General features: G+C 37.4%; 1 non-coding gene and 3 pseudogenes across 1 annotated transcript; 3 read left to right on the top strand and 1 right to left on the bottom strand.

The window, feature by feature from the left end:
- Positions 1 to 574: 574 nt before the first annotated feature.
- LOC100613584 (ras-related protein Rab-9A-like) lies at positions 575 to 3,109 on the bottom strand (annotated as a pseudogene).
- Positions 3,110 to 11,298: 8,189 nt separating this feature from the next.
- Positions 11,299 to 11,462, top strand: LOC112209532 (U1 spliceosomal RNA). The gene has a single exon (XR_002944376.1). It is a non-coding gene; the product is annotated as a U1 spliceosomal RNA (small nuclear RNA).
- Positions 11,463 to 35,515: 24,053 nt separating this feature from the next.
- Positions 35,516 to 35,996, top strand: LOC107972814 (testis-specific XK-related protein, Y-linked-like; annotated as a pseudogene).
- LOC100612233 (PTPN13 like Y-linked pseudogene) lies at positions 57,718 to 70,872 on the top strand (annotated as a pseudogene).

The following is a 72,089-nucleotide window of genomic DNA, read 5'->3' as shown; positions in this document are numbered from 1 at the left end:
GAATAATTCTAATACTATGTGGAATGGAAATAAAAAAGGTTAAGTCATTTTGAAAAGGATAAATAAGTAAATTAAATAAGAATGCATTGGAAATATGTTAGATTCTAATCTTTCATATCCAACATTATTGTCTTAGGAAATCATTTTCTTTCACCAAGAATACAATGTTAATTGCATAAAAATCATGTACATACAAAAATTAGTTTCCCATTTTTCCAGGAAAAAATTTCAAGTATAAATTCTAGAATAGTCAAGTTTCTTATCTTAATTATAATTAAAGTCTTGGTCCTCTCATTTATTAGCTCTCTAATTTGCATGTGTAAATCAAAGAAACCATTGGTTTTTAGACAACCATTACAATTTATAAGTGTAAGGTTTCATTATTGAGAAAATATATTCTTCCATGAGTGGATATGTCCCATCTCCCACCAACTAATGACACAGGACTATACACTTGTTGAATCTTATTAGTAAGTAATACACTGCTACAAACACTAATTGTCTTCTCCATGTCCATGTTGATTTTGTGTATATGTGTGAATTGGTTAGAATGCATCTGCCTTAACTCTAACATTCAATAACAAGATGTGCTAGGCTTGGGCTTTTGGTGAAGGTTGAACATGCCTGTGTTCATCAAGTGATCTGACGTATCCGCAGTCGCAAGAATTTTTTGAACCCCATCCTCAAAGGCTGCTGCCACATTTGTGGCATCTTTTGCACTTGTTACAAAGTAAGGGTAGTCACTGTCCTTCCTGCATAATGCAGCTGTTCTTCTATAAACACCTGCCTTTCGTTTATGCCAGTCCTGGAATGCAGAACTACAAAAGGAAATCTCTCAGGTTCTTTCCAATTACTTAAGTTCTGGAAGCTTCCTAAATCATTGATTCTAAACATAAGCAGAGAACTGTCAGAACCTCTGTAAAATGGCGTCCTCAGGCTTCAGAATCTCTCCTGATCTGCCATGTCACAAATCTGTATGGTAACAAAATGTCCATCCCTTTCAAATCTTATTTTAAAATTCCACATCTATTGCATGGAACAGCTGAGTGCCAAACTTATTAGTTACTTATCTGTTCCTAAGTGAACTCCTCCCAACCCCACCGTCTCCAAAGAGAATTACTTTAAAAAGTGATGAATTTCCTGCCACTGTTAATCACAAGAGCTTCAACAACCCTTGAAAATAAAAAAGCACCATAACATTCCTTTTTGCCTACCTATTCATCTATATGAGTGTATGAATATCAGCTTTATTTATTTTTCTTTTTTTTTTTTTTTGAGATGGAGTCTCGCTCTGTTGCCCAGGCTGGAGTGCAGTGGCATTATCTGGCTCACTGCAAGCTCTGCCTCCCAGGTTCACACTATTCTCCTGCCTCGGCCTTCTGATTAGCTGGGACAACAGGAACCTGCCACCACGCCTGGCTAATTTTTTTGTATTTTTATCGGAGACGGGGTTTCACAGTGTTAGCCAGGATGGTCTTGATTTCCTGACCTCGTCATCCACCCGCCTCGGCCTCCCAAAGTGCTGGGATTACAGGCGTGAGTCACCATGCCTGGCCGAATATCAGCATTTAACTGAAGTAACACACATAGACCTACAGAATAACTAAAAATAAGACTTGTTTACTGGGCATATAGCCATGTGTGGGCTACTATACTACCATGATTCTCTGAAACAACTAAAAAGGGCTCACTCTTCCCCTTTATCAGGTCACAATTGACTGTGAAGCTGGTACTTTAGCTGAAATGTGACATCAAAGCTCTTGTTATGAACAGTGAATCTATGAGAAGCCCCTCTCTGCTCATAGTAAGCTCCACTACTGTTGGTTAGAGATGGATAAGAGACCAAAGATTGTATGTTTCTGATACAGCAAGATTTATACCTTAGGGAGTATGTTTATGACAAAGGTAATGGAGGTTAGTGTTGAGAGAGCAAGAAACTTTATAGTTATATCTGAGCCAAAAGGAAGAGCCATGTTTAAGCGAGGCACGTTGGTTCATGCCTGTAATCCCAGCACTTTGGGAGGCCAAGGTGGGCAGATCATGAGATCAGGAGCTTGAGACCAACATGAAAAACAGGCTGAAACCTCGTTCTACTAAAAATACAAAAATTAACCAGGGGTGGTGGTGTGTGCCTGTAATCTCAGCTACGCAGGAGGCTGAGGCAGGAGAATCCCTTGAATCCGAGAGGAGGAGGTTGCAGTGAGCTGAGATTGCACACATGCACTCCAGCTTGGATGACAGGGCAAGCAAGACTCCATCTCAAACAAACAAACAAGCAAACCAAGTAGGTTTCGTCTTTTCACATAGGCCTGTATTTCTTGGACATGTTGTTTGTTCCTTTTCATTCCTTTTTCTCTGACATTTTCTTTATGCTTTATTTCAAAAAGTTGATCTTCAGTCTTTGATATCTTTCTTCCACTTGATCAATTTGGCAAGTGATAATTGTGTATCTTTCCGCAGTCTTTTTGCTGTGTTTTTGATTTATGTTTTTCTCTAAACTAGTTATTCCAGTTATCAATTTCCCTGACCTTTTTTTGAGGTTCTTAGCTTCCTGGCATTGGGTTAGAACATTCTCCTTTTCTCAGAAGAGTTTTTATTACCCACATTCTGAAGCCTACTTCTTCCTAAAACACATTTTCTATTCAGTTTTGTTTTCTTGCTGATGAGGAGTTGTGATCCTTTGAAGGAGAAGAGACTTTCTTGTTTTTGGAATTTTCAGCCATTTTGTGCTGTTTTTTTACATCTTCGTGCATTTATGTGCCTTTGTTCTTTGATGTTGGTTACTTTTGAATAGTTTTTTTATGTGTGCGTGTGTGGAAATCCTTTTAGTAGATGTTGATACTGTGCGTTTCTGTTATGAGTTTCCCTTCTAACAGTCAGGCTCCGCTGCTGCAGGTGTGCTGGACTTTGCTGGAGGTCCACTTCTGACCATTTTTGCCTGTGTTTCACTATCAGAGGGTGCAGAAAAGCAAAGATTGCTGCCTATTCCTTCCTCTGAAAGTTTCCTCCCACAGGGGCACCTGCCAGGTGCCAGCCAGAGCACTCCTGTATGAAGTGTCTGTGGATCCCTGCAGGGAGGAGTCTCCCAGTCAAGAGGCATGGGCTTCATGGACCCACTTGAGGAAGTAGTCTGTTGGAAATCTGCACCTCTCTTCAGAGCCAGCAGGTAGGAAGGTTTAAGTCTGCTGGAGCTGTGCCTACAGCCACCCTATCCCCCAGGTGCTCTGTTTCAGGGAGATGGGAGTTTTATCTACAAACCCCTAACTGGGGCTGCTGCCATTCATTCAGAGATGCCCTGACCAGAGAGGAGGAATCTAGGGAGGCAATCTGGCTACAGTAGCTTTGCTGAGGTGCAGTGACTTCCCAGTGGCTTTGTTTACACTCTGAAGGGAAAACCACCTACTCAAGCCTCAGTACTGTTTGACGTCCCTGTCCCCACCAATCTCAAGCACTTCAGGTTGACTTAAGACTACTGTGCTGGCAGCAATAATTTCAAGGCAGTAGATTTTAGCTTGCTGGGCTCCATGGGGAAGGCATCCGCTGTGCTAGACCTCTTGGCTCCCTGGATTCACCTCCCTTTCAAGGGAGTGAACGGTTCTGTCTTCCTGGCATTACAGGTGTCAATGGGGTATGAAAAGAAATAACTTTTCAAGCTAGCTCTGTGTCTGGCCAAACCAGTTTTATACGGCTTGCATGAAAATTTATGTTTAGCACCTTCAATTATGTGTTATAATGTAACTTTTAGCAATTTTTAAATTTAATGTAAAACCTGTTATTTTTTGTTTGTTTGTTTTTCCTGTAAATGGCAGTAACATTAAACCTTTTCCATGGGTACAAGTGAATGATATATTCTTTTCCATGGGTACAAGTGAATGATATATTTGTACATTCACATATTTAACTATTAGAATTTCTGGGAAGCTGGATTTGCTATAAAGCTACTTTGAAAATGATCTGTTTTCTTCTAGATGTCCCCAGACAATAGACAGAAACCCTGAATCCTCTTTCTGAAAGAGGACAGTTATGCTGAGAAAGCACTGTGTCCCCCCAAGATTTCCTCTAGCTTAGTCCCATTGGTCTTTCAAGGAAATGGACAGCAGGCCAGACTTTCTCCAGTACAAGGAGGAAGCCAGGAAGAGGTAGATCTTACCAGATGGCTGAATTAGTGTTGTTTGTTGGATGTTCCAGTTGGAATTGGCAAAGGGTCTCCCAGACTGGAGCCACATGAGGAAGAGAGAGTAAGATAATGAGAGAGATGGAGAGAGAGAGAGAAGAGGAAAGAGGGAGCCAGTGTTAGGAAGTGAAATAACTATTGTTGGTGCTCAGAGGTGGATTCCTGAGACTTGAGGGTTTTAGAGCCCTGACCTGAGCCTTGCAGTTCCCTTCAGGTCAGTTGTCCTTCTCTTTAAGAGTAAAATGAGAGAAAAGATGGGGCATGTGGCCAGAGACTCTCAGGATCCACGAGTTAACTTAGGGTAAACTGCCATTGCCCACAGCTTCCTGGGATGCAAGGGAGCCTCTGCCCCCAACACCAGTCCCGGATTTCAGCACCCAATGTAAGAAGTAAAGAAAGAGGAGAGAAACCTGAATGGTGACTTGACAGTCAACACAGACAGGTTTATTTTGAATCAATCTGAGAGGGGTGGCTAGCCAGGTTAAGTCAGAGCCACACACTAACAGATAAAGAATTTTTCACAATTCAGTCTCGGAGAGTTTATCAGAGGCTTGCACTGCCTCTGTGTCTCTTTGCTGTGGTTATCTGAGAGAGAGAGTTCCTTTTCTGTTTTTGTACATCTTTCTGGAGTTGCAGGCATATCCCCCATGTCTGCTTCTAGCTTCCCTATCTTAGTGCACCTGAAGGGAAAGGAATGTGCTTGTTATTTGTAGTTAGGAGAGAAGTGATTTCCTTGAAATGCATGAGGCTAAAAAGAGAACTGGATGTTAAAGTGATGGTGTTGGTTCAAGATGAAGGTGCTCCTGCTCTATCACTTCTAGTCAGGTAATTGTACAGCTATTATTTCTGTTTTGCTTTTTGGAGTAATTAAATACTTACAAATAAATTCTGTTGTCTGCAAATTCAAATCAGCAAACTTATATGACTCTAATTGATGTATTTTCCATACACAAATGCATGCTTACAATACATTACAACACCTGTGAGATCTAAAAATTATTTTATGCTAATGAATACTGATTTCTGCACTCTCTGAAAAACAAGATTAAGTGATTTTTTGTATTGAATATACACAGTTACTTAGGAAATCCCTGAGGTTTATATTTTTTAAAATGTCCTTTTCTAATGGTTAAATTGAAATATATTTTAGTAAAAAAAACCTGTAACATAAAATTAAAATTAGTGACAATGTAAATAACTGCATGGCTTAAATTATTCTTTTGAAGTTGTGGAAGTGTTGTTGTTTTTGTTTTAATTATAACAGCATACAACATCTGCAATAAAATTTACCACAGCTGTTCATTTTTTCTCTCAAAGAGGAATTGTATTTAATAATTTTCTTTGTGAGATGTTTGCTGTTTATGAGAACAGGACTCATTATTCAAATAGAAGTTGTTTTTAAATCTTGATTCTATTACACCAATGAATAATTGCTTTTCAGAGAAATGTAACAACTTTAGCAAGAGTGGTCAGTTACTAAGAGCAGTATTTGATCTCCTGAGAAGAAAAGATTCAGAGCATAGGGTTTATATTTACAGAAATATATATTTGTTTGTAATGTATGCAAGCTCAGGTAAGATATTTTCATAATTTTATATCAATGATGTTTTTATTTTTATATATTAAATGAGAAGCACATTTTAATCAAGTTATAACATGTAAACTGTCCTAATGTACAAGCAATATTCCATGTACATATACACATATACATATCAAAATGCATTGCAAATCTGTGTAACTTTAATGTATTTCATGTATTCTCAGGTAATTTATATTCATGCACTTGTTTCATTTTTCTGGTAACCTTTAAGATTAGATATTGTGCCTGATTGATGACCTCTTGATGTTATCTTTTTCTTTTGTATTTTTTTTTTTTTTTTTTGAGATGGAGTCTAACTCTCTGGCCAGGCTGGAGTGCAGGGGCATGGTCTCATTTCACTGCAACCTGCCTGACCAATATACATATGTATATATATATATGTATATATATACACATTTATATATATATATGTATATATATACACATTTATATATGTATATATGTATATATATACACATTTATATATATGTATATATATACACATTTATATATGTGTGTATATACATACACACACACACACACACACACACATATATATGTATAACTTTTTTCATACTTTGGTACAGACAGGGATTCACCATGTTAACCAAGATGGTCTCGATCTCCTGACCTTGTGATCCGCACACCTCGCCCTCCCAAAGTACTGTGATTACAGACTTGGGTCACTGTGCCAAGCCGATGTTATCTCTTAATGTTGCTTTTTGAAAAGTACTGGCTTCCAGGTCATATCCACACTATCTAAATCAGAATTTCTAGAACCTTGAAAAGGAATCCATATCCTTAAGGGATCCCAAGTGGTTGTTTTGCTGGTCAGGTTTAAAAATGACTTCTATGTGAAACTTACCATATATGTATGTTTTTGTTAAAATAAAGTAAAAGAAATTTAGTGATAATGTAAATAAATAATTCAGTTAAATTTTTTGTTGATGTTAGCATAAATTAAGAAATGCGATATTCAGTAAAGCTCTCTTAGAGAAGCCTGATTTTTGTCACATCAACCTATTGCACAGTAGTACTAAAGGCATGGATAGATTGTCAGAAATGTACAACAAAAATATTTGTAGTGTTTTCAATGTTATTTTATGTCATTTTTATGAGTGAAAAGAAGGGGAAATTTATTACAGATGCTGTTGTCCAATTTGAATATCAGCAATTCAGGTGTTAGTGCAACTTTTCAAAAATTACTAATTTATGGATATAGCTAGAATTTAATTACTAGTTAATATCTCCCTGATATTGATAAATATTAGGTCACATTTATATGATGACTCAGACAATTAGCAGATCATTTTAAGTAACTTGTTAGAATCACAAATATTTTACTATCTAAAACTAAGTTCTATGGTCACACATTCCTGTAATGAAAGTGTATTTTTATTATTAATATATACCTCCAGGAGGAAATAAATTTTACCCTTTCCTCTTCCTGCTCTGACCATCTCTGTGCTTTCTTTTTCTCAGCCTAGTCTGACTACATCTGAGATGCTGGGATACTTCTAGTAGAGTAGAAGCATACATTATAGAAACACAAATACAATATTTATTTTAAATTTAAAATTATGAAACTTAAGAACTCACAAAATTTTTGTTTTGCTCAATTTAACTTGAGATTTTAGTTTCTCATACACAACACATGGTTGGTTTATGATATAACGTAAGTTTAAATGTAATTGCCAAGGTTCAATATACATTTATACATCTTAAGGCATTTAGGTAGTATGTTTTAGGTTTTAGGAATTTTTGGATTTGAGAAAACTGAGTCATCACATTTGCATCACATTGTGTGTTATTCCCTGTAAGGCTCCCAAAAGTACCCAAGAATTAAACATACTAATGCTTCTATAAAAGTAATGGGTATTCCCTTTAAGGGTGAAGGGTACGTGAATGAAGGCTTAAGTAGCTTCCCTCAATTAAGTCTTTTTTGCATCGGAAATTGAGTTACATATGAATCTTAGTTTTAAAAGCCTTGCTTAATTGGGCTTTTTGCATTTCAGATAAAGTATTTTGAATCTGTCTTAATTATGATTTTGAAAATACAGTACTGAATTAACAGCCCAGGTGGGCTACAAAGCACCATAATAAACAAGAGAAATACAAAGTGCTCTCCTGCCTACTATAGGGAGTATGTGACAGATTTGAAGAGTAAAAAGCATCTTGCAGTAGAAAGGGTTACTTTGTTAAGCTTTTTTTTTTAAGTAGCTAATGGGTACAGACTTAGTATTGACATAACTTGGCTTTTTAGCAATCATGTGAGATATTCAGTGTAACATGATAAACCACTAGAGGATCACAAAAGGCATATATTAGTAGCATGTCATTAGCTATAAAATAGAAAGTTCCACAATAGACCACAGTAAGGAAGTATTCAAAATTATCTGTAGAAAAAGATTGTGGGTGCTCCATAATAGAAAAACTAGCAATGTAGAACATATGTGTAGACAAATTTATGAGCTCTTTATGAGTTAGGATAGCCAGGTGTTCGTAATTGGAGATTTGAGGAAGTGGAGCAGGAAAGAGATGTTAACACCTATGTCCTGGGTGTGATTTGATAAGCTGTGGTAATAGTAATGCAATTTACTGATAGAAAAAATAGAACCTCTTTGAGTGGATTGCATTTTAGAAACATGTGGGACACCAAATAAAAAATTGTAATGGGGAGTTGGATACATATGTCCACAATTTGGAATCATCTAAAAGGATACGTGTGTTACCACAGAAGTAATAATGAAAAAGAGTCACAGAAAGGTATGTCTTAGAATGGAATTTTTTTTTAATTTAATGTTATCATGGTAGATAATATTAACTTATCCAAAAGCAATCCATAGCCTCTAAGTAGTTAGTTTAATTAGTATGTCAGAGAAGACTTTTATTATTATTATTATTATTATTATTATTATTATTATTATTACTATGATGATGTGTGTGTGTGAGAAGGAGTCTCACTCTCTCACTCAGGCTGGAGTGCAGGAGCAGAATCTCAGCTCACCGAAACCTCCACCTCCGGGGTTCAAGCAATTCTCTGCATCAGCCTCCTGAGTAGCTAGGATTACAAGCGCCCACCACCACGCCTAAGTAATTTTTTTATATTTAGAAGAGATGGGGTTTCACAATCTTGGCCAGACTGGTTTTGAGAAAAATGATAATTTTAAAGAACTGTGCTTATTCTAAAAACTGATCTTTAGCATTATTCTAGAACTCTTAGTTGTATCATCTGCAGTAAAAGAAGCCTAAGAATTGCACCAGAATTTGTTGCCCAACTCTACCAGGAGATTCAAAGTTTTATTGTTATAGGATTCTAGAAACAAATCATACTATATATCTGGAAACTCTGTACACACACCCCCACAAACACACAAAATTTTCACTCAGTAGACATTATAATAAGCACACTGAAAACCTGATAATAAACTAAAGTTATTATAAAGCTGTAGAACACAATGATTAAAGGCAAATGATCATCTTAAATTGTAAACAACTGAAATATTAGATTTTAACAATGAAAATTTTCTAATTCTTCTTTTGTCCACCATCATAGATTTCAAGCAGATTAATTAATGTTGTAAATGACATTAAGAGTTCCTATCAATTGAATTTAATTTATGCCATTTTAAAAATTATTTGTAGTCATATATTGTTTACTATGTAACTTCTTTTATTTGCTCTAAAATAAGGCTAAATCACATCTTAGCCTCATCTCATCAAAGGATGTGATTACCGTAAAGGTATACATGTTGGGTTAACGTGGAAAATCAATTACGTGGATAATATGGGATTCATGTATTAATTTATTATTCTCCTTATTAAGTTTGTAATGGTTTGTGTAATGAACATTTAGTCTATTCAACAGGCAGTATTCAACAGATATATATCAGCATCGGCTGTGTACCAAGCACCGTTCAAGGCAGTAGATAACAATACAGGCAAAGATAATATTAATCCAAATTGCACATGAAAACTTTTGATACTATTGATAATGTGGCAAATGACGTGATTTTCCCTTTATTATAATTTTTAAGAGAATAAGATAGTGAAATGTGTACTATAAGTGTAACAGGAAGCCTATTCGTGTTATTCTTTACGTTAAATAATTAGATTACTAAAATTACCTTTTCCAAAGAAATTTATATTATAAATGCTCCCATGGCAAAAAGAAAAAACCTGGCCTCTGACTTGGAATATAATATAATTGTATTAAGTAAGATACATGCTAGAGAGAAAAAAACTATTTTATTTTTTTTGTCATGGTAATGAGAAAAAAGACAAGCCATTTTTTTGCAACTTTTAAAATTGACTCCTAAGAACAGTAAACAGTAAGCAGTATAACAGTAGACAGTAAACAGTAAACACCAAGCAGTGTAAATATGTTGCATTTTAGCCAGCTCTGAAAGAAAATGACTGATCATTAGCAAATCAGGCAAATTTAATTGTTGCCATTGAAAATTGCTTTACCCATCGTGTGTGTTCTTATATTAACAGAATTGAAATCAATTTTGTACTGCCAATTAATATTGCTGTTTTATAATCACAGGATTCTTGCTTTACCTTCTAAAATGTCCCTGAAAAATGAGTGAACACCAAGTAAGTTTTGTTTTTCTTAAAAAAGGTAGTCATAAAAGACTGCTCATATTTAGTAAAAATAATGAGGTGAGTTGGACATGGTGGTGCATTTCTCTAATCCAAAGTAATTGGAAGGCTGAGGCAGGAATATTCCTTGAACATTGGAGTGTGAGGCCTCATTGAGCTATGAGCTATCATCTTCTCACTGTAGTCCAGCCTGTGCCACAGAGCATAATCCTAAGTATAGAATAACAAATGGAACTATGAAAAGTAATATAGCATTACTGTGTTTAATTCACTTATAGTAATGCATGGATAGTATATTTAGCAAAACATTTTAAGTTGGTAATATGTCAAGAGGTCAGATATTTGAGTCAGATTGCTAGCTAGCCCCTCAACTGGCTAAATCTGTAATAACTGGCAAAGTATTTCTCCTAACTGTAATTTTTTAATTTGTTAAATGGATTTACTAAGGTTACCCGCTTAAGAAACTAAGTCTAATATTAATTAGATTACCTCAAACACTTGTTCTGAATGGCACATAATAGGCAACAAAATATTAGCTACTACTATATATAATAAATTCTTTTCATCTGCCTATTTTTAAAGCTCTTAGACCACATAATAAAATTCCAGAAGGCTGGGAAAGGCTGTTAGATACAATTGGGTGCCATAAGAGCAAGACTCCGTCTCAAAAAAAAAAAAAAAGAGTCACTATCAAAAATGAGCATATCAGTGCATAAAATGTATGGTAGCTTTATTTAGCAGTTATTTCATTGTTTACCATAGTGTTTTTTCTTACAGTTTTGTAGAAGCCTGTGTCAGAATTTGAACTTTTTTAGAAGATAGTAATCATGGATGATTGAAATTAACATTTTAAGCTGATACTGGAAATTATTCTAAATTCTATTACATTTATATTTGTATTTTCTTTTGAAGGCTAATGGAAATCTTAAAAAGAAAATGGAAACTTCTCTGCCAGGGGAGATACCATGATCACAAAGGTGGCTTTCTCAGGGAAAGGCTGATTTATTGCACTCCAGATGTGCTGACCCCTGAGATTTCCCCAAATGTGGGAAACTCAGCTGCATAATTTGTGGAAGTGAAGGACTGTGTTTGTGCTTTCATGTGGAAAAAAAAGAAAAGAAAAGAAAATTGACTCTTTTAGTGTATATAGAAAGGTGAAAGAAGGCCATATACTGGAAACAATTCAGTGTGTCTACAGAAATTGGTCTCCTCCAGTACAAAACAATAACACAGCAAGTGGTTATTTCTTAGAAAGATCAAATAGTGTTAAGATGACATTTGCAAATGCTTGAGAACTTTGTCTAGATAAGGGGGTGGGGGGAAGCCTCCACAGGGCAGCATATAAATCTGGGAAAAAGACAAGTAATTTTTAAATGTGTAAGCCAATGTTTATGTATTAATCTTGCCCTGAAAATATTTAGTTTGTTAAATGATTAACATTGGTTTGTTTGTTCTTAAAAAGTAAGTTTCCTTTTGGAAACAACTTGTGTGAAATGGTCTAAAAATGATGTAGCTAAAATAATTCAGATTTTTCCCCTCTATTATAAATCATTTGCAGGAATTGTAAATATGTTATAGATGTCAGCTTTCTTACATTTCTTAAAAGTTTATTCTAAATGAAGAAAATATAATATAAGGTACAAAATTACTTTTATAATCAAATTGTCAATCTTGTTAAATATTTAGAATTTCGAGCCAGATGACCAAGATGTCTTAGATGGGCATAAGACCTGTCCAGCAGAAGATGCTCCATTATATCCTCATTCAACAGGCTCTATGTATCAACTGGTAAAATAAAAATAATAATAATAATTTTCTTTTTCAAACTTATTTGGATGCTTTACTTATGTAGTCTTCAATTATTATTTTCTTACATATTTTGTAACATATCAGCTGTGACTGCAAATTAAGAAAAAATTATCTAGGACAGCTGTGACAAGATGATCAGAAGAATAGTTTAAGTGGGGTCATGTTTTATTTTACGCTTGTGATTTTTTATTTTTATTTTTTGTAACTAGGTACTACCTTGTCCTAGTTCATAAAAAGTGTGATATTTCAATAAGAGCATAAAGCAATTTATTTAGATTTTCTCAAAATCCAGTGAGAGTAAAAATTAACAATTTTAACAGCTGTAATACAAAGTATACTTAAAAAAATACTCACCAAAAATATAAACAAAAACCATTTATAAGCACTTCTAAGTTGAAACAAATATTTTTGTTAAAATATTCTAGGAAGATTAGCCACAACATAAGTAAGGTAGTTTTCTTTTCACTTTCCTTTTTCTTTCTTTTTTTCTTTTCTTTTCTTTCTTTCTTTCTTTCTTTCTTTCTTTCTTTCTTTCTTTCTTTCTTTCTTTATTTCCTTTCTTGTTTCATTTCCTTCCTTCCTTCCCACATTCCTTCCTTCCTTCCTTCTTCCTTCCTTTTTTGCTACCTTCCTTTTTTCTTTCCTCCCTTCCTTCCTTGCTTCTTTCCCTCCTTCCTTTCTTTTTTTCTTTTGATAGAGTTTTGCTCTGTTGTCTGGGCTGAAGTGCAATCTTTGCGATCTTGGCTCACTACAATTTCCACCGTCTGAATTCCAGCTATTCTCCTGCCTTATCCTCCCAAGTAGCTGGGATTAGAATCATGCATCACCACACCTGGCTAATTTTGTATTTTTGGTAGAGAAAGAGTTTCACTGTGTTGGCCAGGGTGGTCTGGATCTCCTGACCTCACAATCCACCCACCTCGGTCTCTCAAAGTGCTGGGATTACAGATTGTTAGCCATTGCACCTGGCCAGGTTAATCATTTAAAGCTTTTCTTGTAACATTTAGCATGACTTCTCATCAAGTTCATGTAGCCAAGAAATGGAATTACCTAAATTACAGCAGGTGCCCAGAGTAACAGCTGTATTGCTCAGAAACCTTATTTTATCACCAGAAAAAAATATAAAACAGGGGAAAAATGTAAAAAAAGGATATTTTCATTCTACATTTTCTTTACATTTAATGTTTGATAGTTTAATTTCTTGTTAAAATAAAGAATATGGATATATTTTTAATAGAAATTCTAAAATATTAAAACCAATCTGCACAAGTTTCATATGTCACAATGTGTGGAGCATGGTAGGTTGTATTTTGTGCTTGGGGCACTGTTGTGGTAGAATTTATTAAGTGATGCTTCTAAAATTTGGTTTCATCTAATCCCATGAAGTGCATATTATCAGAATCCACATACTTTGAAGTCCCATTGCGCCAAGATTTCTGACTGCTTTGATAGCCAGTCACAATTTTCCTCGAAATCAGTAAGTCTCCTAGTTTATTATTTTAAAGCTTTTGTTGTTAGATGTAGTGTTCACTGAAGATATAAATGCCTTCTGATTTTAAAAAAATTCGTGTTTTTTAAAAATTTCATGTAATATCTCTATGCCCATTGTTGGAAACAATAGGATGTGAAGTTTGTTCAAATTGGTTAGAATATACTATGTTTTTAAATCTTTTTATAGTATATTAGCATTAGCATTGACCACTATGAATGCAAAATGCAGTCTACATTAGTCAAGACCTATAAATACACTATCAGGGCTACTGATATTTGTACATTTTAATCCAACTATGTTATGCCCTTCCTATTTGGCCTATTGTTATTTGCCATCTACATTTCTCTTCTGGCCTAGACTTAGATTTTGGAATTTCTGTTCCTTAGAGAGTACAAGAGAAATATGGGTAGATTAATCCTATCTCTGCATTACTGCTGCACCTCTATAAGTTTGCCACCTCAAGTAAATACATCATGTTGTCCTGGTTCCAATCACCTCCCAATCATCCTGGAGAGAATACTTCAAATGGAAATCAACATGTCCTTCTTTAATGTACCTCTTAAATTTTTAATATTATGCAGTTGTCAGGATGTCACTCGGCCCATTGAAAGTACAAGTGTCACATGCTGGCATCTGCTTGAAAGTCCAGTTTTCTACTGTTCATGTGGTCAGGACATTCATTATTATTTACTACTCATGCATTCAGACAATTGTCTTTATAAAATAATAGTTTAAAGTTTTAATCCTTCATTTAAAAAGAAACAGCATGCAATTTCATCCATGTCCCTACAAAGGACATGAACTCATCATTTTTTATGGCTGCATAGTATTCCATGGTGTGTATGTGATCATTCTCAGTAAACTATCGCAAGAACAAAAAACCAAACACCGCATATTCTCACTCATAGGTGGGAATTGAACAATGAGATCACATGGACACAGGAAGGGGAATATCACACTCTGGGGACTGTGGTGGGGTTGGGGGAGGGGGGAGGGATAGCATTAGGAGATATACCTAATGCTAGATGACGAGTTAGTGGGTGCAGCGCACCAGCATGGCACATGTATACATATGTAACTAACCTGCACAATGTGCACATGTACCCTAAAACTTAAAGTATAATAAAAAAAAGGAAAAGAAAAAAAAAAGAAAACAAACAAACAAAAAAAACCAGCATGCAGTTCAATCATTGAGCTAATTTGCTCATTCCATCTTCAATTGGTCTTTTTATTTCTGGTCTCTGTGAAAGCCTGCCAACAGGATATTGTTCATCCACCTTGAAATGTCATTCGTCAACCAAGCAGGTTGTTGTAGTCAATAGGGAGCTCTTCAAAGGGCATTGCCCATGTAAGAGTGGGATCCAGTAATTCCTGTGGTTGTTCCAAATTTGATGCTAGAAAATACCAGACTACTTGCCCTTGAACAGGATAAGCACCTCCTTGCACTTCCCTGTTAACACTGTACTCTATAAAGCCATATTTTATGTTATTTTGGAAGTCTTCTGAGCACTTCCTCATTAAACTGTTTCCTTAATATGCCTAACACCTTATGGGTGTTCCAAATTTTATAATTATTTTACGGTCTTCTGTCAAAGAAGCAGTCTCAATACCAAGGCAAGACAAGCTAGTAATTATCTTTCCAATGGCACATATTGTTTCATGGCATCCAGGAGTGCCCTGGACCACAATTTCAAGCTAATGCTGAAGAGGGGCATGTGTGGGTTTTCTGCCATGGCCTCACTGTGCCCAAGAACATGTTGCAAGTACTTCTAAAATCAGAATTTGGATCACAAAGCCCCAATGTGTAGAGAGAAAGAGCATTTTACCATTCAGAAATGGCCAGCTTTAGTGAAATTTCTTATTTAAATAGACCACCATTTATTGTTTTTAAATGGATGCATTATAATTTTACATATTTACAAAGTAGAACTATTATTTGTATACATGCACACAATGAGAAATGACCAAATCTTTAAATGGCATATTAGTAATTGGTATATTAGTAATTTCAGACATATATGACATATTTGTTTAAAGAACATTCCGAATCTAAACTTCTAGTTGTTTTGAAATCTACAAGAAATTATTCATACCTATAATATCCCTCCTACACAATCAAACTTTAAAACCTATTCCTTCTAATTGTGTTTTTTATCCATTAACTGACTCACTTATTTGCTTGCTCAATGTCTTTGGCAGCCTATAATAAACTGTCATTCTATTCTCTACCTTCATGAGATCAACTTTGTTATTTCTCACATATGAATAAAAACATGCAATCCTTGTCCCTTATATTTCCTGACTAATTTCACTTAATATAATGTCCCTTATAGGAAGCCTTTTTCTGAGTAATGTTCAGCTAATGTATTGAGGTTTTATAAAACTGAAATAATCACTCACTTAAAATTTACCTTAATTGTTACCAAAATTCTTTGGGTATATAGGACTGTCGTTTGAAAATAGCTAAATGAACAAAGATGTCTTGAAGGTGTCTTAGGACACTAATATTTTACTCTTTTCTACCTCCTGTCTTACTTAACTCTGATTTGTCTTCAAATTAATAAAAATATTCTAGTAAATTATCTTGGGGATCAACATTAAAGACCAAAAGAAATCAGTAATGCACTAATTTAACTTTACAAATATAAGGAAAGAAGTTGCAACCAATACCAAAAGTTACTGAATAAAATGATATATTTTTATACTCCTAATTTTCAAAGTACTTAATTTATTTTTTAATTTTTACTATTATTGCTTATTTCAAACATGGGCTATTATAATTGAGTTCACAGAAAAGTTATTATAAAAGAGTAATAAAATAATAACATATACTGGAAGTAATATAGTAAAGTTTGAACAAGTAGGCAGCAGTAAAGACAAGTGAGTCATCTGCCATGAGTAACTTTTGGGGAATAAGTAACTTTTTGGGGAATAAGTTACTTAGTCTTTCTAGGATTCAGTATCTTCTTTTGAGAATAATGTGTTTTCCAAATTAGATAAGATTATTTACATGGTGAAATCAGAATTATTAACACTCAGTAAGTATATCTATTAACCATAGTTGTGGAAGGAAAGGGAGCATAGACAGAAGCTCCAATAGTCAAAACATGATTGTAGCCATAAAGCAACATACAGTTGGTTTACAAGTATCTAAGACGTTTCTGTGTTTTTCATTTTGTCTTAGGTTTGTGACAAAGAAGTAAATAATATCCAGTTCCTGCCCTGGAGAAGCTGACTGCATAGAAAAAGGAACAAGGCAGATATACATGCCAGATTACAGTGCTGAGACAACATAAAGCACAACCAACCAAGTACAAAGGTAAGACATCAAATCTGAAATTTTATATTCTGTCTGTTTCATTTGTTTCTTGCTGGTATGGTTAACCATCTTTATATGTGTTAAATTCAACACCTTAGGCGCCACACATGCTATAGTACCAGAACTTACATTCCAATTTTTCTTCCAGTAGTGGCTGTTAACCAAGTATTGGTGAATATCATATATGAAGACTCTACTAAAAGTAAAGCTACCCCGACTGTGATGCTTGGATTGTATAGTTTACCGGATCTAGCAAAGAGAAAGACAGTGTGTGTTTTGTAATCTCTATAAATGATAAGTATGGAGACACTAGTAGCTGAAAGACAAATTATTTCTGCCCACTGAAAGGAAAAAAATGAAAAAATTGTAGGAAAACCACTTACTACAGTTAAAATATACTGATTTTAAAATTTAGTTTCTATCACTGTCTATAAAGAAAAGTAAAAATATAATAACAATAATAAAGAGTTTGAGTATAAACAGCAAAATTCAGGTATTCCATATTCACTTATTTGGAGGTATGCCCTAAATAGGTGATCTATCAGTATAACTTAACTTTTTCACTGCTTTATTTTCAAATGAATACTTTTCATAGGCAGTTTGATGATAATTCTTAACTAATATTTTTTACAAGTTCACATAGCAAATTTGAAGAATAAATTTTTTTCTTTAGCAGGAAAACCTCGCATTTGAGAAAAATATTAGAGAATTTAAATAGAAGCACATCTTATGATACACAGACAATATAAATATGTCAGTCATAGTATCTCAGAGATTTTAGCCATATTATGAAAAGTAATTCCCACATAATTCTTTTAAAGTAAAATAATTTCAGAGATAAAAACAGTAGCTGCTATCAGAATCTTCAAAGTAATAGTAATTAATAATTAGAATTTACCTCACTGTTCTGCTTCTCATCTTCATAAAATCATTGTCTGTATTTTTACCTATGCATTCAATTGCAAGAATGCTGTCTCCATTGGAATATATATACACACACAAACACACACACACACATATATATATGGCTGCTGGATCACAGAATTCATGTGATAAAAAGTACCAGCATTTTGAAGTCCCACGAGATTTTCTGGTGGGTGAGATATAAGAGGGAGCAGATATTCCCATTCAAAAAGTGATTCACAACCTGAGATAAGAAGAAAAAATAATGCTTGTACTATGAAAATAATAATTCTGCCCACTCTTATTTCCATCAACTGACAAATTAATATTAACAACAACTCATCAACAAAGCATCAACACAGTCATTTTGAAAGAACACTTTGAATTTTCATATTAACAACAAATAGAGTGACCATATAGATTTTTAACTACAGACCCCTTAGTTCTGTATTTTAATGATATTACATCTATTTGTTAAAAAAAGTGTTTGTTTAAAAAAAAATCTCTTTAGAATATATATATAAACTGTGCCAATTCAATTGTTAAATAAATTAACAAAATGAGTTTTTAAAAAGGAAATGCTTCTCTCTACATAGATCCCACAAGACAAAGATCGGACCTTTTAAGGAGTGAGTTTAGCTAGAAACTCCTACAATGTGGTAGAAAATATAGTCACCCAAAGAAAAATATATATGAATATAATTTCACATTTTCCAAAAAAAGATCTGTACAGAATGCTATTGTTAAATGTATTCTAACCTTCACTTTTCTCTTGAAATAAACTAAATTTTGTTATCATTCGTTAATTTACTTATATTACCTCCCACCCTGAGTTTCAGTTCTGTGTAAGATTTTAACATTGCTACTTACTTTTTTGGCATGATGTGGACATTTAGAAGTAATAAAATGCACTCAAAAGTTCTCTTCTCACATTATCATTTTTAAAGCCATACCTCTCTTATACTTTAACTAAAATAACATTAAGCAACTTCAAGGCTTGGGATATGAAAATATTTTTAATGCATACATTTTAAATATAAACATAACACTAACTTTGGCTTCCCATTACTCTGAGGTTTCAGTATTTTTTATCACATGATTCAATAAAACCCACTTTGGTTACCAACATCAAATATAGGGGAGCACTTAAGAAATACATATTTTTTTAATTTACTATTGTCTGACATAAATGGTTTTATTTATTTTTTATTTTATTTTATTATTATTGTACTTTAAGTTTTAGGGTACATGTGCACAATGTGCAGGTTAGTTACATATGTATACATGTGCCATGCTGGTGTGCTGCACCCATTAACTCGTCATTTAGCATTAGGTATATCTCCTAATGCTGTCCCTCCCCCCTCCCCCGACCCCACAACAGTCCCCAGAGTGTGATGTTCCCTTCCTGTGTCCATGAGTTCTCATTGTTCAATTCCCACCTATGAGTGAGAATATGTGGTGTTTGGTTATTTGTCCTTGCAATAGTTTACTGAGAATGATGATTTCCAATTTCATCCATGTCCCTACAAAGGACATGAACTCATCATTTTTTATGGCTGCATAGTATTGCATGGCACATATGTGCCACATTTTCTTAATCCAGTCTATCGTTGTTGGACATTTGTGTTGGTTCCAAGTTGTTCCTATTGTGAATAATACCACAATAAACATACTTGTGCATGTGTCTTTATAGCAGCATGATTTATAGTCCTTTGGGTATATACCCAGTAATGAGATGGCTGGGTCAAATGGTATTTCTAGTTCTAGATTCCTGACGAATCGCCACACTGACTTCCAAATGATTGAACTACTTTACAGTCCCACCAACAGTGTAAAAGTGTTACTATTTCTCCACATCCCCTCCAGCACCTGTTGTTTCCTGACTTTTTCGTGATTGCCATTCTAACTGGTGTGTGATGGTATCTCACTGTGGTTTTGATTTGCATTTCACTGATGGCCAGTGATGGTGAGTATTTTTTCATGTGTTTTTTGGCTGCATACATGTATTCTTTTGATAAGTGTCTGTTCACCGCTACACAAATAAACTAGAAAACCTAGAAGAAATGGATAAATTCCTTGACACATACACCCTCCCAAGACTAAACCAGGAAGAAGTTGAATCTCTGAATAGACCAATAACAGGCTCTGAAATTGTCACAATAATCAATAGCTTACCAACCAAAAAGAGTCCAAGACCAGATGGATTCACAGCCAAATTCTACCAGAGGTACAAGGAGGAACTGATACCATTCCTTCTGAAACTATTCCAATTAATAGAAAAAGAGGGAATCCTCCCTAACTCATTTTATGAGGCCAGCATCATCCTGATACCAAAGCTGGGCAGAGACAAAACCAAAAAAGGGAATTTTAGACCAATATGCTTGATGAATATTGATGCGAAAATCCTCAATAAAATACTGGCAAACCAAATCCAGCAGCACATCAGAAAGCTTATCCACCATGATCAAGTGGGCTTCATCCCTGGGATGCAAGGCTGGTTCAATATATGCAAATCAATAAATATAATCCAGCATATAAACAGAACCAAAGACAAAAACCACATGATTCTCTCAATAGATGCAGAAAAGGCCTTTGACAAAATTCAACAATGCTTCATGCTAAAAACTCTCAATAAATTAGGTATTGATGGGACGTATCTCAAAATAATAAGAGCTATCTATGACAAACCCACAGCCAATATCATACTGAAAGGGCAAAAACTGGAAGCATTCCCTTTGAAAACTGGCACAAGACAGGGATGCCCTCTCTCACCACTCCTATTCAACATAGTGTTGGAAGTTCTGGCCAGGGCAATTAGGCAGGAGAAGGAAATAAAGGGTATTCAATTAGGAAAAGAGGAAGTCAAATTGTCCCAGTTTGCAGATGACATGATTGTATATCTAGAAAACCCCATCGTCTCAGCCCAAAATCTCCTTAAGCTGATAAGCAACTTCAGCAAAGTCTCAGGATACAAAATCAATGTACAAAAATCACAAGCATTCTTATACACCAATAACAGACAAACAGAGAGCCAAATCATGAGTGAACTCCCATTCACAATGGCTTTAAAGAGAATAAAATACCTAGGAATCCAACTTACAAGGGATGTGAAAGACCTCTTCAAGGAGGACCACAAACTACTGCTCAAGGAAATAACAGAGGATACAAACAAATGGAAGAACATTCCATGCTCATGGGTTGGAAGAATCAATATCCTGAAAATGGCCATACTGCTGAAGGTAATTTATAGATTCAATGCCATCCCCATCAAGCTACCAATGACTTTCTTCACAGAATTGGAAAAAACTACTTTAAAGTTCATATGGAACCAAAAAAGAGCTTGCATCGCCAAGTTAATCGTAAGCCAAAAGAACAAAGCTGGAGGCATCATGCTAGCTGACTTCAACCTATACTACAAGGCTACAGTAACCAAAACAGCATGGTACTGGTACCAAAACAGAGATATAGATCAATGGAACAGAACAGAGTCCTCAGAAATAAGGTCGCATATCTACAACTATCTGATCTTTGACAAACCTGAGAAAAACAAGCAATGGGGAAAGGATTCCCTACTTAATAAATGGTGCCTGGAAAACTGGCTAGCCATATGTAGAAAGCTGAAACTGGATCCCTTCCTTACACCTTATACAAAAATTAATTCATGATGGATTAAAGACTTAAACGTTAGACTTAAAACCATAGAAGAAAACCTAGGCATTACCATTCAGGACATAGGCATGGACAAGGACTTCATGTCTAAAACACCAAAAGCAATGGCAACAAAAGCCAAAATTGACAAATGAGATCTAATTAAACTAAAGAGCTTCTGCACAGCAAAAGAAACTACCATCAGAGTGAACAGGCAACCTACAGAATGGGAGAAAATTTTTGCAACCTACTCATCTGACAAAGGGCTAATATCCAGAATCTACAATGAACTCAAACAAATTTACAAGAGAAATACAAACAACCCCATCAAAAAGTGGGTGAAGGACATGGACGTAAATGGTTTTAAATATATATCTGATGGCTACCAAATGTTCAACTAGTTGATCAAAAGCAAGCAAAAAAATCATGTGCTAATTTTTTTTCCAAATGAAAATATACTTTCAAAGTAAAGTATTATTAATGAACAAAACAGTTTTATAATTTAAAAACTCAGTATGCATTGCCTTATCTATGTAATGTATTTCTTTCAAAGTGAGGAGTTTGAGACCAGCCTAGGCAACATGATGAAACCCGTGTGTACTAAAAATGTTAAAAAATAATTTTAAAAAATACCGCCATTTGGACTGGTGGGTGACTGTGGTCCCAGCTACTCAGTTGGCTGATGCAGGAGAATTGCTTGAACCTGAGACGCAGAGGTTGCAGTGAACCGAGATCCTGTCACTCCAGGTTGAGCAACAGAACAAGATTTAATCACAATTCACCCACCTGCTACAAACAAAAAATAAATAAATAAGAAAAATAAAAGGATCAAATCAACTGCAAATATATCAGGTATTGTTAATGCCAGTTCACCTAACAAAAGAGAAAAATCCATGTACTGATGGAACTTATATTTCGGCTTTAATGGAAAGCAGTGACAAAATCTAGTGATTTTATTTTTAAGTCAGATGGATAAGGATGGTGGGTTCATTTATAAGCAGGTGAATAGTATAAACTCAAAGGGGATTTGAGCAAATTTCTTGAAACAACAAAGACAGCAAAACCTCTGATGTTGTAGTGTATACTAAGACTCTGAACAAGAAAGAGTGTGGTAGAAGAAGATATGCAAAAGAGAATGAGAAGAAAATAATATATGGTTGTTTGTTACATTATAAAAACCATGGTTTAAGCTTAGGAAAAAGTGAAGCCGGGATTGAATATAAATAGGTAGAATTATTTTAAGGTAAGGACAACATTATATATTTAAATAATAGTGATGATTGCAAAACATTGGGAATATCCTGGAAATCATTGAATGCATACTTTAAAATTGTTAATTTTATAGTATCTGAAATATAACTCACATAGTTTAATAGAAGTAATAGTGTAATCGTTGTAATAGCGGAAGGTAGGAGATCACTAAAGCGGCTGAGTTAATCAGATAAGAAATGTGGATAACCTATATCTTGCTGACAGCAGGAGAAATAGGTAAAAGTGTTTAGATTCTTGACCTGTTTTAAAAGCAAAACATGCAGAATTTGAGGATTAATAGAAACGATGAGATAAAAAGCATGGAGGATGACATTACAGTTATAGGCCTTTGCAACAGGATGTAATTACTATGAAGTGAAATGGGAAACACTTGGGGAAAGTTGTTAGGAAGTAGCATCAAAATTCAGTGTGTAGCCTTGAGACCAGATTGCCTGTTAAACATGAGTATGTGCAATAGAGTCATATATGATTTGGGCTTTGGTAAGAGATTGGCTGGAGATAACAATTTGGGACTCATAGTACCATTCAGAAATCCATTGTACAAGAAGAGATAACTGGGAGATTGAGCGTAAATTCATCAGCAATAATTTAAGGAAGAGGATGACTAAGAAACAACTGTTATATTTGGCCAGGCCTGGTGGCTCACACCTCCAGTGCCAGCACTATGGGAGCCTGAGGCAGGCAGACGGCTTGATCCCAGGAACTCAAGTCCAGCCTGAGATACAGGGAGAGGCCCTGTTTCTACCAGAAGTAGCTAGTCTGCGTGGCCTGTAGTCACAGTCAAGCAGGAGGCTGATGTGGAAAGATCACTTGAGCACGGGAGGTTGAGGCTGCAGTGAGTTCTTGATCTCACCACTGCACTCCAGCCTGGACAACAGAGGCAGACCCTGTCTCAATAAACAAACAGACAGCAAAGACTAGAAATTAAAAAAAAAAAACTATTATTATATTAGTCAAAACAAAGTTGATTATTTTAAATATAGAACATATTTGGTAGACTGTTGGGGATGAAAGCCTGCCTGGTAAAGGTAAGTGGAATTTTCAAATGACAGCATATCACCAATGGTAAAAAGATTCACCTGAAATTCAAGGTAACATTTTAAATTTAGCAATTAGGGTGTCACTGATTACCTTTGAGAAAGGACTGTGACTTCATTGTTGTGGGATAAAACCTGAGACAATAAGAACTGATGGAAAGAAGATAGCTAATAGACATTCTCTGTGGAAATTAAAAGCAGACCAAAAAGTCAGTACCAAAGGAGACGGTTTTTGTTGTGTGTCATAAAATATGGAGTTTTTTATACATATGTGATTAGGAAATCAAGGCAGTGAAGAAGAGGATAAAAAATTACACGAAAGAGGAAAAGATCAATCATATTGATGGGCTGAGTCCAGGAGGATGTATTTTAAAATGTGATAAAGGTTTTATCTTTGAATAAATAAGTGCATATAGATAGAGGTATGATTTAGATCACAGTAACAAACAACAGAAGTTGAGGAATTTAATACTCTGCAGCATAAAACTTAACAAATTAGAGGAAATGATTTTTATGATAAGCTATGAGAATAAAAGCAATGCAAAGAAAGTTCAGGAAATGAACATCTTATCAAATAAAAATAATATAGGCAACCTCTTGATTCTTCTCTCCCACTTTTTTAAACTACTACTTCTATTTTTCCCATTGATATATTTTAATAAATGACCAATATCTTCTGGGGAAATATTATGCTTTCTCTCTGGTAATTTGCATTAGCTTCTTACACATTTCATGCTCTTTTCTCATATTAACAGCACTTTTAGTCAGAAAAATTTTCTGTCTAAATTCTATTCCAATATTTACTTGGTTTAAAACAACTGTTGCCTTTTATCTTCCTTCTTATTCATTTTTGCTGAATATTGCTTCCCACCCATAATGACTAATTGAATTTCACAATATATCAGTAATTTCTCTGACAGTTTGTCTAGAAATAATCTAATATGAGCTATTTTGCCACCCCCCTCAAACAAAAGAGAGTTTAGATCTTCTCTAGCCATGCAAAGTCTGGATTTCACATCTATTTAAATTGAAACTTTACTTGATTAATAACTTCATAGCATTAAATCAAGCCAAGAAACAGTATACTAAATGCAAAATGACCAACATCTAACAATTAGTGGAACTTAAATGGCTCACTGTTTTGTATTCCTTTCCGAATCAGAAATATCTGCTAGATAGTTTTCTTAGTGTCATCATGGTTAGACTGGGCTTATCCCTTGTGAAGTTTAGTTTTAGTCGATGTCAGCCACACACGTTGGCTGAAGAACACAAAAAGAAAACTAATGAGAAATATACACCTTTTTTCATACTACCTGAAGACAGGATTATCATCTTGGTGTTAAGAGGTAGTTAATGCCTCGTAGAAGTTTGATTGTCTATTTCCTTAAAACATTGTTTGCTGAATAAATAATATGTCAAGTTATTTGACATATTGACTAAATTATGTCAAATAGTTTAACTGCTTTAATTGACTCAATTATGTCAAATGGTGGTTCACTATTTCCTAAACCAGACATCGATTTTTTAAATTGTGATTAGTGATCCATATTTACCTTTCTACATTTTCCATGAATAGTGAATTATACAGAATCTTGTTTTCTTCTGTTTGGATTTGATACCGAACTATACTAGATTCACTGACAAGAAGAGTTTGAATTAGCAGCATGATGAGAATGGACACAGTGTTTGAAGAAACTGATAAAGAAAGTACAGGAGGAGTTTTATCTTTGGAAGAAGAAATGGTCCTTGAGCACAGACACCATATGAGCTTTCCTTTCAGCATTCTCTGCTCAACTGTTCTCTGCTGTGGTGAGGCCACCTATGCTTTGTGTATGTTTGAAATTAATTGAAAAGCTAGTGACAGATTCTGATATCATTTGCTATGAGCTTCGTTGTTGTGGAGGTAATTTTGGATCAAATTACTCTAACGTTTTTCAACAAAGACGTGAGGAGAAATAAAGCTGCATTACTTTTTGTGGCACATTCTTGCTTTAGGACCTATAATGAGGTAAGTGACCGAAATATCTCTCATTCTCTGTTTCCAACAAATAAGTAGAACATAAATGGTTTGCTAATAAGCTTAAAAATGTGATAATCATGGTTCCTCTAACTGAAATGCACTGTGGTTTAGTTTTGTTTAATTTTCACAATATTGAAAATTTTCCTATGCAATTTTTATCAGTCATAAGGTAATGATAGTTTTTTAAAAATTCAAGTGGGATTAAGTCAGTCATTTTTTTTGTTCCTTTTGATATTATTCTCATTCCGCCTAATGGGCATTCTAAATAGTTATGAGGGATAGAAATATAATCTTAAATTAAGGAATGAGCATAATGTGAGTGAGAAGAGAGTATGGCTTGAAAATAATCTCATAATTTTTTTTTGTCAACTGACGTGTATTAACAAGTTAGTGGTAGATTTCTAGACATCCTTACATTTGTAGCTGTGACTTGGAACTTCAAAACATAGCTAAGCAATTCATTTCCATATGTCTCCTGTCTGTTACTATACTGATTTGCACATGTACTATAAATTTTTTAAAAACTAATTTCATTCGGATCTGCATTTAGAGTTCCAAGATAGTAAAATGTATAAAAAATTACATACATTTTATAGAATTGAGTCACTGGGGATAACTGTTACCTTTCATTAAAATGGTAACTGCAGAATTTTATAAACACATGCAAAAATGTGCAACCTCAAGATTTAATCTTCTATGCAAATAAAAATTAGTAATATCAAGGGCAATGAGTAACACTAGCAGGGCAAGAAACACTTCTGCAAAGCCAAAGAGTTAATCCCAGTGACAATGCATGAAGTGATTGTGGGCCATACTCTGGAGCTAATTTAAGTTTAATTGACTGAATCTCCTGAAAGAAAAGGACATAGGCAGAAACAACCAAAAATGAACCACACATTAGCCAGAAATCTCAACAAATAAATAAAACTGCTGACAATATTAGAACCAATAAATATCCGTGTCATAAAAATGTACCTAATTTTGTTGCTGTAGTTCTTGTTGTTTGGAGAGAATGTCTCACTCTGTTGCCCAGGCTAGAGTGCAGTGGCATGACCTCAGCTCCCTTCAACCTCCAACTCCCAGGTTCAAGGGATTCTCCTGCCTCAGCCTCCCAAGTAGCAGGGACTACAGGAGCACAACACCACGCCCAGCTAATTGTTGTGTATTTAGTAGAGATGGGGTTTCACTATATTGGCCCAGGTGGCCTCAAGCTCCTGACCTCGTGATCCACCCACCTTGGCCTCCCAAAGTGGAATTACAGGTGTGTACCATCATGCCTGGCCAACTTTTTCTTTTTCACCAGGTTAATTTAAGAAATTTATAAAATTTCTTAAATTTCTTGCAATAGGTCAAGAATGGTGGCTCACAACTCTAATCCCAGCACTTTGAAAGGCCGAGGCGGGCAGATCCCCTAAGGTTGGCAGTTTGAGTGCAGCTTAGCTAACATGATGAAACCCTATGTCTACTAAAAATACAAAACTAGCTGGACTGGTGGCAAGTGCCTGTAATCCCAGCTACTTAGGAGGTTGAGGCAGTAGAATAACTTCAACCTGGGAAGTAGAGGTTACAATTCTGTGATGATGAGAAAAGTTGAGATATGTAGATAATTAGATAGATAGACGATAGATAGAGAGAGAGATAGATAGATAGATAGATGTAGATGTAGATATACACAGCCACAGTCACTCAAGCACACAAACACACACACACACACACAGCTGTTATCTGTGTATATATATTCTTTTGAAAACAGAAGATACTTATTTTTAATTAGGTTATTATTTGCTTGTTCTTTTGAATCTGTTTTTAGTTCCTTGTATATTTTGATTAACCCCTTATCTGATGTACAGTTTGCAAATATTTGCTCTCATTTTATTTTATTTTGTTTTTATTTTTTGGTGTATGGAAGTTTTCTAGTATGATGTAACCTATTTTTCTGTTTGTGTGTTTTTTGCTTCTGTTTTTGAAGTCTTATCCAAAAAATATTGTTGCTCAGAACAGGGTCGTTAAATATGTTTTGTGATTTATTCTCCTAGATTGACAGTTTTGTGTTTTCATTACATCTTTTTTTTAAATGTTTTTAAAAATATATTCTTATAGGTGAGCTCTCACTATATTACCAAGTGTGGAGTACAGTGGCATAAGTGTTTCATGCTACAGCTTTGGACACCTGGGCTCTCATGATCCTCCCATTTGAGACCCCAAAGTAACTGAAACTGTAGGTGGACTCCACTGCAATAGGCTTTTTAATCCATTTGCATTAATTTTTGTATTTTGTGAGAGATAGGGTTCTAATTATATTCTTCTGCATATAGCTGTCTTGTTTTTCCAGCACCAATTATTGAAGAGACTGACATTTCTTCATTTTGTGTTCTTGGCACCTCTGCAGAATATCAGTTGGCTATACAGGTGTAAATTTATTTCTGCTGACTGCATTCTGTTGTATTGGTTGATAGCATTGTGACATCTCCAGTTCTGTGGATTCACTCCCCAACCCCACTGCCATCTTCAGGATTGCTTTGGCTATTCAGGGTTTTGTGTGTGTGGTTTCATATTAAATTAGGATATTTTTCAATTTCTGTGAAAAATGCCATTGGTGTTTTGATAGAGATTGCATTCAATCTGTGCACTGCTTTGGATCATATAAACATTTTAACCATATTAATTTTTCCAATCAATGAATATAGATATTTTTCCATATTTTTATGTCATCCTAACATTTTATTAATGTTTCATAGTTTTCAGAATGCAGATTTTTTTAATTCCTTGCTTAAATTTACTCCTTTTTATTCCCTGTACCTATTGTAAATGATATTGTTTTCTTAATTTTTTTTTTTATATTTTGCTATTTGTTTATGGAAATACTAAGGAAATGAATATGTTGATTTTGTAAACTGAAATTTTACTGACTGAGTCAGCTCTAAGTACTTTCTAGTGGTGTGTTTATGGATTTCCATATTATGTAATTAGCATATATGGACAATTTTACTTCTTCCTTTCCAATTTGTGTACCTTTTCTTATTTTCTCTTGTCTAATTGCTCTGGCTAAGGAATTTTAGTATTCTGTTAATAGATGTAGTGAAAGTGAACATCCTGGTCTTTTTTCAGATCTTCACAGAAAAGCTTTCAACTTTTAACTCCCACTGAGTGTGATATTAGCTAAGGGTTTGTATATAGAATGTTAACTGGTTCTTTGGGTCTATGTCATTTGTTGTGTTGAGTTACAGTTGTTCTATGCATAATTTGTTAACAGTTTTTATTCAGAAAAAATGTTGAATTTTGTCAAATTTTTTTCACTTATTGAAATGACTGCGTATACTTTGTTCTTTATTTTTTTACATAATTTATGACATTTAATGATTCTTGCGTATTAAACCATTCCTGCATCCCTGTAATCTCACTTGATCATGGTGTATCAGGGGAAATTCACCCCCAATATTTCACATAGTTTTTTTTCCATTTTCCTTAAGTGTTGGTTGGTCTGAGAAATAAAGGGACAGAGTACAAAAGAGAGAAATTTTAAAGCTGGGTGTCTGGGGGAGACATCACATGTCAGCAGGTTCCGTGATGCCCCACAAGCCACAAAACCAGCAAGGTTTTGTTAGTGATTTTCAAAAAGGGAGAGAGAGTACAAATAGAGTGTGTGTCACAGAGATGACATGGTTCACAAGGTAATAAAATATCACAAGGCAAATGCAGGCAGGGTGAGATCACATGACCACAGGACTGGGGTGAAATTAAAATTGCTAATGAAATTTTGGGTGTGCACTGTCATTGATAACATCTTATCAGGAGACAGGGTTTGAGGGCACACAACCAGTCTGACCAAAATTTATTAGGTGGGAATTTCCTCATCCTAACAAGCCTGGGAGCACTATGGGAGTCTGGGGCTTATTTCTTCCCTTACCTACCACCATAAAAGACAACCATCCCCAAAGCAGCCATTTCATAGGCCTCCCCTTAGAGATGCATTCTTTTTCTCAGAGATTTTCCTTGCTGAGAAAAAGAATTCAGTGATATTTCTCCTATTTGCTTTTGAAAGAAGAGAAATATGGCTCTGTTCCACCCAGCTCACAGGCAACCAGAGTTTAAGGTTATCTCCCTTGTTCCCTGAACATTGCTGTTATCCTGTTCTTTTTTCATGGTGCCCAGATTTCGTATTATTCAAACACACATGCTCTACAATTTGTACAGTTAGTGCAATCATCACAGGGTCCTGAGGTGACATACATCCTCCTCAGCTTATGAAGATGATGGGATTAAGAGATTAAAGTAAAGATAGGCATAGGAAATCACAAGGGTATTGATTGCCAAAGTGATAAGTGTCCATGAAATCTTCACAATTTATGTTTTTCTGCCATGACTTCAGCTGGTCCCTCTGTTCGGGCTCCCTGACTTCCCACAACATCTCTGCCTTTCTTTTTATGCAAATGTGCCATAATGATGAAGGCTTGTTTGTTCTCTCAATTTGACACAGGATTCTATGACTGGTCCAGCACACTAAAAAGCCACCTGATCTAATGCCTCAGCTCCAGGTGTAATGCATATGCAAGCTTGAGAGGCTTCAAAAATTTGTTCTTTAATTTAGTGATGTCCAATGATAAATTATCTTTGCTACCCAGAAGGTGTCCTTTGACCATTTCCCATGAATGATCAGTCTCATTATAGGAATATGGGGTGATACAGAAGTCCAAAGTATTCCAATTGCACTGCATTTGCATGTGATGTTCAAGACTCCATACTTAATCTCCAAGCCCAATAACAGACTGTCTTAAATCATTAATTTGATTAGCCAATTTTTGATCAAAGCTTTGTTGAGAATTCCACATGTAGGTGGAAATGGCTTGACAATCATTAACAAAATGAGCCGTTTGAATAGGTTGATGTAACAACATTCTGACTGTGGTGGCCATTGCAGTGACTGTAATTAGGCCCGTGATCACAGTGATTAAAGTGAACACGAATCTCTTGGACCTTTTTAGAATTCACTGTAACACTTCATTAATTAAATGTGTTGAGGGGGAGGTTTCCCAATGTCTGGGCATCCAGATTCCTTCTTGAGCTCGAACAACATTACACTTTTCCTGGAGTCCAAATGGGAGTTAATACAAGTGTAAAAATGACAATTAATGCATTGGACAGTTTGATTGTTGGTCCAAATTTTGATATTTCTCACTAACAGCATGTAAGGAGACTTAACACAACTCTGTTTGGGAACAGTCAGGTTGGAGGTAAGTAAAGCAGAATGTCTGGATCTGCGTTGATACTGAGAGAGTGGGATGGTAGTGGGGACAACAGCAGAATCATTTCCCCTTCCCATACTCACAGTCCAGACATGGCAATAGCCAATTTCCAAAATTCTGGGTGTTCTGGGCTCAGAATGTGGAGTATCATGCAAGGCCTTGGTGGGGGTTAATGCCTTTATCTTCCCATTTTAAGGGAAAGAATGAGCTGAATCTCCTATGCAAAGTAGAGTGATGGTTCTCCTTCTCCAGATAAGAAATAAAATAAGTAGCCTCCTGGCATTCCTTTCCACCAGTGGAGCAATTGTTTTTTAAATAGTCCTTTGGGGCCCAGTCTGTTACTAAACTGTATGAGTCATTTTTAAATATTACTGCATGTGAGTTAACACAGTCTTCCCAGATTAAAGTTTTAGATGGGCCTTCCAAATTTTTTAGGCATGGTTTTCCTGCAGGTTTATATTGAAAGTATGGGGTATCTCCCATTACTCCTCCTTTCATTTGTTTTAAAGGAGAAAGGAGAGGCCAAAGACCAAATGTCCCCGTTCCTCTGTAGTTGATCTCTCTGGAAGACAAGCAGCCCAGACTTCAGTTTATAGACGGATACAACCGGGTCCATGTCTGAAGCCCAGAGGTGAGTATTTATAACCCATGGTAACATTAAATGCAGTGCCTTCTTCTCCTGGTGAATGATTTTCTAAATGTGCATTATAAGTCAGTTTCCCAGTATTTTGTTGAGGATTTTTACATTATATTGGCCCATAGTTTTCTCCTTTTTTCTTGTATCCTTGTCTGCTTTTGTAATCAGAATAATGTCATCCCAATGAAATGAGTTGGAACAGTTCCCATATCTTCTTTTTTGGTTGTTTAATTTTTTTTTGTTTTGTTTTGACTACATTTTTTAAAAGTTGCAGTAGTTTCTTTTTTGTGGTAAGAAGAATGCAGTAGTGAATATATCAAGTAATGGGTTTATCTTTAATAGGTGACTTTTTACTGCTGATTTGATTTCTTACCATTAATTTGTTTCTTGGTATGAGTTATGGTATCTCTTTTTTGACTCTGATTTTCTTTATTAGGGGCTTTTTTTGTACTTTTGAGTTTAGCTTTTTGTTTTTCTAATTCCTTGATTGAAACATCAGGTTGTGTTTTTGGTATCTTCTTTTAGTTGAAAGCATTTATTGCCATAACTTCACTCTGAAAACTGCTTTGGTTGTATCCCTTAGGTTTTGGTGTGTTGTGTTTCTATTTTTGTCTCAAGAAATACGGTGTTTTGTCTTTAATGTCTTCATTGACTCATTGGCTTTTCAGGAGTATATTATTTAATTTTGATGTACTTAAGAATTAGTGATTTCAGAAGAGATACTTGATATGACTTTGATCATTTCCAATTCGTTAAGAAGTGATTTTTGCCTAATGTATGATATACCCTGGAAGATGTTCCATATATGCAGTGGAGAAGAATGTTTATTCCATAGCTCTTGGATGGATAGTTCAGTACCTGTTTTTAGCATTTGTCCTACAGGGCATTTTAGTCCAATGTTTACTTATTGAATTATGTCTGCATTATCTATTCATTGCTGAAAGTAAGGTGCTGAAGTTTTCCAGTATTATCTTGCACTTTTTTCTTCCTTTTGATCTATTAATATTTGAATTATATATATGCTTATATTACTTATATAGGTGTATTCCTGGTATAATATTTTCTTTTATTTTTCTCCTCCTTAATTCTGTATCTTCTTTTTGTCTTCGATATTTGGTGGTTTGATTACATTAAGATTACATTAAGCTATGGGGATATTTTTATTGAAATTCAATGTGATTGGAAGTCTTCGATATTCCTGTAGCAGAATATTTATATTTTATTTAAGTTTAGAAAGGTTTCTGTTATTATTTCTCTAAATAGGCTTTCTACTCTTTTTTTTGTACTTTTCTTTTCTTTTCTTTTCTTTTTTGAGATGGAGGTTTGCTCTTGTCTCTCAGGTTGGAGTACAATGGTGTGATTGTGGCTTACTGCAACCTCGACACCCTGGGTTGCAGTGATTCTCCTGACTCAGCCTCACGAGTAGCTGGGATTACAGGTGTCCACCAATATACTCGACTAATTTTTGTATTTTAATAGAAAAATGTTTTCACCACGTTGTCCAGGCTGCTGTCAAGCTCCTGACAACATACGATCCACCCACCTTGGCCTCCCAAAGTGCTGGAGATATAGGCATGAGCCATCATGCCCAGCTCTACCAAGTTCTTAAATGCCAGTGTCTAATACCTTTGCTCTTTGGATATTATCTCATTAATCTCATGAATCTTATTTATGTTTTCTCCTCTAACTGTATATTTTCAATTGACCTGTCTGAGTTTTGCTGCTTGACCACTTCTGTTGTAAGTGCTGTCAATTGCATTTTTTATTTTGTTGTGTTTTATTCTTCAAGATTTCTGTTTGTTTTTTCCTCCCATTATTTTAGTCTCTCGGGTGAGTTTCTCTGATAAATTTCGGAATTCTTTGTGTTTTGCTGAAGTCCACCGCATTGTCATAAAATAACTATTTTAAATTCCTTTTCGGGCCATGTGTCCATGCACATCTCTTTTGGGTCAGTCACCACTGGCACCTTACTTTGACCACTTGATGTCATGTTTTTCTCATTGATCCTAATCCTTGTGACTATGCATGGAAATCTGCGCAGTGATGTAGGTGCCTAGTTCAGTGTTCATGGTTTGGCTTTGTTTGGATGCTTTCTCCCACAGTAATCCTGTCCGGAGATTCAGGGCAAGGAGAAGAAGGAAATTAAGGTCTTTAAGCCTATGATAACTTCAGCCCTGGTAGCACTAGGGGAAACACTAATGAGCAGATTTTCATGGCTGGATTAATTTATACACAAAGCTGACTCAGTGCCAGGTTGTACCTGTAGCACACAGTTGAGCACTTGGTGCACTCAAGGCCTGTAGCTTCCATGGTCTGCCCTCTGCTCCTTATTCGGGGCCTGAGGTTACAGTAGTCAATCAGCAGGAATATTGACTGGAACTCAAGTCCATTCGGCTGAGGTCATAGTTTCTAGTCTGTTGCTGCGGTTGGTCTGCAAGATTACCCCTGGGTATCAGCCTCCCAAAGTGCTGGGGTCAGGGGACAGGCAAATCAAAGTCCCAAGGCAAAAAGGTCCTATGCCTACTTCCTTTGCCCAAGGAATCCTCCAACCTCCACCTACTGAGTAGTAGAGACTACAGGCATGTGCAGCTATGCCTGGCTAATATTTTTTGGGTTTTGTTTTTGTTGGGCTCAAGTGATCTATTCACCTCAGCTTCCTAAAGTGCTAGGATTAAGGGTATGAGTTACTACACCCAGCTAAAATTTACTTTCTAAAATTTAATTTTTAGGTCATTTATTTTTATTCAGTCTTATTTCTGATAAATGCAATTAAGCATGTTATTGCTTTAGTTTCTCTCTGGGTATTCCTGAAGGAATAAATGAACTCTTGATATTCATTTTCTAAATGGTGTTAGAAAATGAATAATTACTTTAGATGAGTAATGACTATATGGCCTCTTTTTGTTTTCTGGCTTCATTTCATTGTGTATGAAGAGTGTATTTTTTAACCCACCTGTTTATGGGAAATGAAATTTTATTCTTTCAACTGAAGGTAGTACAAAATTGTTTAAACTGATTATTCAACTACTTCATAATTTTGACTTTGTTCCTTTTGCATATTAGTCTAATTATTGGGAGAACAATGTCAAAATTAAATTAATTTGCTTATTAAAAACTTTCTGATAAAATTACATGAATACACACAAACAAAAACATGCACACTCATACCACCTAATTTCTAAAATGTTTAATTTTTCTGCTTCTCTGATACCTTGTATTTTGTCACTCAGAAAAATCTGTCAGCTCCACTTCCAGGATTTACTTTAACTGCACAGCTTATTTCTATTTCCCTTTATCACCATAGTCTAAAACACAGTTTACATTATATTTGCCTCCACTTTGCATTGTAATTTCCTCTTTACACTCTAGCTTTCTATGAAAAGGTAACTACCTTTTCAAAATCTAATCAGGTAATTTTGCTTTTTCTTAATTGAGACTTCTTTCTATGTGCTTTCACACCTTATAGTATCAGATATGAATGTCTCTATCCAATTGCATGTATTCCAGTTATTTTTTTTTTATTGGGGGGATGTGTATATACATTTACAAACATGGGTATGTATGTAATTACTTATTATTTGTTTTTCCCATGTGTAATATAGGTTTTGCATGCATATATTTACTAAATCCCTGATAATGTAAAATTAACAATTTTTTTCTTTTTTTAAGTAAATTATTTTCTGAAGGATGCGGGTTGGGAGGAATATACCTTAACATGGAAACTTTAAAAGAGAAAGTGGTCATTACTAATGAAAATTATTCTCTAACATTTTCTTGTTTATCTTTAGTAGCATTGCTGATGACATGTTTCCTCTTACCACTTGTGTATGCGGCCATTCACTGCAATACACTGGCCATCCATACCAGCAACGACTTTGCTGACATTAAGCTACAAGCGATAAAATTCATCTGTCATGATACAGTGTTCCTTGGTGATTATCTCACGTGTAGTGACTCTGGAATTTTTTCCTGCATCTCTGAAACAGAGGAGCCTACCATTACTATTAATCATATATTTTGTATTATTGTTGGCACCATGGCTGGAGTTTTGGAAAAGTGGAGCTCATCTTCATAACAACACAGAAAATAATTCCAGCATGGTGGGTACATACGGATGCTTACCTTAATCATGCTACTGTATGCTGCTATCAACTTCTCCGGCTGGTCAGCACTGAAACTGCAGCTCTCAAATGAGGAAGTAATTGACAAGAGACTGAGGTGGGCCATAGAATCCTACACTACAGCTTCTAGTTTTTAGAAAATGTGATAATAATATTGATATTTATGTTCTTTGGAGGGAAAATTTCACTGAAGTCTTGTGACTCATTAATTGCCATGTAGATCATCATAACCTAACTATTAGCCATTGGCTTTATGCTCCTCTTCTGTCAGTATTTGCACCCAAGGTGGTCAAGCAAATTTTTGTGAGGACATACTGAAAATCATTCAGAAGCACTGTGATATTGTGTAAACATCTGGAGAAAACTCAATTAAAAGAATAAAAATAAGCGGCTGAGGAATTAATATCACTCATGGAGAAGGGTTGGATATTTTCAATAAAAAAACGTATGCAATATCCATAAACTATCCATATATACTTTCACAGAACAAAGAGTAAAGAGGCTGAATATGACATTACAAAGATACTCATAAAAATTATAAACAGCAAAACCTTGGAAGTAGCTTCCAATAAGATTGATCTTTCTCCTGTGACTATGCATAAGTAATTTTTGTTTTCTTAAATATAATTGTACAACTTATTAAACAAAACAAAATAAAAAATCCATCTCTGTCCAAAAACTGAGCAGAAAAAATAACCATAATGAATTTTTCACCTAGTATATTTTTGGTACCTATGTTTTTAATTTAACAAGTGTTTGTAATCTAGCACATATATTATCAGAGAACATTTTCTTTTCAGAAAGAGTACTTACCGCAGATTTCATTCTGTACTTAAGAAGAGCCTGAAACAGAAGTCTTTTGAGTACAATCCTACTTATATTAATTTAAGATATCGAAAGTCTTTCTCATTAAACCTTGACTAACAGAAAGCAACTCATATTAATACATCTTAAAGGACAAAACCTGTTCTATTAAGAGGAAATACTCAGGTTAATAATTTAAAATACAAATTTACATTCCTACCAATAGTGCACAAGAATTCTCTGTGCTCTACATTCTCAAAAACACTTGTCATCTTTCATCTTGATAATAATAGGCATTCCAACATGTGTAAGAGGAGAGCTCATTGTTGATTTTAATTTGCATTTCCCTGATGATTGGTGGTGTTGAGCATCTTTAAGTATACAGTTGTTCAGAAATTAGCTGGGCAAAGTAGCGTACATTTTTAATCCCAGCTACTAGGGAGGCTGAGGCAGAATTGCTGGAAACCAGTGGGTAGAAGACTCAGCGAGCTAAGATCACACCACTGCACTCCAGGCTGGATGACAGAGTGAGAATAGAAATGAAATCAATCCATCCATCAATCCATCAAACAATCAATCAATCCATCGAACAATCAATCAATATTAAATATAGAGTTGTTGGCTAGTTATATGTCTTCTTTAGTGAAATATAAATTTAGGTCTTTGACCATATTTAATAGGCTTAGTTTTGTTGTTGTTGTTGTTGTTGTTGTTAAATTGCTTGAGTTCCTTGTATGTATTTGTTATTCACCCTTTATCATATATATGGTTTGCAGATATTTTCTGCAAGTGTTTGGGTTGTCTCTTCACTCTACTATTTGTTTTCCTTTTCCCTTTGCTGTGCAGAAACATTTTAGTTTGATATAACGTGATTCAATTGTTTTTTGTTGTGCTTTTGTATTCTGTGCTTTTGGGGCCATAGCGTTGAGGTTTCAAAAATAAAATTAAATTAAAAATAGAATTAACACATGATCCAACTACTCTACTTCAGAATGTGTACTCAAGGGATATAAAATTAGCATGTCAGAAAGATATCTGCAGTCCTATATTCATCTCAGCGTTATTCATAATAGCCAAGATATGGTAACAACCCAAGTGCTCATCAACAGATCAACAGAAAAAGTGTGGCACATATACACAATGAGATATACTATACAGCCTTAAAAAAGGAGGAAGTTTTATTATACATTTGTCACCAAATGAATGGAATTGGAAGATACTATGCTCAGTGTACTAAGAGAGGCACAGAAAGACTAGTAAAGAATGATCACAATTATATGTAAAATCTAAAAAAGTTGAACTCATTCAAACTGTGAATATGCCAGCTGTGGTGGCTCATGCCTGTAACTTCAGCACGTTGGGAGGATGAGGTGGTTGGATCACTTGAGGTCAGAAGTTTGGGCCACAGTGAGCCATAGCTGTGTCAATGTACTCCAGCCTGGGCAATGCAACAAGGCCCTGACTCTTTATACAAATACACAAAATGTAGTCAGAGATTGGAGTGTGGGGTGGAGATGGCAGTGGATAGAGAAATGGGATGTGTTCATCAAAGGGTAACAAATTTCAGTGAGATAGGAAGAAGTTCTGGTGATCCGTTGCACAGAATGGTGACCACAGTTAATGAATGCCAACTTCAAAATTGCTTAATTAAAAAAAAAAGGGCAGGCATGGTGGCCCAAGTCTGAAATCCCAGCACTTTGGGTAGACATGGTGGGAGGATCACTAGTGGTCAGCAGTTTGAGACCAGCCTGGCCAAAGTGATGAAACACTGTCTCTACTGAAAATATAAAAATTAGCCAGGTTTGGTGGCATGTGCATGTCATCCCAGCTACTCGAGTGGCTGAGGCAAAAGAATAACTTCAACTCAGGAGGTGGCAGTTGAAATGAGCTGAGGTTGCACCACTGCACTCAAATCTGGGGAACAAGAGCAAAACTATATCAAAAAAACAGATTGTTTAAAAAGCAGAATTTATGTATTCTTACCACAAGAGAGAAATTATAAGTATGTGAGGTGATGGATAGGGTAACTAGCCCAATTTAATTCTTTTGCAATATATACATGCATTATAAAATCACTTTGCATCCCATAAATATTTACAATTGTTAATTTAAAATAAAATTTTTTTAAATGAATTAAAATTAAAGTAAACTTGGCTTAATATATATAGACAGTAATATATGCAAATGTTTTCTTCTATTTTGACTATTTGGCTTCTGTTATTTCTTGGGGAAACAAACACCATGGGAATGGATGAAGAACATTAAAGCTTAATAGTATATAATTTACATTATTTTGTTCTTCTTTTTTCTCCTTTTTTTTCTACCAAAGCAATGGTGACAACTTTCTTGTCACACTTTCTTTTCTGTTTCTTTCTTATGAGAAATCACCACCAAAAATAAAGCTCGTGTAGATTTGCGAATTTTTTTTCTGCCCCTAGCTATGACCCTCTTCACCTTTGCTTTGGATTTCACAGCTTCTTAAAACACTGATTTACTTGTTATTTGTTGTCTCCTTGTACCATTACTTCTTCGCTCTACCTGCAGGATCTTTTCTTTTTATTATATTTTAGTTTAATTTTTTTCAGACAGAGTCTCCATCACAATTTCGGCTCACTGCAACCTGGGCCTCCCGGATTCAGGTGATTCTCCTGCCTCAGCTTGCTGAGTATCCGATATTACAGGCATGCACAACCATGCTTGGCCAATTTTAGAATTTTTAATTGTGACAGGGTTTCACCATTTTGCCAAGGCTGGTCTTGAACTGACCTCAAGTGATCTACCCTCTCAGCCTCCCAAAATGCTGGAATTACAGGTATGAGACACTACATCCGGCTTGATCATTTTCTTTACCAGATCTACATGCTGCTTGTCTTAGCCTTAGATATGCCACTGTCAACTCATGTATTTATTTTCTGTGATAGCAAGACTCATGGAAAGAGTTGGCCCTGACAAGGTTTAATTTTATTTCTCTTAGCCCTCCTTTCTTCAGGCATTTACCCTGTTTTTTAGAATCATATCTTATACTTCTCACTAAATACCATATTTCACTTATCTGTTGCATATTACTCAAACCGTCATGTGTATCTGTAAAACTGATTCACACCCTCATTCCTGAAATACTATTTTGCTTTTGATTACATGACTCAACTTTCCTCTGATTTCTCTATTTAATTGTCAGTGCCTTTGGTTTCATTTTATCTCATAGATGTCTATTCATTAGACCACTAATCTAACTACACAGAATACCTCTTTCTCTTTCCCTTTTTCCTTTCCCTTTTCCCTTCCCTTTTTCTTTCTTTCTTTTTTTTTTTTTTTTTTTTCATTTTCTTTTTTTAGGAAACTGTTCTGCCACCCAGCCTGGAGTGCAGTAGTGAGACCTGGACTGACTACAACCTCAAATCGCTTTGATCTCCTCAGTAGCTGAGACTACAGATGCACACCACCACACCTGGCTTTTTATTGATGTCTTGAGACAAAAGCCTGTAAGGTTTTAAACCTGTAGTGATATGACCTCCAAATTCCTATACATTGTGATTTTTTTTCTTACGAGCGTTCCAAGATTAAGACAGCTAAATTGAAAGCTTCCCCTGAACTTCCTTACACTTTCTACTTACCTCTCCCTTCCATCATTTTTGTCCCAAAATACATCATCTATATAACATAAAAATATTCCAAATACATTATTTTCCCTCATCTCTTTCACATTTTACCTATAATAACTTTTTTTATTATCCACTTACAAATGGATAAATAAATATAAATCCACTTACAAAAAACACTTACAAATGTGTTTTTCTTGTTGCTGTTTATACATTCTACTGGAGGTCATCATTCATTGCTCCCTAAATTGTAGTATCAACATCTTAATCTACTTCCTCCTTCTGTGTTACTATATTCAATTTATTTTTCACTGAGGGTTCTAGAATTATTCTTCCTTTCAATGAATAAAACAAATCGCTTTTCTTTTTCTTTTTATTCTTCCTTTCTGCTTTACTATTAACTGTTACTTTATGAGAGAGGAGCCATTTCAGTGTTATTTCCTATTATACCACAATTTTAAGCTAAAAGTCTGAGATATCATAACCTCTCTATAAGTGTTTAATATTATAATAAATAACACAACTTTGTAATTTCAGCATTAAATTTTTGAATACTAAGTCTATAGATTATTTATGAAACAAGATTTTAGTTGTGTTGCAGAGGAGCTTGTTATTTTTTTAACTCACTCCTTCCATTTCTATCCATACTAGCTGTAAGACATTTAGAGGTGTGAAAGTGGCATATTCTTCCCTACACTTGAGAGTCTGTTGAGGTTATATGAATAAAGAAATGTACAGTGACCATTTAATTCATATAGCTAAATATAATGTTTAATATTAAAAATTTGTTTAAATGTTTTTGTTACTTAGATTTATTATAACAAATATTATTTAGATTTTTCATTCTTTAAAACTCAATATAAGAAACAAACGTGGGAAAATCTCAAGTAATTCATTATCGTTGTTCTTATCATAGAAGATACAAGCCATCTCCTTATTGGTTAGGGTCATATTTACAGAACAGTCACTTTTCATTTCCCAATGAAATCTGAGGAGTGTGTTTTGAATTCCCTAGTGATATGCCTACAACTACACAGTATAATTCTGTCTTCTTTGGAGGGTATGACTCTACAGGATCAATATGATAATGTCCTAAAATATCACTGCTACATTTAGTTATACAAAACACCACTAAAGTGAGAATAATATATGAGCTGTTCATTACGTAGTCTACTTATAGAGTTAATTTTTACACTCAAATACTTTAGTTAGAGACTGTGAAATTAAATTGGCCCTAGATGGAACTTAATTATTTGTAACAACTACCATGCTGTGGTGAAATGAATTAACTGAAATCTTAATTTGGAAAATAATAAAGTTATTTCACTTAAAAGTTATTTAAAAATCTATATTTCTTAACTATTTATTTTATTTTATTTTATTATTATACTTTTAAGTTTTAGGGTACATGTGCACAATGTGCAGGTTAGTTACATATGTATACATGTGCCATGCTTGTGCGCTGCACCCATTAACTTGTCATTTAGCATTAGGTATATCTCCTAATGCTATCCCTCCCTCTTCCCCTACTCCACAACAGTCCCCAGAGTATAATTTTCCCCTTCCTGTGTCCATGTGTTCTTGTTGTTCAATTCCCACCTATGAGTGAGAATATGCAGTGTTTGGTTTTTTGTCCTTGTGATAGTTTACTGAGAATGATGATTTCCAATTTCATCCATGTCCCTACAAAGGACATGAACTCATCATTTTTTATGGCTGCATACTATTACATGGTGTATATGTGCCACAATTTCTTAATCCAGTCTATCATTGTTGGATATTTGTGTTGGTTCCAAGTCTTTGCTATTGTGAATAGTGCCACAATAAACATACGTGTGCATGTGTCTTTATAGCAGAATGATTTATAGTCCTTTGGGTATATACCCAGTAATGGGATGGCTGGGTCAAATGGTATTTCTAGTTCTAGATCCCTGAGGAATCGCCACACTGACTTCCACAATGGTTGACCTACTTTACAGTCCCACTGACAGAGTAAAAGTGTTCCTGTTTCTCCACATCCTCTCCAGCACCTGTTGTTTCCTGACTTTTTAATGATCGCCATTCTAACTGGTGTGAGATGGTATCTCACTGTGGTTTTGATTTGCATTTCTCTGAAGGTCAGTGATGATGAGCATTTTTTCATGTGTTTTTTGGCTACATAAATGTCTTCTTTTGAGAAGTGTCTGTTCATGTCCTTCGCCCACTTTTTGATGGGGTTGTTTTTTTTTCTTGTAAATTTGTTTGAGTTCATTGTAGATTCTGGATATTAGCCCTTTGTCAGATGAGTAGGTTGTGAACATTTTCTCCCATTTTGTAGGTTGCCTGTTCACTCTGATGGCAGTTTCTTTTGCTGTGCAGAAGCTCTTGAGTTTAATTAGATCTCTTTTGTCAATTTTGGCTTTTGTTGTCATTGCTTTTGGTGTTTTAGACATGAAGTCCTTGCCCATGCCTGTGTCCTGAATAGTATTGCCTAGGTTTTCTTCTAGGGTTTTTATGGTTTTAGGTCTAACATTTAAGTCTTTAATCCATCTTGAATTAATTTTTGTATAAGGTGTAAGGAAGACATACAGTTTCAGTTTCCTGCATATGACTAGCCAGTTTTCCCAGCACCATTTATTAAATAGGGAATCCTTTCCCCATTGCTTGTTTTTCTCAGGTTTGTCAAAGATCACATTGTTGTAGATATGTGGCATTATTTCTGAGGGCTCTTTTCTGTTCCATTGATCTATATCTCTGTTTTGGTAGCAGCACCATGCTGTTTTGGTTACTGTAGCCTTGTAGTATAGTTTGAAGTCAGGTAGCGTGATACCTCCAGCTTTGTTCTTTTGGCTTAGGATTGACTTGGCGATGCGAGCTCTTTTTTGGTTCCATATGTACTTTAAAGTATTTTGTTCCAATTCTGTGAAGAAAGTCATTGGTAGTTAGATGGGGATAGCATTCAATCTATAAATTACCTTGGGCAGTATGGCCATTTTCAGGATATTGATTCTTCCAACCCATGAGCATGGAATGTTCTTCCATTTGTTTGTATCCCCTTTTATTTCATTGAGCAGTAGTTTGTAGTTCTCCTTGAAAAGGTCCTTCACAACCCTTGTAAGTTGGATTCCTAGGTATTTTATTCTCTTTGAAGCCATCGTGAATGGGAGTTCACTCATGATTTGGCTCTCTGTTTGTCTGTTATTGGTGTATAGGAATGCTTGTGATTTTTGTACATTGATTTTGTATCCTGAGACTTTGCTGAAGTTGCTTATCAGCTTAAGGAGATTTTGGGCTGAGACAATGGGGTTTTCTAGATATACAATCATATCATCGGCAAACAGGGACAATTTGACTTCCTCTTTTCCTAATTGAATACCATTTATTTCCTTCTCCTGCCTAATTGCCCTGGCCAGAACTTCCAACACTGTGTTGAATATGAGTGGTGAGAGAGAGCATCCCTGTCTTGTGCCAGTTTTCAAAGGGAATGCTTCCAGTTTTTGCCCATTCAGTATGTTATTGGCTGTGGGTTTGTCATAGATAGCTCTTATTATTTTGAGATACGTCCCATCAATACCTAATTTATTGAGAGTTTTTAGCATGAAGCTTTGTTGAATTCTGTCAAAGGCATTTCCTGCATCTATTGAGATAATCATGTGGTTTTTGTCTTTGGTTCTGTTTATATGCTGGATTATATTTATTGATTTGCATACATTGAACCAGCCTTGCATCCCAGGGATGAAGCCCACTTGATCATGGTGGATAAGCTTTTTGATGTGCTGCTGGATTCAGTTTGCCAGTATTTTATTGAGGATTTTTGCATCAATGTTGATCAAGGATATTGGCCTAAAATTCTCTTTTTTGGTTGTGTCTCTGCCTGGCTTTGGTATCAGGATGATGCTGGCCTCATAAAATGAGTTAGGGAGGATTCCCTCTTTTTCTATTGATTGGAACAGTTTCAGAAGGAATGGTACCAGTTCTTCCTTGTACCTCTGGTAGAATTTGGCTGTGAATCCATCTGGTCCTGCACTCTTTTTGGTTGGTAAGCTATTGATTATTGCCACAATTTCAGAGCCTGTTATTGGTCTATTCAGAGAGTCAACTTCTTCGTGGTTTAGTCCTGGGAGGGTGTATGTGTCGAGGAATTTATCCATTTCTTCTAGATTTTCTAGTTTATTTGCATAGAGGTGTTTGTGGTATTCTCTGGTGGTAGTTTGTATTTCTGTGGGATTGGTGGTGATATCCCCTTTATCATTTTTTATTGCATCTATTTGATTCTTCTCTCTCTTCTTCTTTATTAGTCTTGCTAGCAGTCTATCAATTTTGTTGATCCTTTCAGAAAACCAGCTCCTGGATTCATTAATTTTTGAAGGGTTTTTTGTGTCGCTATTTCCTTCAGTTCTGCTCTGATTTTAGCTATTTCTTGCCTTCTGCTAGCTTTTGAATGTGTTTGCTCTTGCTTTTCTAGTTCTTTTCATTGTGATGTTAGGGTGTCAATTTTGGGTCTTTCCTGCTTTCTCTTGTGGGCATTTAGTGCTATAAATTTCCCTCTACACACTGCTTTGAATGTGTCCCCGAGACTCTGGTATGTTGTGTCTTTGTTCTCGTTGGTTTCAGAGAACATCTTTATTTCTGCCTTCATTTTGTTATGTACCCAATAGTCATTCAGGAACAGATTGTTCAGTTTCCATATAGTTGAGCTGTTTTCAGTGAGTTTCTTAATCCTGAGTACTAGTTTGATTGCACTGTGGTCTGAGGGACAGTTTGTTATAATTTCTGATCTTTTACATTTGCTGAGGAGAGCTTTACTTCCAACTATGTGGTCAATTTTGGAATAGGTGTGGTGTGGTCCTGAAAAAAAATGTAGATTCTGTTGATTTGGGGTGGAGAGTTCTGCAGATGTCTATTAGGTCTGCTTGGTGCAGAGCTGAGTTCAATTCCTGGGTATCCTTGTTAACCTTCTCTCTCGTTGATCTGTCTAATGTTGACAGTGGGGTGTTAAAGTCTCCCATTATTATTGTGTGGGAGTCTAAGTCTGTTTGTAGGTCACTCAGGACGTGCTTTATGAATCTGGGTGCTCGTGTATTGGGTGCATATATATTTAGGATAGTTAGCTCTTCTTGTTGAATTGATCCCTTTACCATTATGTAATGGCCTTCTTTGTCTCTTTTGATCTTTGTTGGTTTAAAGTCTGTTTTATCAGAGACTAGGATTGCAACCCCTGCCTTTTTTTGTTTTCCATTGGCTTGTTAGATCTTCCTCCATCCTTTTATTTTGAGGCTGTGTGTGTCTCTGCATGTGAGATGGGTTTCCTGAATACAGCACACTGATGGGTCGTCACTCTTTATCCGATTTGCCAGTCTGTGTATTTTTATTGGAGCATTTAGTCTATTTACATTTAAAGTTAATATCATTATGTGTGAATTTGATCCTGTCATTATGATGTGAGCTGGTTATGTTGCTCATTAGTTGATGCAGTTTCTTCCTAGCCTCAATGGTCTTTACAATTTGGCATGATTTTGCAGTGGCTGGTACCGGTTGTTCCTTTCCATGTTTAGTGCTTCCTTCAAGAGCTCTTTTAGGGCAGGCCTGGTGGTGACAAAATCTCTCAGCATTTGCTTGTCTGTAAAGGATTTTATTTCTCCATCACTTATGAAGCTTAATTTGGCTGAATATGAAATTCTGGGTTGAAAATTCTTTTCTTTAAGAATGTTGAATATTGGCCCCCACTCTCTTCTGTCTTGTAGAGTTTCTGCTGAGAGATCCGCTGTTGGTCTAATGGGCTTCCCTTTGTGGGTAATCTGACCCTTCTCTCTGCCTGCCCTTAACATTTTTTCCTTCATTTCAACTTTGGTGAATCTGACAATTACGTGTCTTGGAGTTGCTCTTCTCGAGGAGTATCTTTGTGGCATTCTCTGTATTTACTGAATCTGAATGTTGGCCTGACTTTCTAGATTGGGGAAGTACTCCTGGATAATATCCTGCAGAGTGTTTTCCAGCTTGGTTCCATTCTCCCCATCACTTTCAGGTACACCAATCAGACGTAGATTTGGTCTTTTCACATAGTCCCATGTTTCTTGGAGGCTTTGTTTGTTTCTTTTTATTCTTTTTTATTTAAACTTCCCTTCTCACTTCATTTCATTCATTTCATCTTCCATCACTGATACCCTTTCTTCCAGTTGATTGCATCAGCTCCTGAGCCTTCTGCATTCTTCACGTAGTTCTCAAGCCTTGGCTTTCAGCTCCATCAACTCCTTTAAGCACTTCTGTGTATTGGTTATTCTAATTATACATTCATCTAAATTTTTTTCAAAGTTTTCAACTCCTTTGGCTTTGGTTTGAATTTCCTCCTGTAGCTCAGAGTAGTTTGATCATCTGAAGCCTTCTTCTCTCAACTTGTCAAAGTCATTCTCCGTCCAGCTTTATTCCATTGCTATTGAGGAGCTGCGTTCCTTTGGAGGAGGAGAGGTGCTCTGCTTTTTAGAGTTTCCAGTTTTTCTGCTGTTTTTTCCCCATCTTTGTGGTTTTGTCTACTTTTGGTCTTTGATGATGGTGATGTACAGATGGGTTTTTGGTGTGGATGTCTTTTCTGTTTGTTAGTTTTCCTTCTAACAGACAGGACCCTCAGCTGCAGGTCTGTTGGTGTACCCGCCCGTGTGAGGTGTCAGTGTGCCCCTGCTAGGGGGTGCCTCCCAGTTAGGCTGCTTGGGGGTCAGGGGTCAGGGACCCACTTGAGGAGGCAGTCTGCCGGTTCTCAGATCTCCAGCTGCATGCTGGGAGAATCACTGCTCTCTTCAAATCTGTCAGACAGGGACATATAAGTCTGCAGAGGTTACTGCTGTCTTTTTGTTTGTCTGTGCCCTGCCCCCAGAGGTGGAGCCTACAGAGGCAGGCAGGCCTCCTTTAGCTGTGGTGAGCTCCACCCAGTTCGAGCTTCTGGGCTGCTTTGTTTACCTAAGCTAGCCTGGGAAATGGCGGGCGTCCCTCCTCCAGCCTCTCTGCCGACTTGCAGTTTGATCTCAGACCGCTGTGCTAGCAATCAGCGAGACTCCATGGGCGTAGGACCTTCTGAGCCATGTGTGGGATATAATCTCCTGGTGCACTGTTTTTTAAACCCATTGGAAAAGCGCGGTAGTGGGATGGGAGTGACCCGATTTTCCAGGTGCCATCTGTCACCCCTTTCTTTGACTAGGAAAGGGAACTCCCTGGCCTCTTGGGCTTCCTGAGTGAGGCAATGCCTCACCCTGCTTTGGTTCACACACAGTGTGCTGCACCCACTGTCCTGCACCCACTGTCTGGCACTCCCTAGTGAGATGAACCCGGTGCCTCAGAAGGAAATGCAGAAATCACCTGTCTTCTGTGTCGCTCACGCTGGGAGCCGTAGACCAGAGCTGTTCCTATTCAGCCATCTTTCAAGTATTTCTTATTATATGAAAGACATAATGCGTCTCATGATAATGATGGAAGCAGCCTCAAATAAAATCTTACAAAACACTCTGGACATGATGGCTCATGCCTGTAATCCCAGCACTTTGGAAGGCTGAGGCAGCTGGATGACTTGAGGTCAAGAGTTTGTCACTAGCCTGGCCAACAGGGTGAAACACCCTCTCTGCTAAAACTAAGAGCATTAGCCAGGCATGGGGGTGCATGGCTGTAATCCCAGCTACTCAGGAGGCTGAGGCAAAAGGATCCCTTGAACCCAGAAGGCAGAGGTTCCAGGGAGCTGAGATCTCGCCACTGCAGTCTAGCCTGGGTGAGAGAGTGAAACTCATCTCAAAAACATCTCTCTGAACTTTAAAAAGCAAGGTGAATTTAATCAACTTTCTATTTTATGCTGTCATTAAAGTTCATTAGGTTAAAAGTGAAGAGATATAAGGAATAGAAAAAAACCTCAGACTTGATTTTCGGAGCTCTGGAATCTAACTAAGTAATCAGGGGAGTGTTTAATGAAGAAAGACCTGACCTCTAAGTTTGGGCAAGACAGAATGTGGGTTGTGTGATTTAAAATGTCTGAGGTTCCCTTGGAGATTATTAGCTCAGAGGCTTTCCTTTAGCGCACCTCAGATTTTTCTTGGGGGCAGAAAGTGACTCTCAGGGGACATTTGTGGAAAGGGAATACACTAGTCAGAGCTACCTGTAGCAAGGAATAAGAGTCAGGTCAAGCAGTACACAAACAAAATGCCTGGAAGGAAGAGGCTGAGGAAGAAAACTGATGAGCAAAATCAGCTTGGAAAAACTCTCACAGTTTGTTGTTTTTCATTTTGGATTGGGTTGTAAATAGAGACAGAGCTTGCCTTGTGGCCCACATTGGAGTCCTGTGGCATGATTATGGCCCACTGAAGCCTCAACCTCCTTGGGTTCAAATTGATCTTCCGACCTCAGCCTCCTGAGCATCTCACCTCCCTGGACTCCACCTATCCTTCCACCTCAGCGTCTCACACTACAGGCATGTGTTACCACAACCAGCTTATTTTTTTTTATTTTTTTATAGAAAAGATATTGCCATGTTGTCTAGGCTGGTCTCGCACTTCTGGGCTCAAGTAATTTGTTCTCCTAAGTCTTCCAAATTGGTGGGATTACAGATATGAACCACCACACCCAGACTCCTATTGTATATTTAGAAGAATATAAGTATGTCCATTTCTGGATGCATGCACGGAGAAGACCCCAAAGCTTTTTGTTTTCCCTGACTTTGGGCTAAACACTAGAGTTCCTCACAGAGTCCATATGCGAAGTCTGGGTGGTTTTTATTTTATTTTCTTTATTTTCCTCTTTTTTTCTTTTAAAATATGTCGAGAGGAGTAGATGACCAAAAGGGTGACAGAACACAGGTTAAGTGGCCATACATGACTAAGAATACAGACTACAAAAATAGCTTTAAAGGGTTGCTAAACAAGTAAACAACCCACCAAGTAAACAATTATGGAGGTCAATATTTTGTTATCCAAATATGCTGAATAATATCCAAAGTGTTCCGTGTTCAACAATAAAATAAAAGGCGCTCAAAGAAAAAAAAAAGGGCACACTCAAAGAAAACATAATTAAAAGAAACTATTTCAGGAAACTCAGTCATGGTACTAACCAGGGAAATATTTCAATTCACTTCGTTTTAGTGTTCTCAAAGACCTAAGGGAACCCAGGAGAACAGTGATTCAAAATTGAAAATATCAATAAAAATGTATGAATTATTTTGAAAAATGAAATCAATAATCTGTAACTAGAAAGACTGAATAGCATGTGTGAGCATGTAGAAACCTAATAAGGCAACTTGAAGATGGATTGTTTGATATTGTTCAGTGTAAGGAACAAGAAGAGAAACAAGAATAATGATCAAAACTAAGGTTTCCATGGGACACCATCAAGAATATCAACATATTCATAATGGGAGTCCCACTGGAATAGGTGAGATGGGGAAAAAAAGAATATTTAAATGAATAGTGGCTGAAACTTCCCAAAAGTGTCGATAGATGCAAATCTACTGATCCAAGTATCTCTAAAGAACACAATACTCCAGGGAGAATAAACTCCAAGATATCCACACTGAAACACATGCATTGAAATTGACAGAGGACAAATAAATAGAGAACTTTAAAAGAATCAAGACAGAAGTAACTCATCATATGCAAGTTATCCTTCATAACATTAACAGCCAATTTCTCATTAAAAATTATAGTGGAAAGAAGTCACTGTGATGAGATCTTTAAAGTGCTGGAATAAGAAGATAAAGTCAATCATAAACTCAATATCTGGCCAAACAAAAATTTAACTTTATGAGCAAATAAGGCATTTCCAAGCAAACATAATTAAAGAGAGTACATTACTACTAGATCAGCCTTACAAAACATGATGAAAACAAGCAAGGAATGAAAGAAAAATGGTACCTCATGTGCAAATAAAGAAATAAGAACATCAATAAAATAATTACGTCATGAAATAGAAAAGCCAATATTATTGTATTTGGATTTTCTGTGACTTTATTTTTCTTCTGGATTTAAAAGTATCTCACAACTGTAATCCCAACAAAGTAGGGAGATTTCCTTGAGTCTGGGAGTTTGAGACCAGCCAGGGCAACAAAATGTGACCGTCTTTTGAGAAAATAAACAAAATTAGCCAGCTGTGGTGGCATGGACTTCTGTCCCCAGAACATAGGGCACTGAGTTGGAAGGGTCCCTTGACCCCAGGAGCTCGAGGCTGTAGTGAACCATGTTTAGCCTGTGTGACTGAAACCCTGTCTCAATGAATTAAAATACAATACAATAATAAAATAAAGAAATGACAAAAAAATAAAACAATAATTACACATCTGGGTTGTTAGCAAATGTTGCATAACGAACTATTTTTGACAAAAAAATAGAAAGTTGGGGAAAACAGTATGGGAAAATGATTTTTGTGTAATGTCAATGCTCAGTTGTTATAATTCACACTATATTATTATTAATTCAAGATATTAATTATAATACCATTAATAACTTGTCCTTTTTATGGCTGCATAGTATTCCACGGTTTATATGTGCCATATTTTCTTAATCCAGTCTATCACTGATGGACAATTTGGTTGGTTTCAAGTCTTTGCTATGGTGAATAGTGTGATAATAAACATACGTGTGCATGTATCTTTATAGCAGCATGATTTATAACCCTTTGGGTATATACTCAGTAATGGGATTGCTGGGTCAAATGGTAATTCTAATTTTAAATCCTTGCAGAATTATCACACTGTCTTCCACAATGGTTGAACTAATTTACACTCCCCCAAACAGTGTAAAAGCATTCCTATTTCTCCACATCCACACCAGCATCTGTCGTTTCCTGACTTTTTAATGATTGCTATTCCAAGTGGCTTGAGATGATATCTCATTTTGGTTTTGATTTGCATTTCCCTGATGACCAGTGATGATGAGCATTTCTTCATGTGTCTGTTGGCTGCATAAATGTCTTCTTTTGAGAAGTGTCTGTTCATATCCTTTGCCCTCCTTTTGATGAGGTGGTTTTTTTTTTTTAATGAAAATTTGTTTGTGTTCTTTGTAGATTCTGATATTAGCCATTTGTAAGATGGGTAGATTGCAAAAATTTTCTCCCATTCTGTACATTGCCTGTTCACTCTGATGGTAGTTTCTTTTGCCATTCAGAAGTTCTTTAGTTTAATTAGATCTTATTTGTCTATTTTGGCCTCTGTTGCCATTAATTTTGGTGTTTTAGTCATGAAGTACTTGCCCATGCCTATGTCCTGAATGGTATTGTCTAGGTTTTCTTCTAGGGTTTTTACGGTTTTATATTTAACATTTAAGTCTTTAATTCATATTGAATTAGCTTTTATGTAAGGTGTAAGGAAGAGATCCAGTTTCAGCTTTCTAAAAATGGCCAGCCCCTTTTCCCAGCACCATTTACAACATAGGGAGTCAATTCCCCATTTCTTCTTTTTGTCAGATTCATCAGAGATAAGATGATTGCAGATGTGTGGTGTTATTTCAGAGGCCTCTTTTCTGTTCCATTGGTCAATACATCTCTTTTGGTACAAGTACCATACTGTTTTGTTTACTGCAGGCTTGTAGTATAGTTTGAAGTCAGGTAGCATGATGCCTCCAGCTTTTTTCTTCTTCTTGTTCTTAGGATTATCTTAGCAATATGGCCTCTTTGGGGGCTCCATATGAACTGTACATTTTTTTCCCCCAAATCTCTGAAGAAAGTCACTGGTGGTTTGATGGGAATGGCATTGCTTGTATAAATTACTTTGGACACTATGGCCATTTTCAAGGTATTCATTCTTCATACTCATTATCATAGAATATCCTTCCGTTTGTTTCTGTCCTTTTTTATTTCGTTGAGCAGTGTTTTGTAGTTTTTCCTGAAGAGGTCCTTCACATTCCTTGTAAGCTGGATTCCTAGGTATTTTGTACTCTTTGAAGCACTTGTGAATGGGAGTTCACTTGTGATTTGGCTCTCTGTTTGCCCGTTAATGGTGTATAGGAGTGTTTGTGATTTTTGCACACCGATTTTGTATCCTGAGACTTTGCTGAAGTTGCTTATCAGCTTAAGTAGATTTTGGGCTGAGACAATGGGTTTTCTCAATATACAATCATGTTATCCGAAAACAGGGACAATTTGACTTCCTCTTTTCCTTATTGAATACCCTTTATTTCTTTCTCTTGCCTGATTGCCCTGGACAGAACTTCCAACACTATGTTGAATAGGAATGGTGAGAGAGGGCATCCTTGTCTTGTGCCTGTTTTCCAAAGGAATGCCTCCAGTATTTGTCCACTCTGTCGGATATTGTCTGTGGGTTTGTCAGTAGCTTTTATTATTTTGAGATATGTTCCATCAATACCTAGTTTATTGAGAGTTTTTAGCATGAAGGGCTGTTGAATTTTGTCAAAGGCCTTTCCTGCATCTATTGAGATAATCATGTGATTTTTGTCATTGGTTCAGTTTATATGATGGATTAGGTATATTGATTTACATAAATTGAACCACATTTGCATCACAGGGATGAAGCTGATGTGATAGTGGTAGATAAGCTTTTTGTTGTGCTGATGGATTCAGTTTGCCAGTATTTTATTGAGGATGTTCGCATGGATGTTTATCTGGGCTATTGGTCTAAAATTCTCTTTTTGCGTGTGTGTCTCTGCCAGGCCTTGGTATCAGGATGAAGTTGTCCTCATAAAATGAGTTGGGGAGGATTCTCTCTTTTTTTTATTGATTGGAATAGTTTCAGAAGGAATGGTACCAGTCCCTCTTTGTACCTCTGGTAGAATTTGGGTGTGAATCCACCTGGTCCTGGGCTTTTTTTTGGTTGGTAAGCTATTAATTATTTACTCAATTTCAGAGGCTGTTGCTAGTCTATTCAGAGATTCAACTTCTTCCTGGTTTAGTTTTTGAAGGGTGTATGTGTCCAGGAATTTATCCATTTCTTCTAGATTTTCTAGTTTATTTTGTTAGAGGTGTTTATAGTATTCTCTGAGGGTAGTTTGTACTTCCGTGGGATCGACGGTGATATCCCCTTTATCATTTTTTATAGCTTCTATTTTATTCTTCTCTCTTTGCTTCTTTATTAGCCTTGCTAGGGGTCTTTCAATTTTGTTGATCTTTTCAAAAAAAAAAAAAAAAAAAAACCCAGTTCCTGGATTCATTGATTTTTTGAAGGGATTTTGTGTCTCTGTCTCTTTCCATTCTGCTCTGCTCTGATCTTAGTTATTTCTTGCCTTCTGCTACCTTTCGAATTTGTTTGCTCTTGCTTCTCTATTTCTTTTAGTTGTGGTGTTAGGTTGTCAATTTTATATCTTTCCTGCTATCTTTTGTGACATTTACTGCTATATATTTCCCTCTGCCCACTGCTTTAAATGAGTTTCAGAGATTCTGGCATGTTGTGTCTTTGTTCTCATTGGTTTCAAGGAATGTCTGTATATCTGCCTTCATTTTGTTATTTACCCAGCAATCATTCAGGAGCAAGTTGTTAAGTTCCCCTGTAGTTGTGCAGTTTTGAGTGAGTTTCTTAATGCTGAGTTCTAATTTGATTACACTGTGGTCTGAGAGACACTTTGTTGTGATTTCTGTTCTTTTACAATTGCTGAGGAGTGCTTTACTTCAGGTTATGTGGTCAATTTTAGAATAAGTGTGATGTGGTGCTGAGAAGAATGTATATGCTCTTGATTTAGGGTGGAGACTTCTGTAGGTGTCTATTAGGCCAGTTTGTTACAGAGCTGAGTTTAAGTGCTGGATATCCTTGTTAACCTTCTGTCTCATTGATCGGTTGATTAATGAGACAACATTGACTGTGGGGTGTTAAAGTCTCCCATTATTATTGTGTGGGTGTCTAAGTCTCTTTGTAGGTCTCTAAGGACTTACTTTCTGAATCTGGGTTCTGTATTGGGTGAATATGTATTTAGAATTCTTACCTCTTCTTCATGAATTGATCCTTTTATCATTAGGTAATGGCCTTCTTTGTCCGTTTTGATCTTTGTTCGTTAAAAGTCTGTTTTATCAGGGGCTAGGATTGCAACTCCTACTTATTTTTTTTTCTGCTTTCCATTTGCTTGGTATATCTTCTTCCATTCATTTATTGTGAGCTTATGTGCATCTTTGCATGTGAGATGGGTCTCCTGAATACAGCACACTGATGGATCTTGACTCTTTATCCAATTTACCCATCTGTGTCTTCGAACTGGGGCATGTAGCCCCTTTACACTTAAGGTTAATATTGTTATGTGTAAATTTGGTCCTGTCTTTATGACGTTGGCTGGGTAGTTTGCCTGTTAATTGATACAGTCTCTTGATAGCATCGATGGTCTTTAAAATTTGCTTTTGCAGTTGCTGATACTGGTTGTTTTTTTCCATGTTTAGTGTTTCCTTCAGGAACTCTTGTAAGGCAGGCCTGGTGGTGACAGAATCTCTCAGCATTTCCTTATTTTTAAAGGATTTTATTTCTGCTTCACTTATAAAGCTTAGTTTGGCTGGATATGAAATTCTGTGCTGAAAATTCTTTTCTTTAAGAATGTTGAATATTCGCCCCCACTCTCTTCTGGCTTGTAGGCTTTCTGGCAAGAGATCCACTGTTAGTCTGATGGGCTTTCCTTTGTGGGTAACTCAACCTTTCTCTCTGTCTGACCTTAACACTTTTTCCATCATGTCAACCTTGGTGAACCTGACAATTGTATGTCTTGTGGTTGCTTTTCTCGAGGAGTATCTTTGTGGCATTCTCTGTATTTCCTGAATTTGAATGTTGGCCTGCCTTGTTAGGTTGGGGAAGTTCTCCTGGATAATATCCTGAAGCGTGTTTTCTAAGTTGGTTCCATTCTTTCCATCAATTTCAGATACACCAATTAAACTTAGATTTGGTCTTTTCACTTAGTCCCACATTTCTCAGAGGCTTTGTTTCCTTTTACTCTTTTTTCTCTAACCTTGTCTTCTCAGTTTATTTTATTAATGAGATCTTCAATCACTGATACCCTTTCTTCCACTTGATTGAATCAGCTACTGAAGCTTGTGCATGCATGACGAAGTTCTTGTGCCACAGTTTTCAGCTCCGTCAGGTCATTTAAAATCCTCTCTACACTATTTATTCTAGTTAGCCATTCATCTCATCTTTTTCCAAGGTTTTTAGCTTCCTTGTGATAGATTGGAACATGAAACTTTAGCTCAAATAGGTTTGTTATTACCAACCTCCTGAAGCCTACTTCTGTCAGCTCATCAGATTCATTCTCTGTCCAGTTTTTTTGCATTGCTTGTGAGGAATTGTGATCCATTGCAGAAGAAGCACTCAATTTTTAGAACTTTCAGCTTTTCTGCTGTAGCTTCTCCCCATCTTTGTGGTTTTATCTACCTTGTGTCTTTGATGTTGTTGACCTACAGATGGAGTTTTGGTGTAGATGAACTTTTTGCTTATGTTGATGCTCTTCCTTTCTATTTGTCAGTTTTCCTCCTAACACTTAGGTCCCTCAGCTGCAGGACTTTTGGAATTTGGTGTAGTCCACTGCAGATTGTGTTTGCCTGGGTGTCACCAGCAGAGGATGCAGAACAGCAAATATTGCAGAACAGCAAATATTGCTGCCTGATCCTTCCTCTGGAAGCGTCATCCCAGAGGGGCAGCTGCCTATATGAGGTGTCTGTCAGCCCCTACTGGGAGCTGTCTCCCAGATAGGTTACACAGGGGTCAGGGACAGATGAGAGGAGGCAGCCTGTCCATTCTCAGACTTCAAATGGCATGCTAGGAGAACCACTGCTCTCTTCAGAGCTGTCAGACAGGGACATTTAAGTCTGCCAAAGTTGTCTGCTGCCTTTTGTTCAACTGTGCCCTGCCCACAGAGGTGTAGTCTACAGGCAGTAGGCCTTGTTGAGCTGTGGTGGGCTCCACCCAGTTTTAGCTTCCTGGGTGCTTTGTTTACCTGCTCAAGACTTAGCAATTGTGAACACCCTTCTACCAGCCAGGCTGCCACATCAGAGCTTGATCTCAGACTGCTGCGCTAGCAGTGAGCAAGGCTCTGTGGGCATGGGACCCACCAAGCCAGGCATGGGACCCACCAAGCTAGGCATGGGAGAGAATTACTTTGTCTGCTAGATGGATGCTAAGACCTTGGGTAAAGTGCAGTATTTGGGCAGGAGTGCTCCGTTTTTCCAGGTAGTCTGTCACAGCTTCCCTTGGCTAGGAAAGGGAAATTCCCCGACTGCTTGCACTTCACAGGAGGGGTGATGCCCTGCCCTGCTTCAGCTCATTCACTGTGGGCTGCACCCACTGCCCTGCCAGTCCCAGTGAGATGAACCAGATACCTCAGTGGGAAATGCAGAAATCACTGATCTTCTGCATTGATCATGCTGGGAGCTGCAGACTGGAGCTGTTCCTATTTGGCCATCTTGGAACACCCTCAGAAAAAAATAGGATGCATTTTTAAAGGTTTTTTTTTTTTTAACTTTTTTTTTTTTTTTTTTTTTGAGATGGGGTCTCATTCTGTTGTCCAGGCTGGAGTGCAGTGGTGTAGAGAGTGCTTCCTCCACACACTTCCCTGTCCCTTTCAATCAACTGGCTGTGAGATCACTGAAACCAGAGATCTCAGGTTCAGGACAGGCCCAAGTGGGGTTGTGGCTGCCCGTCTGCATTTCAAGGTCACTGTGTGGCACAGTGAGGTCTTTGGCTGCAGAAAAAGGTGTTGTGTTTTCTGAGGAGGGCTTGGTGAGTTGATTTGAGAGACAACACAAGCGCCAAGATTTGGAATGTCCCAGGTTAGTGTTGGGGAAACAAGCCACATAAGACCCAGTGGGTACCCCGAAACTGGAGGAGACAAAGGTGTTAGAAAGAGACAGAATAAGCACTTAAAAGGTAGGTCCAGGGCACCAGAGCATTGGAGACTTGCTCATGGCCCGGAGCTCTCAGGCTCCACCCAATTTATTGGTTTACAAATTCTTTGTCCTTAAGGAGATGGGAGGGGGAGGAAGGAATAAGGAAAAGGATTAAGCAGTGAAGGAGAACTCATCAGCCATTCAATAAGATGTATAGCACTGGTGGTTTCTGTGAATTTCCTTGAGCAAAGGCATGTGTCTAAACTACTTAAGATCTTCAACTTATCGTGACTGAAATGGGTGGGAGTGGGTTTCAGGAGGAGCCAAGATGTTTTATTATATTCCACTGCTTCAAGGGAACGTTATCTTCCTGAGCAACCAGTGGAATGCCGCTGAGTGGTTATGCTCTGGGGGCATAAATACATGAAGGTAATAAGGAGATTTTTCTTCTCAGAGGCCGCCCATGGCTCCCCATGGGTGTCTCATACCGGGGAGACCAACTTAACTGGCACCCCAGAAACTCTGTTTCCCACAGTTAGTAATTATGGGTTGTTGGTTTAGACCAAAGATAGGGCAAGAGATGAACAAAGAATATTGGGGTGCCCCTGTGGTAACAGCATTTTCCAGCCAGCAGGCCTGCTTTACCTGCTGGGAAGAAGGATGTACCTCAGAGTCCCACAAAACCTCTTCTCCCATCTTATCTCTTTTAGAGAGACATGAATAAAATGGGCCTCAACAATCCCAAGAGACCACTCAAGGACAATGGGAGCCACTGGGCTTGGCTTTCTACTTTCCTGGAGACAAGACAATTTGAATGCCACTGACTGCCAGGTACTGTCATCATATGGGCCATGAGACCATCTCACCTGTTCAGTACCCCTCTACATTTTAGTGGGGACTAGGACATGGAATATGTGTAGGGATGATAGTGCCCTGTCACTGGGATCAGGACAGACCACAGGGAAGGGGAAGCTGCCAGCAAGGAGCCTGGGTCAGGAGCCAGGTTTGGGAAGCAGTTTCCTCTGACCCAACACTTGCTCCTGCAGCTGGACACATTACCTAAATTTATGTCTATTCTGGAGAATGGGGAAAACAGACTTAGAAAAAGACACCTGTAGGCCGGCCACCTAAAGACAAACTCAGCTGTCATTGTGGTGTGTTTATTTTTAGTATTTTTTTTCTTTTGCTTTTCTCATGTTTCTGCTACATATCAGTACTTTTTTGAGCACCCTCCCTGCACTCTGTGATCTTTCCTTGGTGAGGAGGATCATTTAAGAATAAGAAAACTGGAGGCTGGCCTGCTGTGGATCTGTTCTACATTTAGGGCTGTCCTAAATCTTGTCTGGCCTTCACACCATGTGCACATTTGCTCCTCCTTTCCACATACCATTAGGATATTAGCATCTTTCTTGACACCTCTTGGGCCTGCTTCCATTTAGATCCTGCACTGCCCAGGTATGTGTCCCTAAGCAGGTTCATGTGACCTTTCACCTGTAAAATAGAGATGGTGCCAGGACCTGCCATGGGGATTTTTGCAAAGCTTAAGTCAGGCTGGTTGTCAAAAGCCTAAGAGTACAATTGAGACACAGTGAGCATTCATGAAATACCAATGCTTTATTATCAAGTGCTGCCTAATAGTTCTTGAGGATCAACCATCATTTAATCCCATAACTATTAAGCTCTTGATAATTGTTTTCCTATTTTCAATACTGGAGAACAACACTTCGTTGAAGGTCATTGTAAATAAAGTGCTAATATATTATCAGTTTCCAGTAATAAGCTTTATTAAGCGCCTCAAGGGGGCCAGGTAATTCAGAGCCTGACCCAAGTCTTTGCAGCCACAGGGAAAATGGTAAAGGCATGTAATTTGTTATATCCTGGGGTCCACAGCCACCAGTAGCCAAATTGAAACAGGAACCCACATTCCTGAGCTTGGCTTCAGTTTCTTTCCAGGTCCTACTGCTCTGGCCTGAGAGAGCCTCTGCCCACCAAAATACGGTGTTCTCTGTTTCCCACAGGCCACTGCAGGGTGGCAACATGTACCAGTAGGGGCCCAACCATGATGTCGCCACCCTTCCCCTCATCTCTCCTGCTCATTACCTCTGCCCTCTGGCTGCTTGCAGTAACATGATGGACCCCTCTATGGCTGCACCTGCGTCATGGCTGGTGCCTCTAGCATTGGCATCCTCCAAGAAAATTTCCTTCCAGACTGTGCAGTTGGTCTACAGCTAGTGGCTGGACTTCATGATGCACTGTAGACACCTCTGTGGCTGTGTCTATTGATACCCTTGCTGGTGCCTACATGTGGATCTGCTTTGGACAGATCTTGAGTTTTTGAGCTGGATGTGGTGATTACTTGAGTCTTGTTTGAGGGAGTGGAAGTGTGGGTAGAGCTAGGATTTTCTGCTGGAATCTGTGGTGTTTAATTAGATGTGGAACCAGTACCCTGGAACAGAGAATCTTCCTAGAGTCTCTGACACCACAAATTACTTCCCATATATTTTATTTTGAAAATAAAAATATATGCACATGACTGAAAAATACAGAGATGAGGCAAGGGTAACTCAGAAGGAACTGCCACCATGTGCACCTAACCCTAGTCCCCTGAATTACCTGTTAACACCTGGTACAACAGAGGAAGGCTGAGTTTCTTAGACTTCCGACCTTTCCTCCACCCTCACACAATGATAGAAATATCATGATTTTAGTTTCTTTCTTAGTCATCATTGATGTTGAAAGTAACTGTAGAGTATATATATATTTATGTATATATTTTTTCAATCCAATGCAATAGAATCTTGTGACTTTCTTCTTGTAGGAAGTATATTGGCACTTTGAATTCACCTACATTTCTTGGTATTCTATGGGTATATACATATTTTTTCTTTAGCTTTCTCTTTTCTTGGACTTTCTAATTGCCTTTTCTTCTTTCTTTCTATTTAAAATTAAATTAAAATTAAATTAAATTTAAAATTAAATTAAATTAAGTTGGAACTAAATTAAAATTCAAATTAAATCTCCTTTTATCACATCCTTATCATCTTCCCTCATTTCTAACCTCCCATCTGAAAAATCACTGGTGGACACCTTCCGTTTTCCTGTTCCTATCCCACCAACATCTCTCTAGGCCTGGGGTGGAGCTGTCATTCCCAGAGCTATTATAACTGCCTCCCTGGGTTTTTACATGTCAAAGGCTATTTCGCTACTGCAACTATGGGACAAATCTCCCAGAGACCTAACCACTTTTCTTAGGTTTATTTTGTTAATTGTATGTGGTTTTGAAATATTTTTTAGATTCTGCCTTCCAATTTTTGAGAGTTACGCATTTTAAGAGAATTTCAAGCCGTTGTTCCTAATCTCTGAATTTTCCTATTATCTTCCTAAATTTTGTTATTTTTCAGGGATGCAATATTATATACTTCTCTGAGACTACGGGGAGCATGTGTTCTGAACTTTCCTTGAACAGAGGTCTTGAGGCCAGAAGGAAGAAGGATCTTAAAGACTCATTTCTCTGGAGGTGAGTTGTCGGTTGATCATATTTGCCTTTGTTTGTTTTTTTGTTTGTTTGCATTTTTTAAAAACTGTTGATCTCTCACGTTTGCCTCTGTAATTAGCATTAAGGCTGAAATGGGGATTGTCACACGCTCATTTCACATTGGGACAAGAGGAACTGGCCTTCAAACCAGGGGCCTACAAATGGGAAGGATGATTTCCTCTGGGAATCCCTAAGCTTCCTTCTTTCCTCTGCAGAAACCTTCACCTTCAGTTGCCCTGCTGCTTCCTTGGCATGGCGATGTTCTTCCTCCACTTGCAACCTGATCACACAACTGTGGACATTGTTCTCATGGCTTTTCCCTTCTCTTTGTCTTGAAGAGAGAAGATGCAACCCGTTTCTCTACTATGGTGGAATCAGAATGTCCATATTAGAACTTTAACATTATTTCCTCTACATCAGAGGCCACATTGGCTTCTGCCTGCAAGAGGAAATTGCAGAACACAGACACAAGGATGGGAAGGTCACATTGACATATAAAGTTCCTGAGGGGCAGCTGGGTATTGTGTTAGGTGGTCACTCTTCTGTGCAGGAGGAAGGACTGTGTGAGCCTTTCCCAAAGGCCTGTTCAGTGTCTGAGCTCAGGGCCAACTTAATTTCAGTGTGCAGCCTTATAGATTAGGAAAACAAAATAATCTGCCTCATCGGGTCTCCTGCCCAACCTGATTCCTAGCTCTGGATCATGATTGCTTATTTAAAAACAGCTTTGTTGGCATGTGATTGGCATATGGTAAACTGCACCTGTGTAGATGGAAGAACTGATGGTTTCTCCATGTCAGTATTTCATTCACCACAAGGCCAGAAGTGTGATGAAGGTTATGAAAACACATCTTCCTCCCATCAATAACGATCACTCCCTGGCCACCCTAGGACCACAGATCTGCTTCTTTCACTAAAACCTTGTGGGTATTTTATAGAATTACAGGTAAATACAGTATGTACTTGGGTCTTTGTGCATCGTTCTGATCTGGCTTCTTTTATTCAGCAGAACTACTTTCAGAGTCACTCTGTTCTGAGTGCATCAACAGTCCGTTCCTTTTCATGCTGAGCCACATGCCATTGTATAGATGTGCCACAGCTTGTTCACCCTTCTTCTGTGTATGGGCATTTGGGCTCCTGGTTTGGGACCATTATGTGTAAGGATGTCATGAATATTTATCTATGTATGTAGCCTGTGAGCTTGCCTTCATTTCTCATGGTTCATTCCTAGGAGTGCAGTGGCCACATCATGTCATGGTAGGTATGCATTGACCTTGTTAAGGAATCACTGTCCCTTGTGCTAAGTGTTTGGTCCATTGCCTGCTTTCTCTCTTGCTCCCTCTGATTTAGTCATACAAACCTCTTGTATCCTTCACCCTCCAGGGCAATAACTTCTTAGCATACCGCCCTTTCTTTACACTTGGAATCACCAGCTCCTTCTTCATGTGCTGGCTCTGATTCCCTCACTAAATTTGCCTTCTGTGCCCCATGTGTGACCCATTCCCATTGATACATCCTATGTATGAGAGGGCTTTGGGATAAGAGACTGTTTCTGATGAGTGTTGAGTACTACAATGGCTCTGAATGGGAGAAAGATGACTGGGTGGGTCTTGTCAACCATTGTGCCTGGAGCTCATCTTTGTTGTTACAAATAAGTCTGGGTGCGGCCTGGGCATATGTTCAAGTACTCGCAAACCTTTTCTAAATGACAACTGGAGACCAGGCCATGGGCTGGAATGTGAGTATGAAGTTACTTGGAAGCTGTGTGATTGAAAGTGAGTCACTCAGTCACTGGATCCTGGCATTTTTCTCTACATGTGGGACTACCCATACTTTGCAGAGTTGCTGTGAGTTCACCTGAGTAAGACACCTGCACGCAGTTGTGCTCAGAAAATGTTAATTTCCCTTTATTGAAATGGAACAACCCATGGATATTATGTGCTGAGGTCTGGATCACAATAGAGGATGATACTGAAGACCTTGTAAACCCTGAGGAGGCATCACTGATCACTGGGTGTCTGGAAAGGCAGCAGAGAAAAAGTGGCCTGGAAGTGAAATTGGCCAGTGGGTTTGTTACAGTTGGTTAAACAGTCATGAGTGGGGCAGGAGCGGGTTCTCCACATCCACATACCAGGAATGTCAGGCCATCGGGTGATGGTTGGACAGTTATCATATTGCTTCTCTAAAAATAATAATTTAGTGGATGGGGCCAGGGATAGCCTGATACACAGCTGGTAACATTAAAGTGTTAATTAAACTCACATGCCAGAGAGGAGGGAAAAGGGCGTCCCATAAAATCTCAGACATTGGATGACTGAACCCAGGAGTGCACATTAAGAGACAAAATGGTGGAGTATGACTTTCTGGGGTCACCCCACCAATAAAAGGGAGGAAGCCTCAGATGGGCATACATATAACTGCTTAAACACACTGTCTATACTTACTTCCCAAGGGTAAGGAGGGCACTGTGCCTGTGGGCAGCCCACCCTAGGGGAAGAATCATGGGAAAGGGTGTACCAGATGCTGGCGGTAGGCCAGCCTAAAACGTCCCAGAAGGAAGGTTAATGGCCACACTTCTTCAAGTCACCCATTTGGATCTCTTTCGAGTGCAATTTTCATTCTTTCCTGCTCTAAAGCTTTTTAATAAACGTCCACTCCTGCTGTGAAACTTGCCATGGCATTTTCTTCCTTCTTTATGCCCACCAGTTGAATTCTTTCACCTGAGGAGGCAAGAATTGATATTGCTAAAGACCCGGATGGATTTGCTGCCAGTAACTCAGATACTTTTCACCGGTAACAGGTCTAGGAGCTGGTGGACATAATGGCTGGAGTATGTGTCCAGAATGTGCCTGCTCAGGCCCCAGGCACTTCTGGACTGTGGGGGGACTTGAACCCCAGGTTAAGGGGACACCATGGAATGAGAGCTCAGCCTGCTGATGGAATACTGGGGATAGGATATTTTTTACTGAGGTAAATCCCCTACCTATTAAGGAACTACTACCCAATCTGTCCTCTTTCTGACCCCTGACAATTAGCAAATCTGCTTTCTTTCTCTATGAAATTACTTATTCTGGACATTTATATACATAAAATCATACACTATGTGACTTTTGTGCTTAGCTTCTTTAAACACAATGGTTTTGCAGTATCTTCACATTGTAGTATGAGTGTCTCAATCTTTTTATGGCTAGATATTATGCCATTGTATAGGTATACTACATTTTGTTTTCCTAGTATTTGTTCGTGGACATTTGGTTTGTTTCCACATTTTAGTTATTGTGAATAATTCTTCTATGAGTATATGTGCACACACAGTTTTGTTTGAATACCTGCTTTATATTTGTTGTGTATATACCCCAGGTGGGGGGGATTTGCTGGTTTCTATGATGGTTCCATGTTTAGCTTTTTGCAGAAACACCAAACTATTTTCCACAGCAGATGAACTATTTTACTTTTGTTTTTCTCCATTTCCACGTCAACCCTTGTTCGTTCATGGTTTTTAAATAATAATAATAATAATAATGGGTGAAAAGTGGTGTCTTCTTGTGGTTTTGATCTGCATTTCCCTGAAATAAGTGATGTTGAGCTAATTTTTATGTGTTTTTGTGTGTGTGTGTGTATATCTTTGGAGAAAAGTATTTTCAATTTCTCTATCATTTTTTTTAATTGGGTTGATTGTCTTTTTGTTCTTGAGTTGTAAGAATTTCTCCTATATCCTGGATACTAGGCCCTTACCCTTATATATGACTTGAAAATATTTTGTCCTATGCTGTTGGTTTTCTATTGACCACCCTGAGAGTGCCCTTTGAAGCATGAAAGATTTTAGTTTTAATGAAGTTCAATTTATCTATTTTTTCTTTTGTTTTCTGTGCATTCTCTGTCATACGCAGGAAACCATTAACAAATTCAGTGCCAATAAGCTCAGAAAGATATGTTCGACATCATTAGCCATTAGGTAAATGGATATCTAAATCACAATGAGATTATCACCTTAAACCCACTAGAATGTCTTTTTTTTTTTTTTGAAATAGGGAGAGTTGGGGAGTATGTGGAGAAAATGGAACCCTTGTGCATTGCTGGTGAGAATGTGAAATGGTGGTGGTGGTTGCACAGTAACATGAACATACATAATGCCACTTACCTGTACACCTACAAATGTTTAGATTGGTAAATTTATGTTATGGTTCTTTTACCACATACCAAAAAGCCTTCCTGAGAACTAGGCCTGAGATAGTTCCATGTGGAAAGAAAAGGACCCTTTTCTCTCCTAGAGTGAGTAGAAGCCTTTGTTTTTTGTTGCTGTCGTTGTTTTGTGTTTGTTTTTGTTTTGAAACAGAGTCTTCCTTTGTGGCCTGGGTTGGTGTGCAGTGGTGTGGTCTCTGCTCACTGCAAGCTCCACCTCCCATATTCATGCCATTCTCCTTCATCAGCCTCCTGAGTAGCTGGGACTAAAGGTGCCCACCACCATGCCTGGCTAATTTTTCTATTTTTAGTAGAGGTAGGGTGTCACCGTGTTAGCCATGATGGTCTCAAGCTCGTGACCTAGTGATACACCCAACTCAGCCTCCCAAAGTGGTGGGACTGCAGATGTGGTGAGCCACCACATCTGGCTGAGTAGAAGCCTTCTTATCATGCTTGTACTACACACTCCTGGCTCTTCCACACACCAAGCATGACCTCACGAACCAGAGGCAGTCCAAGTCTAACTGGCCCATTTGTATCCCCTTTCCAACATCCTATTCCCCTATTCAACTCACTCTCTTTCCCCTACAAACCACTGTACATCACAGGTCTGCTTACCTTCTCTGTAGACATTTCTATAATGTCATAGAAATATGATCATAAAATACATGATCTCTTCAGACTGGCACTTTTTGTTATTATTGTTTTCTCATTATTCTATAATTGCTGCCAAAAGAAGCAGGCATGTGTTGTGCCACAGAAAACTGATCATATTCTAAGCTCTACTTAGTAAAAACTAAAAAAAAAGAAAGAAAAAAATATGCTGGTACATATTGTCGCATTTATCCTGTTATTTTTTTTAATTCATGATTTCTACAATGAATAAATGGATGAATAAAGTACACAGATATTATGCTTTGCCAGTCCAGCTGAACATCAAGCTGCTTACAGACTACAGGCAAATTATTGCAAACAGTTTTGACTGTGGCCCCAGCCAGCTAGTGAGACTTGCATTTATTCAGTAAGGATTAATTGACCAAGGCTCTAGTTAACACCACTAAAGGGTAATTGACAGTGTGGACTTCCCAGTTAGAAAGCAATTTAGCACTGTGCTAAGTCAAATATTAGTCTTAGGACCACATGACTAAGCAAGCTACTTAGGTAAACACCCCACATTCCTTTGCTTCTACTCTAACTTATTTAACTAAAGGTAAAAGGCCATCCTGTCTAATATGGTGAAACCCCATTTCTACTAAAAATACAAAAAATTAGCTGGGCATGGTGGCAGGTGCCTGTAGTCAAAGGTACTTGGACTCAGGAGGCTGAGGTAGGAGAATGGCAGGAACCTGGGCGTTGGAGCTTGCAGTGAGCTGACATCGCAGCACTGCACTCCATACTGGCCAATAAAGCAAGACTCTCTCTCAAAAAAACAAAACAACACAAAACAAAACCAGTATTCATCACTAAAAAAATTAGCAAAATATAAAGACCAACAACACTATGAAGAAAGTGGATCAATTAATATGCAAAATAACCAGCTAGCATTGCCATGCCAGGATCAAATTGACCCATACAAATATTAACCTTAAATGTAAGTGAACTAAATTTGCCAATTAAAGTACACAGACTGACAAATTGGATAGAATCAAGACCCTTTGGTGTGCTGTATTCAGGAGACCGACATCATGGGTGAAGACACACATAGGCTCAAAATAAAAGGATGGAGGAATATTTACAAAGCAAATGGAAAGTAAAAAAAAAAAAAAAAAAAAAAAAAAGCTGGGATTGAAATCCTGCTCTATCCTAAAATGACCACACTGCTTAAAGTAATTCACACATCTACAGTGATCTGATCTTTGACAAGCCTGACAAAAACAAGCAACTAGGGAAGGATTCCCTGGTCTGGGAAAACTGGCGAGCCATATGCAGAAACCTGAAACTGAATCCCTTTCTTACATCACATACAAAACTTAACTCAAGATGAATTAAAAGACTTAAATGTAAAACCTAAAACCCTAAAAACCCTAGAAGAAAATCTAGGCAATACCATTCAGGATATAGGCATGGGCAAAAACTTCATGACAAGAAGGCCAAAAAACAATTGCAACAAAATCCGAAATTGACAAATGGGACCTAATTAATCTAAGGAGCTTCTCCACAGCAAAAGAAAATATCGTCAAAGTGAACAGGCAACATACAGAATGTGAAAACATTTTTTCAACCTAACTATCTGACAAAGGTCTAATATCCAAAAGCTACAAGGAACTTAAAAAATTTTATAAGAAAATAAAAAACAAACCCCAACAAAAAGTGGGTAAAGGATATCAACAGACACTTCTCAAAAGAAGACATTTAATCAGCCAACAAATATATATAAAAAAAGCTCAGCATCACTGAGCATTAGAGAAATGCACATCAAAACCACAATGAGATACTGTCTCACATCGGTCAGAATGGTGACCATTAAAAAGTCAGGAAACCACAGATGCTGGTGAAGATGTGGAGAAAAAGGAATGCTCTATGCTGCTGGTGGGAGTGTAAATTAGTTCAATCACTGTGGAAGACAGTGTGGTGATTCCTCAAGGATCTATAACCAGAAATACCATTTGACCCAGCAATCCCATTATGTGGTATACACCCAGAGTATTATAAATCATTCTACTCTAAGGAAACATGCACATGTATGCTTATTGCAGCACTATTTACACACAAAAAGACATGGCACAAACCCAGATGCCCATCAATTATAGACTGGATAAAGAAAATGTGGCACATATACACGATGGAATACTATGCAGCCACAAAAATGAATAAGTTCATGTCCTTTTCAGAGACATGAATGAAGTGGAAACCGTCATTCCCAGCAAGCTAACACAGGAACAGAAAAGCAAACATTACCTGTTTTCACTCATAAGTGGGAATGGAACAATGAGGACACAATGGGGCCTGTCAGGGAGTAGGGGGTAAGTGGAAGGAGATCATTAGGACAAATACCTAATGCATTCAGGGCTTAAAACTTAAATGATGGGTTGATGGGTGCAGCAAACCACCGTGGCACATGTACACCTATGTAACAAAACTGCCTGTTCTGCACATGTATCCTAGAATTTAAATTACAATAAAAAAAAAAGGCAGGTTAAATGAAAGACTAAATAGTATCCACGAATTTATGATGACTCCCTATTCGGTTTTTACTTAATGCTTTTTCTGTGTTTCGTGTCTGGAGGAAAGCAAAGTAACAACATATTGACCCAAACGTTTTAAAACAACTTAATACAAAGGGGTTGGAGCAAATTCTTTTATCTCTTTATGAAGACAAGTGTGAGTTAAAAACCAACTCTCCTAATGCTTCTCAGTGCCTCAAGGTGCTTAGGAAAAAAAATAAAACTTCCAACTTAAGGATACTTGGCAGCTTCCAGAACTTTAAGGAAAGCCGAGAAATAAAGTATCCAGCTTCCGGCTCTTTCTAGGAGAGTATGCCTAGTGCCTTCAGGACCCTTGGACCTTGGAGGAAGAGCGGAGGTGGGGTAGGTGGGGGCGGTCTTTGGAGCCACTTGCCGCTCTGGCAGCCACTGCTGCTCCCCATGGGACGGCTTAGAGTCTCAGCCTTCAGCAGAAGCAGCAGGCTTTCCGCAAGCAGTGTTTGGTGTGCCTGCCTGTTTTCCATCTCTGTATCTTCCTTAGTGATATATCTACTCAGGTTTTTACCTTGGAATTGGGTTGCTTATCTTTTTGAGTTTTAGAGTTTCTGCATATGTTGTGCATACAAGTCACTTTTCAGATAAGTTTGCTAAATTTTTCTATCTATGGCTGTGGCTGGTTCTTTGGTTCTTTTTTTTTTTTTTTTTTCTGAAACGGGGTCTCACTCTGTCACCTAGGCTGGAGTGCAGTGGCGCGATCCTGGCTCACTGCAAGCTCCGCCTCCCGGGTTCACGCCATTCTCCTGCCTCAGCCTCCCGAGTAGCTGGAGGTGGAGTCTCATTTTGTCACCCAGGCTGGAGTGCAATGACCCTATATGGCCTTACCGCAATCCCCACCGCCCAAGTTCAAGGGATTCAGACTCCTGGCTTAGACTCCTGAGCAGCTAGGATTACTGGTGCACGCCAGAACTCACAGTTAAATTTTTGAATTTTTCCTAGAGACGGGGTTTCACCATGTTTACCATGCTGATCTGGAATTCCTGTCCTCAGGTGATCTGGCCGCTTCGACCTCCAAAAGTGCTGAGATTACAAGCTTGAACTGCCATGCCCAACAGTAACAGAGTGTTTTACAGAGTAGACATTTCAACTTTCAATAAAGTTCATATTATCCATTTTTTTTTCTTTCATGGACTTGCTAATAACTCATCACTAAACCCAAGCTCATGAAGATATTTTCCAATTACAACTTTGCAGTGAAAAAATTTAATGTGTGGGTATTTTTGACTAATTTTTTTAACTGTAAAATTTGTGTCTATGTTCATTTGTTTCCGTATAGTTTCCAGCTCTTTTCTTGCCACTTGTGAAAGAGACTTATTGTTTCCAAAGGACATTCTTTGCATTTTCGACAAAATCATTTGACTTGGGCCTGTTTTGGGGCTGACTATTCTGTTCCACTTATCTGCTTGTCTATTAAATCATGAATGCCACACTCTTGTTTATTACATTAGCTTTAGTGTAAGTATTCATATCACATCTGGCATTGCACTTCTTCAGTCTTATTTCATCTATTCTAGGTTTAGGAAGAGTTGTTGATATATTTACCTGGAATTTGATTGGAATATAGCTGAAATAATAATAAATGTGCTTCTCCAGAACAAGAAACATCTCTTTATTTATTTACTTTGTGAGAAGGAGTTGTGTCACCCAGGTTGGTGTGCAGTGGCATGATCTCAGCTCACAGATTCTCCCACTTCAACGACCCAAGTAGCTGGGACCACAGGCATGCACCACCAAGCTCAGCTTATTTTTTTTTGTATTTTGGGTAGAGATGGGCTTTCACCATGTTCCCCAGGGTGGTCTCCAATTCATGGGCTCAAGGTATCTGCCTGCTGCAGACTCCCGAAGTGCTGGGATTACAGGCGTGCAACAACGTGCCTGGCCTGTCTGCATTTACTAACATTTCTTTTGATTTCTCCCAATGGTGACTCATTGTTTTCTGAATGAATTCTGCATATTTTGTTACAGTTATACTTAATGGATTCAATTTTGCGGGTAGTATTGTAAATGGTGTTTTAATATTTCAAAATCCAATTATTTATATTCATTATTGCTGATATAGAGAAAATCAATTGAGTTTTGTATATTGACCGTCTTCTTTGCTTCCTTTTATCTCCATTCAAGATATGGGAAGGTTGGCTGTATCTGACTTCCGCTTCGTGAGATGACCGCCTGGATTAACCCACCCCAAATTTCAGAGATTTTCCAAGGCTACCACCAGAGGGTGCACGGAGCTGATGCACTGAGCCTGCAAACCAACTCTCTGAGAAGCAGGTTATCTTCACAGTGCCTCGGACAGAGCTTCCTTCTCCTCAGGACACTCGAGAGAGGCCGTGGTTTCAGGGCAGTTGGGGACATCTGTGGCCACGTTCATGAAGAAGACTAAGCCTACTTCATCTCAGGACCCACCCAAGAGTGGCCGTGGCTTTTGGACACCTGGGGTCGGGTCCACCATGAGGATAAAACCTCCTTCTCTTCTGGACATGTCCAGGAGTGGCCGTTGCTACAAGACATCTGGTGCTACGACCAGGGTGAGAATAAGGACGTCTCCTCAGGACCCTCCCAGGAGAGTACATGGCATTGAGACATCTGGCTGCCAAGTGAGGAAAAGACACCCTGTCTGCAGCACCCAGAACTGAGGAGGGGCACTGCCCTGGGCCTTACTTCCCAGACCTGGCCTCCAATTCTGACCTTACAAAAGTGTCCCTTGAGTGAGGCAGTGACCACGCATTGTCACAGCTACCAAAGTGTGGTTTGCAGATGATCTGGGCTTGTTTCTGGCGGAGATTCTGGTACAGAGAAAGGAGAGGCGCTGAGTGGAACCACTACGACGGGCTGAGGCCAGGGGAGACACTGCAACCTCCAACAACACTTTTTTTCATGCTTTAATAACTCATTTTTCTTAGAGAACTAAAGTAGTTGAAACAATATAGAAACATTTTTTAAGTAGGCATATTAGAACTTGAATTATTATGTAAGTTTAAATATATGATATATGCCTGGTTAGCAACATTTTTTATTTTCCTGAGACAGTCACAGTTTAACTGAGAGTGCATTTGTAATGGTAATGTAAATGTCTGCTTTATACATATTGACATCCTACATTAGCTGAGATATACTAACAATATCAAACGTTGATATTATGCCATAAAATTAGTTGAAGAATTCTGATCCAGTTATGAGTGACAAATGGTCCATGACACATCCCTACTCAGGAGATCCTGAGAACATGTGCCCCAGGTGATGTGTTCACAGCCTACATTTATGCATTTTAGAGAGACCTGAGACATCAATCAAACACATGTAAGATGTACATTGGTTTGGTCCAGGAAGGATGGACAACTTGAAAATAGTGATGGTGTGGGGCTGGGCTTTCAAGTTACAGGTAGATATAAATATGTTTTAATTGGCAGTTGGCTGAAAGAGTTAAATTATTATCTAAAAACATAAAATCAATAGGCAGGAATGACTGGGTTACAATAAATAATAAGGGCTGTAGAGACCAAAGTTTTATTATGATGATGAAGCCTCCATGTAGCAGGCTCGAGAAAATAGGTGGTAAATATTCCTCATCAGATTTAAGGCATGTGTTGCTGTTAGTGGTGGTCAACTTTTTCTAAAGTTCAAAAGGGAATAGTATGTAATGAAGCATGTGTGTCCCTCTTTCTTGTCAGGAAGTGAAGCAATTTTGGAATGCTCTTGATCAAAAGGAGGGGTCCATTCAGATGGCTGTGGTTGGTGGGGGACCAGGAGAGTTAATTTTTTTTTAACAAGTGTTTCACTTCTGTTTACAAAAGTATAACCTATTAAAGTGTTATAAATTATAATTATCTAAGAGAAAAAAGGGATTTCTTCAATCTAAAAACATAGAAAATAACCTAACCCATCAAACCTTACGGATTTTTTTTTCTTTCTGTTTTTAAAGTTGCCAAGGATGCTTTGCTTGTAAGTCATATATTTGACTTGTTGACCATCTGAGTATAGTTCTGTTGCTTCTTCAAAAATTGTACCCAGCAACCTTCCAAAAGTGTTTTTAAGTAAATTTCTTAAATTGTAGCAATAAACAAAATGAAAAGACAATATTAAACAATACTGAGGTTTATCAAAGGACATACAAAATTTCAACTCTTATTCCTTTCCTTCTTCTTCTCCTTTTATTTTTATTTTGAGACA

The sequence above is a fragment of the Pan troglodytes genome, chromosome Y (genome assembly GCF_028858775.2).
Source record: "Pan troglodytes isolate AG18354 chromosome Y, NHGRI_mPanTro3-v2.0_pri, whole genome shotgun sequence".
Lineage (NCBI taxonomy): Eukaryota > Metazoa > Chordata > Mammalia > Primates > Hominidae > Pan > Pan troglodytes.
The sequence above is the reverse complement of the archived record's forward strand: the minus strand, read 5'-3'. Positions and strand labels throughout refer to the sequence as shown.